Genomic DNA, 71,862 nt, shown 5'->3' on the forward strand with positions numbered 1-71,862 from the left:
GCTATGATGACAGTGGTGTAATACTTTCACACAGATTAGAAAAATTTTGTCCTGAGCTTCTGGATATAATCAGGGCCAAAAGACAGCCCACAAGAGTCATATTTGCTACAAACCAATGTTTTAACTGTAGTGGGTCATATGTTTATGATCTGGAGACCCAACATTGCTTATACCAGAAAGTACTACTGCCAGATTGATTGTGGGACAGAGAAATGAAAGCTGAGTATTGGGGATGGATGAAATCCTAAGTGAATGTCCATTGCTGATAGGAACATGGGTATGTCAAGCACCTCAACGTCTGAGACACAGTGGAAAGACATTCCTCTGAGCTAATGAATGGATGTTGCATCTGTAGAAAGTATCAAGCAAACTTTTTTTTTCCTCTGGGATTATTGTAGTTTGAGTGTGTTACAATAGAGGCACCCTTCCATGAGGAGATTGCCTCCTTCTGGCAATTGCATACAATAAATGTGTTGACTTTCTGGGTTGCAAATATGTCTCTGTCCAAGCACACAGCCTACTCATTCTCAGCATTTCTGTGCCTGTGTCTGGTTTCTTCATTCCTCATCACCATAATTAGGTCAATCTCAGATTTGTACAGTTTATTGCATCCCAGGAACAGGTCTCATAAATGGGACCCAGAGTACATGGCTTCACACAGCGTTCAATGTTCGGGAAACCAATTAGTATGTAGTACATTCAGATCACAATAGGTGAATTAGATATGGAGAACAATGAGATGAGTGGGCAGGTTTCTTCTGGAGTTAGGAAAATGAAGACAAAGTGAATGCTAAGGCAGGCACATTTCAGGAACTGTGTCCTGTTGAGAACCACACTGCCCCACGCTTTTGGGCTACTATGTTGCTGTCCACACTGCCCCATGATTTGGGGCTAAGTTCTCTGGTCAAGAGAGAGAGTGGGGATGGAGAGGCAAGAGCCTTGAAGAATGGAGACAAGATAGGGTGTGTGGTCAACTCTCATTTACTGTCTCCCATAGACTATATTCACACCTCTTACTGACCACCACCTATATATTATACTACATGGAAATCCTGAGTATTTATAAGCACAAGCAGGAGAACACAGGTGAAGACATTTTACCATCCATGTGCACCATGCAGCTGGAGTCACTAAACAGCAAAACAAGCTATGTGGGATAAACAAGATGTTTGTCAGAGTGTGCTCAGCTGTTGTAAGCTGTTGAAAAACAAGTCTCTATCAGGGTATATGGTTCCAGATGGCTGCAAAGATGATCTAGCCACTTTCTGCTAAAATTTGGCTCCCAACAGTGTCCTTGTATTTAACCCTTGTTGGGTAACAATATTTGCAACTTATAAACACTCAAATCTGCTATCATAATGAGGAGGACATGATGTGACCTTAAGCTATCTAGTTCTTCATACTTCCAGAACAGTTTATATGTTGGCTAAGAATCGCTTTACTCCTTAGGCAGAGAAAGATGTTCTAACACCATTCAACCAGAGCCCTAAATCTGTCCATCTGTAGATAGGAGACATTATCATCTATCTGGAAAGTCCTCACAGGGCACTCACAACCTTCATGGGCAGTGCAGGTTCTTTATGATAGTGAGGTGACTCACAGCAGACTGTGGAGAAGAGGATGTTCACTATGGAACATACCACAATCTCCTTACTCACTTCAGTTCATCTCTTTGACATTCAGGCTGGCCATGGTCTGTGGACCTAATGCCTTGGGGCTCTGCCTCACTGGCTTTTTATGGGTCTTCTGTTCTTCTCTGGAGGCTCTGGACTGCTGAGATTAAATATGCACACCTCTTTGCCAGGCAATGTTCTTTAAAAATAAAATGTACCAAAATGCTCTTCATGATGTTCCATGAATAACCAAGGCTATTTAAAATTATGAGTTTTCTGGAGGGACACCCATGAAGAATGGAAGATATTTCTGCCTGCAGTCAGGAATGAACATTTATGTAGGGATCCTCAGAGTCAGTCCAAGATAACCTAAGACCAAGTTCTCAGCACAAAAGAGATCTGTTGGCCTCAGAGGAACAAAGGTCAAAGGATATGGGACAAAGACAGGAGATAGAAGACAAGGGAGAAGGGGAAGGGAACAAGGAAGAGAATAAAGTAGTATTTGTCCTTGAGGGCAGGGCAGAAATAAAGGACTGCCTCTGGATAGAGAAGAGACAGAATACCTAGCCTATAGGCAAAAGGCATGATATAAAGGTAAAAGGGTAAACCCCAATGAGAATGAGGTATTTAGTTTTAACTGAGCTTCATAATTATGTAAGCTAAAGGGAGCTTTTGACTGCTGGACTTGAGAGCTGGGCTTTGGTAGTGAGCCTCAAGAAGAGGAAGTGTCCAAAAGGAATGGACCTTGGGGCTACCTTTAGAAATGTAATCTAATGGTTTTCAGCAAAGCACTGGGATGGGGAACAAGGGAAGAACTGACAGAGCCATGTTTGCCATTTTCAGGCTGACTACAGTCCTTTTTCTGAGGCAGGAGGTTTGCTGAGACTTGCAGTTTCGAATTAATCTACAAATCAAAACTCTGTATCAAAAAAAGGGGGCTAGAGAGATTGCTCAGTGGTTAAGAGCAGTGGGGGGTGGTGGCGTGTTGTGGCCTTACTCTTCCTCAATGCTTTTGCCTCAATGCTTTGGGGTTAAGTGCTCTGGTCAAGAGAGAGAGTGGGGCTGCAGGAACAGGAGACTGGAAGAATGGAGACAAGACAGGGTGTGATCAAGTCTCTTACCAAGTCTCTTTTATTGACTCTTTTCTCAAGTCTCATTTATTGAAGGGAATTCTGAGGTATTTATATGCTTTTGCCACGTGCCTTGTAGGTGCGTGAATACCACGTGCCTTGAAGGTGTTGATATGAAGTAAGCCTTACAGGCATGTATATCGTGGATAGCACGTGCGCCTTATGAGCATGTATGGCGTAGATAGCATGTGGATAGCACGTGAACTGCAATGCCTTGCAGGCGTGACTACCACATGCGCCTTGCAGCTGGGTGCAGTAAACAGCAAAACAAGCTATGTGGGATATAAGAGTGTGCTTCTGCTGTTGTAGGCTATTGAAAACCAAATCTCTTATCAGGGTATATGGTTCTAGATGGCTGCTAAGATAATCTAGCTGCTTTCTGCTAAAAGTCGGCTCCCAACAGGTCCCCCTTTTTAAATTTTTTTTCAAAAGGGAAGGCTGGGAAAACTTACAGAAACCGTGCCTGTCCTAGGTTGGAACAAAGGACCCCAGCCTCCCTTTCCCGTCCTTGGATACTCAACAGCCATTGATTGAGCTCCTGTCTTAGGATGGTGAGGCCTCCCTTCTTTTAGGGGCAAGGGTCTCGGTATGCTCTCTTACAGGTCATTGACTATCCAGCTTAGCGCATAAGTTAGGGGTTAATCCTCATCAGTCTTGATGACAGAGGTTTCAGAGTCCCCTACTTCCAGCCTGTAATATTGGACCTGTATGGGTTTCATTTGAATAGCATCTATCTGTTGTCATACAAAAGCCATCAGTTTGTTGAACAGCATCAACCCAAGAGACAAGAGACTTAATGCCTAAATAGTTGGTATAAAAGCAACACTCTTTAAGGCAACACACAACTCCCCCTGTTGGAGAAGTAAAAGGTCTAAGCCTTGGACCCTCAAATTTTCAATAGAAGAAATTATACCAATGAAATCTTTGAATTTGTATCAGCTTAGTAACAATTATACAGATTTAGACAGCCTAATATTAACCACCTCAGTCCCCAAGTCCAAAGAATTGGGGCGCCGACTCCTCATTAACTTCTTCAAGCTGAACTTTTAGACTTTTTGACTTTTAGAAGAGGAATGAGGGGAAGAGTAAATTGATAAGCCTCTGATGTCTGTGTTAACTGCATCCAGCTGGAAGTCCAGGACATCAGTGAACATGCAGGTGATAAGAAGATTCATTCACCAAGGCTGTGTATTCTGAAATATACAAATCTCAAAACAAGTTTTAGTATCAAGATAATTATTTTGATTCTCTGAAATCTAGTGTTCTGGAGGCCTACCTCTGTCATGTCTGATCCATATAATTCTGGAAGACATAACTACTACCTTAATGACCTCATCAGAAAACTCATAGAAAAACTTTTTTTTTTCCAAATTAGCCTTTCCTTAAGCCAGTAACCAGAAAAACCTTTAAATTGAGTTTTTATCCAGAAAAATATAACTATATAACTCAGAATCACACCCATTTTGAAAGTTAAATCAATTAACATTATCATTCTGCTTAGCTCTCTGTCTAGAGCAGCCTTCTATTTATTCCTCGTGTCTTTAAAGCCTTTTTCATCTGTTTTTACTCACTTATTTCTTGCACCATTTTCGTTACTATAACCTTTATTTATTTATCTGTTTGGCTCTCTTGACTCAGAGCAGCCTGTAATTTACTCCTTGCATCTTTAAAACCTTTTTCATCTGTTTCTGCTTATTTATTTCTTGCCTCGTTTTTGTTACTATGAAATCACCTTTGTTTCACTTCCGAATTCAGCCAGCTCCATCAGTCGACTGGTTCTCCAGCGCAGGGTGTCTTCCACTGTATCCCGCTTACTGGAGCTCTAACATTGAGACTCTGTCAGTTGACTGGTTCTCCAGCACAGGGTGTCTTCCACTGTATCCCGCTTACTGGAGCCCGACTTGGACGCCACACTGCTCTGCCTCAACGCTTTTGGGCTAAGTGGTTCTGGTCAGGAGAGAGAGAGTGTGGGGCACTTGGGGCAAGCGACTCGAAGAATGGAGACAAGACAGGGTGTGATCAAGTCTCAAGTGTCTAGTCTCAAGTCTCTTTTATCAAGTCTCAAGTCTCATTTATTGAAGGGAATTCTGAGGTATTTATACGCTTTTGCGATGTGCCTTGCAGGTGTTGATATGATGTAAGCCTTATAAGCATGTATGGCGTAGATAGCACTTGGACAGCACTTGAAGCGCATGCCTTGCAGGCATGGCTACCATGTGTGCCTTGCAGCTGGGGGCAATAAACAGCAACACAAAATATGTGGGATATCAGAGTGTGTTTCATCTCTTGTAGGCTATTGAAAACCAAATGTCTTATCAGGGTATATGGTTCCAGATGGCTGCAAAGATAATCTAGCCGCTTTCTGCTAAAAGTCGGCTCCCAACAGGTTTTGGTTGGAAGGTAGAGCAGAGAGGGAGAGGGGTGAGGGTTTAATAAGCCTTGTTCTCAGTTTTCAGGCACATCACACTATGGTAAAGCCTATAAAAATGTAAATTGGATTTTTTTAATTTTGTTGCTTTCATTAGGGAGATGGGTACAAAGTTTCTTAAGAGAAATAATGTGAAATACCCTAAAAATTAGATTAGTAGTTCTTTATCCATACATGCAAGAAAAGGAACGTATTTTCAATTACTAAACACACATGTAGGTTTAGGTATAACCTGAATACAAATAAAAATTTATGTCAATAAAGAAAAAAGAATGGAAGTTAATCAGATGGATTTGAAACTGTCTTACAGGCTAGGTGTAGTGGCACATGTCATTAGTTCCTTTTCTCTGCAGGAAGAAACATGGAGATTTCAATGGGTTGGGGGCCAGACTGGTCTAAGGAGTGAGTTCTAGCCAAGGCTACTTTAGTGAGGCCTTCTCTCAAATAACAACAAAAACATACAAAAACACTGCATTTACAATCAAAACCAGTGTCTTCAACCAGTTAGTCTTAAGAGACTCAATTTGAGCTCTTCTGCCCCATCTCCTGGATCTGATGAAGTATCCCAGTGGAGGAAAGTAATTTATTTATATGTAATGAGGATTGATAACAAGAAGCTAAACCCAGGACCAGGCAATGAGTTTCAGCTTTGCCAGGGAAACTCCAGGCAGGAGCACAGAGTAGGACTCTGGTGATGGCTTTAAAGTCTGAGGGTCTCAGGGCTTTCTGGCTCCCTGACCTGTACTGAAATGCTGATGATAGCTTCTAAAAAGTCCTAAAAACTTCTTCTGAGGGTAAAAGACTGCAGGCTTAGGTGATTAACACCTGTAGCCTAACAGAGGAGGATTAGGCAATGTGGCCTTTGTTCTATCTCAGCAGGAACTGCTGGGCTCTAACTTATGCCTGCTAGTCTGAGGTCCAGGAAGAAAAAGACACTTAAAGAAGTTATTATACAGTTTATTACTAGGTGTAAAAAGTTTCCTAGGAAAGCTATCCAAGGGGAAAATCGGAAAGGGCCTAAGTGGGGAAAAGGAAAAAATTCTAATAAGGGATAAGTACTAAGAGAAAAATTCTAGGCAGGAGAAAAGGAAAGAAAGGGAAGAATGAACCCTCTCTTTGTTTCTGTCTTCAGTACTTATACATCTTTCAGAGCACATGATCACACTTTACAAAGTTCATCACAAGTTCACACCAAAAGTCAAATCATAAATTGAAATAGAAGTTTACCGGAGAGAATGTTTACATGCATACCAGTTAGGAGTATGCATGTAAATGCATGAATGAATAAACATTCATCACCTGTCTCAGCTGCACAGGTTCACTGAAGGTTTGAAACTATAAGTAATTAGTGAAGTTTTGTATAGATAAACTGAGGCAATATTTTGTCTTCTGTCCTAGCACCTATAATAAATCATTAGTTCCCTTTTAATGATCCTTGGTTAATTGTTTTACAACCCCTTGGAATGTGCTCTGACTAGCAGAAAGTCTGGTTACTATCTAAAAGCAATTAGTTGGTGGTACATGGGAGACTGGCAGAGTTCTCATTGCAGTTTTGACTATCAGAAAAGGACCTAAGAGCAGTCCTGTTATAAAAGAACTTAATAATCACTGATAAAATTTTAGGAATTCTTATAGGATCATCTTTAGAAATTATCATCCTGAGTGAGTTAACCCAATCACAAAAGAACACACATGGTATTTACTCACTGTTAAGCAGATGTTAGCCCAAAAGCTTGGATTAGCGAAGACTCAACCCACGGACCACAGGAAGCTCATGAAGAAGGAAGACAAAGTGGGGATGCCTCAGTTCTACTTAGAATGAGTAACAAAAATACTCAAGGGAGCAAATATAGAAACAAAATATGGGACAGAGACTGAAGGAGGGGCCATCAGGAGACCATTCCACCTGGGTATTCATACCATGTACAGTCACCTAAGCTAGACACTGATGTGGATGGCTGGAGGTGCATGCTGTCAAGAACATGATATAGCTGTCTACTTAGAGGTCTGCCAAAGACTATCACATTCAGAGGTCGATGCTCACAGCTAACCACTGATATGATCAAGGGTTTCCCAATGGAGAACTTAGACAGAAGACTGAAAGAGCAGAAAGGGTTTGTGACCCCAGGAGGAAAGCAACAATACCAAACGACCAGAGCCCTCCAGGGTCTAAACCATCAGCCTAGGAGCACATAGCAAGGGACCCATGACTCCAGCAGTATATGTAGTGGAGGAAGTCCTTGTTGGGCATAGGATGGAGAGGAGTTCTTGGTCCCATAAAAAACAAACACAGAGTGCAGGCTGGTTGGGGGGTGGAGGTGGGGGGAATGTGAGGGTGGGGAGGGGTTAGTTGGGGGGGGGAGGTGTGGGCACTGCCTCATAGAAGCATGAGACGCATGGATGGGATAGGAGGTTTCTGGGTGGTGGGGGGAAGTGGAGTAAATGGATAAAATCTGAAAGGTAAATATAATACCCAATTTAAAAAAAAAAAAAGAGATAAAAAGGGGGGGAAAGCAGAAAAAAGAGAAAAAAGAAGAAAAATAGAAAGAAAGAAAAGAAAAATAGGAGATTTAATAACACAAAGGGAAGGATTTAGAAATTTAGGATACAATTTATGTTAATGAAAACAGCATCATAGAAACTTGAAAATCATACCCTCATACAAGCACAAGGAAAGGGGATGGGTTAAGGGGTTCCTGGGTGGTGGGGGGAATGGGATAAGGGGATGAAATTTGAAATGTAAATATTACAACCAATTTTAAAAAGGGAAAAAAAAGTTATTAGAACCAACACCTTTTTAAAAATGTCAGCCCTCCAGTAAAAAAAAAATTTTTTTTTGATACGAAAACTTGTTCTGAGAATTGTATATTGCAGAATACACAGCCTTGGTGTATCTACTCATCAAGCCTACTGAGCAGACATGCCCAAAACTCTGATGTCCTGGAATTCCATCTGGATGCTGTGAACACACAGCATCAGAGGCTTATCATTTTACTCTTCCCCCCACCCCTCTTCTAATATCTCAACACCCTTAATCAGCTTGAAGAAGTTAAAGAAGAGTCAGCGTCCCTATTACCTGGGCTTGGGGACTAAGGTGGTTAATATTGGTCTGTCTTTCTAGGGGAAAGTAGTGGTTTTGTTGGAACAGGGAGGACTGGCTAGGACTTATTGCATAGCAATAACCTATGGGTAGAAATCTGTATAAATAATATCAAGATGAAGCTATAATTTCTTAAATGGTACAAAATTTACTTTGATTTCAAATTTAAGGTTTTTGTTGGTATGAACTTCTTATTGATATAAAAGTGAGATGAATATTGATACTCTCATGGTCATTGTGCCTGTATAACATATTTAGGAATACAAGGCTTAGACCCAGTCCTTCTTTAACTTTTTTAACTGATTTGGGACAGTTAGCCTATGAGTTAAGGGACTATAGCAAATTCAGGATTTTGAGTTTATTGTTAGGGTGTTTTCCATATTTTATTTAGAAATAGCTGAGAGGAGTTAACAGACAACAGTCCAGGTGATCTTACATTGATAGTTGGTTTTCAAGACGTCAGAAGTCCATAGAATTGATGTTACAAATAGTTCTATATTAATGTTCATTTTGATTAGAGACATGTCTGCTCCTGACAGATTCCTGTCATGGATTATAAGAACAAATTGAGCATCCTTGGTGTTACTCCAGTTGTGTGGTGACAGCCACTAGGCAAGAATTGCCTCTTGCCATCTACAGACAAATTACTATCCAGAAAAGGACACACTTGCAGAATAGTCGACTGATTATATCTGCCTAGACAGAGTGATCAGGCCTTAATAATTCTGCATCACTAAGGTCTGTCAGATGATTCTGGGCCAGAAGGCTGAAAATTTGATGCTCCAACATTCTGTAGTATAGGGACTGTCCAGGTGTTCAGCAGTCTCTATAAATTGGCTAAGTTTTAGAATCTATGCTTTGTGCTTCCCATAATTTCAGTTAACTCAGTCATTCTGGATTTCTGACGGGGTTGAAGACCTATAGTCTCATAGCCAATCCTGGCTATTTACTTTGAGAGAAAAGATCTGAGTGGATGGTTTTCACCTTACATTCATTCTAAAGCCAAGAAAAAAGCCAGGTTCAAAACTAAGTGTTTTAGTTAGGAGAAATGACAGAGGTTCTGATTAGTCAAAAAAATGATGGACTGGGTATTAGGACTATCTTGTACCTCACTGGTACAATTAGGAATAATTATGCTCTAATTGCATTTTGAGAGAAACGTTTTATTTTAACAGGAAGGGTGAATCTAGGTGATGAGAGAGAGAAAGCGAGTGAAAGTCATAGAGGCAGACGTTCATGTGTCTCCACCAGTCAAAGATAGTTTATATACCTAGGTTTGGTATTGGGCTACACTTCTGGTTGAGCATTACCAAACTTATAAAGCCTTTGATTAACATTTTTTTAAAAATGTATAAAAGCAAAAAGGGAAATGGGGCATGGGATAGGGGTTTTCTAGGGAGGGGAAATGGGGAAAGGAGATGGCATCTGAAATGTAAATAAAATGAAAGAAAGAAAGAAAGAAAGGAAGGAAGGAAGGAAGGAAGAAAGAAAGAAAGAAAGAAAGAAGGAAAGAAAAGAAAGAAAAGGCTAGCCTCGAACTCAGAGATCTCCCTGCCTCTAACCTCTCAAATAAAGTAGAAACTTTTAGCTTCTTTGGAAAGTTAGGTATGTCAAATGATGTTTTGCTGGGGCACACATGTGAAGGGATGTCTTGCTAAAGCAGACATGTGACAAGATATCTTGCTAAAGCAGACACTTGAAAGAATTGTTTCCTGCAACAGACACAGGTGAAAAAAAAATTGGCTATAGCAGACAAGTAAAGGGATGCTTCATAAAGGAGTAAATACACAGCTGCTGGTTCCTGCCTGGTGTCTGCCTGCTGAGAGGACTGGACTGGAGCTGCTGCTTCCTGCGTCTTGAGCTACTTTGGGCTGCCTTTAGGGTCTGTGTGCCCAGGAGCTCAGGACATCATTCAGCACACCTGTCCACAGGGACATGTCTGAGTCAGAGGGGTCTGGTAAAGCACTCAGGTGCCATATATTCATGCTATGCCTTAGGAAGTATACGTCTCCCCCATCCCAGGCACCATCACAAGGCCAGAGTCCCTGCTCTGCAATAATAGAGGACTCAGTGTGCCCTGTTGTACTCTCTAGAGGTCTCAAGTCCAAACACTCATCGGTCTCAGCAAATGGAGGCTCTTATAAGAACTGACCCAGGTACAATTAACCTTTGTCCCACCAGGGGCCAAACCCTGCTCTTTTGAATCTCATTTCCCTTTAGAAAGGTTATTCAGGAGAAGGTAATGTGAGCAGCCTCTTGTCATGGCAAAAAGACACCAATCACCTATAAAGGCCCTCAAAGGAGACAGTCCTACTGTCATAGGCCCAACAACCCAGGTTCTGCTTTCCACACTTTGAGTCTGCCAAGCACAGACTGAGGAGAATCTCTGAAATGTATGGCATTACTCTTTACTTTTGAAGTTGTTACAAGGTCCTTTGGGACATTGGCCTTTAGGATACTAATTTGGAGAGTGAGGTAGAAGTTTTGTGAAGTAGTGACCACCTGGCTTCACACCCAGACTGTGTCTGAAATTTGAAAGTGAACCAAGACATGTAAGTTTCCCATAAGCAGCTCTGGAGTCATGTGACTACACAAGAGTACTCTGAGAGACTGTGAATCTGAGAAAGACATGCCAGCGAACCCTTCTGCTTACATCACTTTCCCTCCTGTCCTTTCTCATTTCTCTTTCTGTGGGTAGCTATGGACTATGCACACTGAGACAGGATGGTTTTGACTTCAAGACCAGTCTGGGCTCTGTGGAGAGACTCAAGTGTCAGAAATCAAAACAATAATGAATGTTGGGAAAGCCTACACAGGAGAGAAGAGTAAGATTTACCAACTTGGTTCTTTCAATCTCATTTTCCATGAAGTGCTGGAGCACAGAGTATACATAGGAATCTCTGGGCAGGGTGAGTTCTTATCAAGGATGCAAGAGACTTTCCTACATGCACCATGTTGGCCTGAAACAGCCATTGTCGTGGTTTCCAGCCGTGTCCTCAGTCATGCCTATGGTAAGACCCACAGGCCTCAGACTACCATGGTATGAATTGTGACAGCAAAAAACCGAATGCCGTGTCCTGGGGGTTTACCTCAATATATAGTTAGAATGAGTTTGGATAAGTGCCTTATGCTCCTAGTCTAAGAGTGGGCTTGAACTCAGAGATCCACCTGTCTCCACTTTACAAGTGTTGTGATTAAAGGCATGATGCAAACCACTTGGCTTCAATAAATCAGTTCTTGACTATCACTCTGGTCTAAGATTCTTCCTGTGTACAAATCTGATCCAAGTTATCTACACCATCCAAATCTGAAAATGAGCAATAACTGAGTTGATACTCAGTTATTGAATCAGAAACAAATATTGGCAGGGAGGGTGTGGCTACAAAGGGAGGGTTCAGCTGAAAGCTATATAAAGAGGCATAGCAGGCAGAGAAACTCTCTGTCTCTTGGAGCCTGGAGTCACAGCCTTCCCCTGCCTCAATATGGTGGTCTGTCCCCAGTGTCCAGATGAAGTAAGTCCCTCGGCTCCATAAGAATACCTCATCCCACAAAACCTAGTCTAGCCTTGTCCTCACTTGAAATTTTGTTTATATGATTTTTTACTTACTGGTTCTTCCTTTTTGAGATGAGTTCTCTCTACATAAGATTGCCTGGATATATTTTTTGGCTAATATCCACTTATCAGTGAGTACATACCCATGCATGTCTTTTTGTGTCTCAGTTTCCTCACTCAGAATGATATTTTCTGGTTCCATGCATATGCCTGCAAAGCTTATGATATCCTTAGTTTTAATAGCTGAATAGTATTCCATTGTATAAATGAACCACATTTTCGTATCCATTCTTTGGTTGAAGAATATCTGGGTTCTTTCCTGCTTCTGGCTATTATACATAAGGCTGCTAAGAACATAGTAGAATACAAGTCCTTGTGGGATGGCAGAGAATTTGGGGGGTATATGCAGAGGAATGGGATATCTGGGTCTTCAGATAGAAATATTTCCAATTTTCTGAGGGATCTCCACACTAATTTCCAGAGGGGTTGCACCAGTTTGCAATCCCACCAGCAATGGAGGAGTGTTCCTCTTTCTCCACATCCTAGCCAGCATGTGCTGTCACTTCAGTTTTTGATCTTAGCCATTCTTGTTGGTGTAAGGTAGAATCACAAGGTCATTTTGATTTGCATTTGCCTGATGACTAAGGACTGTGAACATATCTTTAAGTGCTTCTAAGGCATTGGAGATTTTTCTATGGTTAAACTGGGGGAAGAATTGAAGAAGCTGAAGGGGAGGGCAACCTCATAGTTAGACCAGAAGTCTCAACTAACCTGACCCCTTAGAGCTCCAAGAGACTGAGCCACTCAACCTGGCAGCATACACATAGCAGAAGACTGACTGGTCTGGCCTCAGTGGAAGAAAATGCATCTAATCCTGGAGAGAATTGAGGCCACAGGGAAGGGAGATGCCTGGTGGGTGGTGGGGAGGGGAAGCCCCCTCTCCAAAGGAAGGGAAAGGAGGAATGTGATGAGGAACTGTTGGAGGGTGACCAGGAGTGGGGGGTGGGCAGTGAATGGACTGTAAATGATAAAATTCAAAAATAAAAAATAAGACTGGCTTGAAACTCAAGGAGATTCTCCTACTCACCTGAGGTCTACTTCACCAGAATATCAAAGTGTGTTTTCAATTACATCTAATTATCAATTAGGTCACTGTGGTTTCTGCTGGGGGGTGAGGGGGTTTTTTTGTTCTTGTTTTTGTAGACAGTCTCACTAAGAATGTTAGGATAAACTTGAATTCAAGGCCCTCTAGGCTGGAATGTCAGATGTGAGTTACTCAAGTGCCTTGACTACTGATTTTTATGTCATGCTAAGCTTGGCATTCTTAGGTGTGCCTTAAATCTCAGCAACAGCAAGGCAGAGGCAGGCCGATCTCTGAGTTTGAAGCTAAACTGATCTATATAGTGAGTGTCAAAACACCAAGGGGTTATATGTGTCTTTAAAAATGAAAATGGGGGGGGGTGGGGCTGGGAGATGGCACAGTTATTAAGAACACTGAGTGCTCTTCCAGAGGTAATGTGTTCAATTTCCAGCAACTACATGGTGGCTCACAAACATCTGTAATGAGATCTGATGCCCTCTTTGGGTGTGTCTGAAGATGGAGACAGTGTACTCACATATATTAAATAAATAAATGAATAAATAAATAGATAAGTAAATAAATAAAGCAAAACAAGCAAACAAACATAAAATACCAAAAACTAGTGATATTTGTATCTCCTCACTAATACATAGTCTCTTATTTTTATGGAACTCAGGATGCCCTTAAACTTGTATGAAGAGACCTGCATATGTGTGTTTGTGAGTGTATGTATTTATGTATATATATATGTGTGTATATATATATATATAGATATGTATTCCCGTGTTTATATATATGTACATTTATGTGTGTGTGGTGTATATGTATGTGTACAGATATGTGTATATATTTGTATGTGTCTCTTTGTGTTTATTTAATATACTTTATATCCTGATCACAGACTCTCTCCTCTCCTCCAATACCCACTCTTTACTGCCACAGGGAGGGAGAGACTGGATGGTCTCTGAAATTGATGCCAGCAGGATTCATAAACCAACTTTCAAAACAGCCATGGATAAGTCCATGTCTCAATAAAGCAAATCAAACAAACAAAATCAAACAGGGCATTTCCATCTGCTGATTGATACATGGGTTCTTCTTTTCAAGAATTCCAAAGTGTGCTCAAAATTGCAGGAAGAAGCCTGCCTCTTGTTATTAAGAGAAATCTGATCATCACTTGAAATTAAAATTTCTGCTTTGGGGGAGGGGGGATTTTCTGTTAGTTTCTGCAGGTCTCTGGTGCTGTAAAAGTAACCAATTATGGCATTGAGCTAGTGAGCCTCCTGCCTTCAGCATGTGGATTATAATCTCCACCTCATAGTCTCTTCTTTCTGGATGCTTTATAAACAGTCAAGGCCCATGACAATGGCTACTGAAGGTTTACTGACTTTAGTGTTTCTTTCCTACATCATTTAGCTCTGTAGCTTGCAGAGCTCAAGCTTGGAGTGTTTGCAATACTTTCTCCAGAAGACCAGTATGGGTGATAATCAAAGATTAGTGTCAATAACTAATGATGGAAATTTATGTTTTTTGTTTTTTATTTTTATTTTTATTTTTGAGTAAGCTTATAAAATTATGTTTTCTTTCTTTTTGTTATTTTCTTTAATCTATTTTTTACACTCCAGATTTTATCGCCCTCCCAGTCCACCCTCTGACTGTTTCACATCCCATACCTCCTCTCCCAACCCCCATCTCTACCCACCACCCCAGGAGACCTCCCCACTCCCTGGGGCCTCCAGTCTGTTGAGGGTTAGGTGCATCTTCTCTGACTGAACCCAGAGACCCAGTAGTCCTCTGCTGTATATTTGTTGGAAGTCTCATATCAGCTGGTGTATGCTGCCTGGTTGGTGGTCCAGTGTCTGAGAGATCTTGGGGGTCCAGGTTAATTGAGACTGCTGGTCCTCCTACAGGGTTATCCTCCTCCTCTGCTTCTTCCAGCTTTTCCCTAATTCAAGGACAGGGGCCAGCAGCTTCTGTTTATTGGTTGGGTGTAAATATCTGCATCTGACTCTTTCAGATGATTGTTGGGTGGTTCTGAGGGCAATCACGATAAGCATCTTTTTTGTGAGTGTTCCATAGTCTCAGTGATAGTCTCAGGTTTTGAACCTCTCCTTGAGCTGGATCTAACTTTGGGCCTGCCACTGTTTTCTTCAGGCTGTTCTCCATTTTTGTCTCTGCAGATCTTTCAGACAGGAACAATTATGGGTCAGAGATTTTGGCTGTGGGATGGCAACCCCATCCCTCACTTGATGCCCTGTCTTTCTACTGGAGGTAGGCTCTATAATTTTCCTCTCCCCACTGTAGGACATTTCATCTAAGGTCCCTCCCTTTGAGTCTTGAGAGTCTCTCACCTCCCAAGTCACTGGTACATTCTAGAGGCTACACGCCCCCCACCACCACCTCCTACCTCCCAAAGATGGCTGTTTCCATCTTTTGTTGGCCCTCAGGAATCCAGTCCTTTTCCCCCACCCAATATCTGATCATGGTCCCCTCTTCCCCACGTTCCCCATCCCCTTTCCCTCACATATTGCTCCCTCCATCCCCCCTTGTGGTTTTTTTCTACTCCTTCTGAAGTGGAACTGAGGGGTCCTACTTGGGCCCTTCAGCTTGCTGAGCTTTTTGAGTTCTGTGGACTGTATCTTGGGTATTCTGTACATTTTTTTTTTTTTTTTTGGCTAATATCCACTTATTAGTGAGTACATGGTACGCATGTTCTTTTGGGTCTGAGTTACCTCAGTCAAGATGATATTTTCTAGTTCCATCCATTTGCCTGCAAAACTCAGGGTGATATTGTTCTTAATAGCTGAGTAGTATTCCATTGTGTAAATGAACCACATTTTCTGTATCAATTCTTCTGTTTCAGGACATTTGGGTTATTTACAGCTTCTGACTATCAGAAATAAGACCGCTATGAACATAATGAAACACATGCCCCTGTGGCATGGTTGTGCGTGTTTTGGGTATATGCCCAAGAGTGGAGTAGTTGGATCTTCAGGTAAATCTATTTCCAATTTTCTCAGAAAACTCCAGATTTATTTCCAGAGTGGTTTTACCAGTTTGCAATCCCACCAACAGTGAAGGAGTGTTCCTCTTTCTCCACATCCTCACCATCAGGTGAGATCACTTGAGGTTTTGATCTTACCCATTCTGACTGGTTTGAGGTGGAATCTCAGGGTCATTTTGATTTGCATTTCCCTGATGACTAAGGACTTTGAACATTTCCTTAAGTGTTTCTCAGCCATTCCAGATTCCTCTGTGGTGAATTCTCTGGTAAGTTCTATACCAAATTTTTGATTGGGTTGTTAGGCTTTTTGGTGGTTAGCTTCTGGAGTTCTTTATATAGTTTGGATATTAGCTCTCTGTCACATGTGGGGTTAGTGAAGATTTTCTCAATCTGTACATTGTCTATCTGTCTTATTGACTATGTTCTTTGCCTTGCAGAAGCTTTCCAGTTACATGAGGTCCCATTTATCAATTCTTGATTTTAGAGCCTGAGCCATTGGAGTTCTGTTTAAGAAATTTCCCCCTGTGCCAATGAGTTCAAGGCTCTTTCCCACTTTTTCTTCAATTAAATTGAGTATATCTGGTTTTATGTTGAGGTCCTTGATCCACTTGAACTTGAGCTTTGTGCAAAGTGACAAATATGGTTCGATTTGCAGTTTTTTACATACTGACAGCAAGTAAGACCAGCACTATTTATTGAAGATGCTTTATTTTTTTTTCCATTGTATATTTTTGGCTTCTTTGGCAAAGGTCAAGTGTGTGTACGTGTGTGGTTTTATTTCTGGGTCTTGAATTCTATTCCATTGATCAACCTTATCTGTCTCTGTACCAATATCATGCAGTTTTTATCACTATTGCTCTGTAGTATAGCTTGAGGTCAGGGATGGTGATTTCCCCATTAGTTCTTTTATTGTTAAGAATTTTTGATATTGTGGGTTTTTTGCCTTTCCAGGTGGGTTTGAGAATTGCTTTTTTTTATATCTTTGAAGAATTGTGTTGATATTTTGGTGGGGATTGCATTGAATCTGTAGATTGCCTTTGTTGGGTGGCCATTTTTACTATGTTAATTGTGCCAATCCATCAGCATGGGAGATCTCTCCATTTTCTGAGATCTTTTTTGATTTCTTTCTTGAGAGACTTGAAGTTATTGTCATACAGGTCTTTCACTTGTTTGATTAGAGTTACCCCAAGATATTTTATATTGTTTGTGGCTATTGTGAAAGGAGTTGTCTCCCTAATTTCATTCTCTGCCTGTTTATCATTTGTATAAAGGAAGGCTACTGATTTATTTGAGTTAATTTTATATCCAACCAATTGGCTGAAGTTGTTTCTTAGCCGTAGAAGTTCTCTGGTAGAATTTTTGGGATTGGTTATGTATACTATCATATCATCTGCAAATGTGATACCTTTACTTCTTTGCCAATTTGTATCACCTTGATCTCTTTTTGTTGTCTTATTGTTCTAGCTAAAACTTCAAGTACTATATTGAATAGCTATGGGGAGAGTGGGCATCTTTCTCTTGTCTCCGATTTTAGTAGGATAGCTTTAAGTATCTCTGTATTTACTTTGATAATGGCTGTTGGTTTGCAGTAAATTGCTTTTATTATGTTTAGGTATGGGCCTTGAATTCCTTATCTTACTTTTATCAAAAAGAGGTGTTGTATTTTGTCATATGCTTTTTTCAGCATCTAAGGAGATGATCATGTGATTTTTTTCTTTGAGTTTGTTTATATAGTGGATTATGTTAATGGATTTTTGTATATTGATCCAACCTTATATCCCTGGGATGAAGCCTAATTGATCAAGATCAATGACTGTTTTGATGTGTTCTTGGGTTCAGTTTGCAAGAATTTTATTGAGTATTTTTGCACTTATCCATAAGTGATTTTGGTCACAAGCTCTCTTTTTTTCGTTGAGTCCTTGTGTGGTTTATGTATCAGACTATTTATGGCTTCATAGAATCAAATAGATAGTGTTCCTTCTGTTTATATGTTATGGAACAATTTGAGGAATATTGGTATTAGGTCTTCTTTGAAGGTCAGGTAGGATTCTGCTCTAAAGCCATCTGGCCCTGGGATTTTTATAGTTGGAGTTATTTTAAATAAACTCTTCTACTTCCTTAGAAGATAGGAGCCTGTTTAGATAGTTTACCTGCTCTTGATTTAACTTTGGTATGTGGTATCTGTCTAGAAACCCATCCATTTCATCTAGATTTTCCAGTTTTGGTGAGTATAGGCTTTTGTAGTAGGATCTGATGATTTTTTTTTTAATTTCCTTCATTTCTGTTGTTATGTCACCCTTTTCATTTCTGATTTTGTTCATTTGGATACTGCTTCTTGGCCCTTTAGTTAGTCTGGCTAGGGGTTTACCTATCTTGTTGATTCTTTCAAAGTACCAGCTTTTGGTTTTGTTGATTTTTTTGTATACTTTTCCTTGTTTCTATTTGGTTGATTTCCTCCCTGAGTTTTCTTATTTCCTGCTATCTACAGCTCTTAGGTGAGGTTGCATTTTTTGTTCTAGAGCTCTCAGGTGTGCTGTTAAATTGCTAGTATAGGATCTCTCCAATTTCTTTACCTGGTTACTTAGAGCCATGAATTTTCCTCTTATTACTGCTTTCATTGTGTCCCATAAGGTTGGGTATGCTGTGTCCTCATTTTCATTGAATTCCAGGAAGTCTTTAATTTCTTCATTTCTTCCCTGACCAAGTTATCACTGAGTAGAGAACTATTCAGTTTCCATGGGTATGTAGGCTTTCTGATGATGTTTTAGTTGTTGTTGAACCAGTCTTAGGCCATGGTGATTTGATAGGATGCATGGATGCATTTTAATCTTCTTGTATCTCTTGAAGCTTGTTTTGTGACCAATTATATGGTCACTTTTGGAGAAGGTACCATGAGGTGCTGAGAAGAAGGTATGTTCTTTTGTTTTAAGGTGAAATGTTTTACAGATATCTGTTAAATCCATTTGGTTCTCTATAAGTTTCACTGTGTCTCTGTTTAGTTTTTGTTTCAATGTCCTGTCCATTAGTGAGAGTGGGGTGCTGAAGATCCCCCACTATTATTGTGTGGGATTGTGAATGTGGGTGCTCTTGCATTTGGGGCGTAGATGTTCAGAACTGAGATTTTCATGGTGGATTTTTCCTTTGTTGAACATGAAGTGTCCTTTTTCATCTTGCTTGATCACTTTTGGTTGAAAGTCTATTTTATTGGATGTTAGGATAGCAACTCCAACTTGGTTTTTTGGGACCATTTACTAGGAAGACTTTTTTCCATTCTTTTACTCCGAGGTAGTGTTCTGTCTTTGTTATTGAGGTGTGTTTCTTGTATGCAGCAAAATGTTGTATTGTGTTTGCATATCCAGTCTGATAGTTTATGGCTCTATGTCTCTTTATTGGTGACTTAAGTCCATTATTTTTGAGAGATATTAAAGACAGATATTGTTAGTTTCTGTTATGTTTGTTTTTGTAAGTGGCATTATGTGCATGTGGTTCTCTCCTTTTGACTTTGTTGTGAGATGATTAATATTTTGTCTTTTCTTTGGTGTAGGTACTTTCCTTGTGTTGGACTTTTCCTTCTAGAATCCTCTATTCTTCTAGATTGGTAAATAGATACTGTTTAAATTTGGTTTTGCCCTAAAATATTTTGCTTTCTTGATCTATATTGATTGAGAGTTTTGCTGGGTGTAGTTGCCTAGGCTAGCCTTTGTATTCTCTTTGGAGTCTGCATGACCTCTGCCCAGTCTCTTCTGGTTTTAGTGTCCATGTTGAGAAGTATGGTGTAATTCTGATTGGTCTACCTTTATACATTACTTGGCCTTTTTCCCTTGCAGCTTTTAATATTCTTCCTTTGTTCTGTGCATTTAGTGTTTTGAGTATTATGTGACAAGAGGATTTTCCTTTTGATCCCATTTATTTGATGTTCTATAGGTTTCTTGTATATTTATGGCCATTTCTTTCTTTAAGTTGGGGAAGCTTTCTTCTCTGATTTTCTGGGAGATATTTTCAGGTCCTTGAGTTGGGAATCTTTGTTCTCCTCTATTCCAATTATTCTTAGATTTGGTCTTTTCATTGTGTCCTGGATTTACTGAATGTTTTGGGTTAGGAGTTTTTTATGTTTTGAATTTTCTTCACAGTTGTGTCCATTTCAACAGTATCTTTTACACCTGACAGTCTCTCTTCAATCTCTTATATTCTGTTGGTGATGATTACATCTGTAATTCCTGACCTCTTTCCTAGGTTTTCCATTTCCAGAGTTGCCTCCATTTGTGTTTTCTTTATTGTTTCCACTTCCAGTTTTAGGTCTTAGATTGCTTTATTCAACTCCTTCACCTGTTTGATTGTGTTTTCTTGTATTTAATTAAAGGATTTATTGGTTTTCTCTTTAAGGACTTCTACCTGTTTACCTGTGTTTTCCTGTATTTCTTTCAGTGAGTTTTTTATATCCTCCTGAAAGGACTCTCTTATCTTCATGAGATAAGATTTGAGGTCAGCTTCCTGATTTTCAGGTGTGTTGATATATTCAGGGCTTTATGTGTTGGGAGAACTGGGTTCTGATGATGCCCACATATATTAGCTTCTGTTGCTTGTGATCTTGCACTTGCCTCTTGCCATCTGGTTATTCCTGATGTTTGCTGGTCTGGGTGACTCTGTCTGGAACCTGCTTCTTTTGTCCCTGGCTTGCTTCAGGTCTCATGGTAGGGCTGTAGCCCTGGCTGTATCAGATCTCATGTGGGGTCTTCTGACTGTGGGGTCTTCAGAGGGTCAGAGAAGCTGCTGATCTCTTGCCTTGGCTTTCAGTCTGTTGGGTCAGTTTGCCCTGCATGTCACAGAGCCCCCCTGGGATGTCTTTAGACTGTGGTGTTTCTTGCCCAGTTGCCTTGTATGCAGAGAAATTCCTGTGATGCCTTCAAGCTGTAGTGTCTTCAGGGGAGCAGAGAAGCTGGTTAACAGTTGCTCAGATGCCCTGTGTGCAGTGGGTCTCTGGGATGCCTTCAGGCTGTAGGGTCTTCAGGGAAGCAAGTTAGCTAGCCATCTATCCCAGCAAAAAGCACCAGACAGAAGCAGAGTAGAATTCAGCTGCCAGGATTTTGGGGTTGGGGGTTGGATCCAAGGCCACTGGGCTCCCAGGGGCAGCTGTGAGACTTCTGGAGGGCCCTTATCAGATGCCCTGAGTACAGCATATCTCCTAGGGTTTCTCAGGCTGTGTTGTCTTCAGGGAAGTAGACTAACTTAGCAGTCTGTTCAGTAGAAAGTGCCAGCCAGAAGGCTAGTGATGAGAATTTCAAAGATACATTGACTTATTCTGTTGTGACCCATACTCTGCCTCAACACTTTGGGGCTAAGTGCTCTGGTCAAGAGAGAGAGTGGGGCTCTTGGGGCAGGAGACGAGAAGAATGAGGACAAGACAGGGTGTGATCAAGTCTCTAGTCTCAAGTCTCTTTTATTGAAGGGAATTCTGAGGTATTTATACGCTTTTGCCACGTGCCTTATAGGTGCGGGAATACCATGTGCCTTGCAGGTGTTGATATGACGTAAGCCTTACAGGCATGGATAGCATGGATAGCACATGCACTGTGCGCCTTGCAGGCTTGGGTACCTCGTGGGCCTTGCAGCTGGGGACAGTAAACATCAACACAAAATATGTGGGATATCAGAGTGTGCTTCAGCTGTTGTAGGCTATTGAAAACCAAATCTCTTACCAGGGTATATGGTTCCAGATGGCTGCAAAGATAATCTAGCTGCTTTCTGCTAAAGTCGGCTCCAAACATTATTCAATGCACTGTAGCTAGATAAATAGAGAGTGTAGAAAGATTGGAAACTGTTTTTTCTTTACTTTCTTTGAGGGCCTGGAGAGCTAAGCACAGTCTATTTATCATCAAACAACTTACTGAGCCTTCAGGGTTCCTGGTGATCCCTTCCTAGTGGGATGTTTTGACCACAGCTGTGGCTACAATTGGATATGGTCTTTAGGAACTAGGAAACATTGGAGAAGCTTCACACCACTAGAGACAATTGTGGCTTTAAAACCAGCACAGGCCAGACCAAGCAGTTCTGGATTAGACCTGTTGCTGTGGCCCAGGCTGAGCAGTAATGGAACACACATGTAATCTCAACACTTGGGAGGCACAGGCAGGCAATTCTCTGTGGGTCCAGGCCAGTGTGGTCTCTAAAGCAAATTGCAGGACAGCCAAGAATACCGGTAGTTCTATAAAGACCCTGTCTCAAATAAATAAATAAATAAATAAATAATTTTTTAAAATTAAAAAAAAACATAGGGAAAAAAAGATGCTCAAATTAATAAGTTGAGTTCTCTGTCCTCATCAGTAGTGATTTAGTCTTCACACTTCCCTGTATGGGAAGAAGCACTTCCTAAGTTTCTTGTCATTCATGGTATATTTTTCCCTGCTTTCCTAGGATGACTCTAAAGAAAAGGTCACAATGAACTTATACTCTTCACCCACCCTCCTGAAGCTGGCAAGTCAGAGGCTACTGAGGGAGGAGGCCTTGGCCATTTCTGCTCTCAAGGAACTGCCCAGAGATCTATTCCCAGTGATATTTGAGGAGGCCTTCACTGGTAGATATACAAAGATCTTGAGAGCCTTGATACCTTTATGGCCCTTCCCATACCTTTCTAAAGGAACGCTGATAGAAAACTCCAACCTGGAAACTTTGAAGGCTGTGCTTGAGGGACTAGATATACTGATTGCACAAAAGATTCATTCCAGGTAGGCAAGACCAGCTTGGGTAAAGGTAGGATCTCTGGGTCTAAGAAGGAGCAACTAGGCACAGGGAATATTTGGCCAACCATGGATCAGAGGCTTCTGATGGCATGAGCTTAGAGGGGTAAAGAATCTTAGGAGAAGTCTCAGCTATCTGGGCAAATAATGGCTAATGTAGACAAAGAAAAGAGTAGGTACACCCAGTGAGGAATGGGCCTTTCCGTGCATGCCTCTAAAGTACAAGAGAAAAGACAATGGGATTAAGGGGACTAGAATAAAGGGAAGTAAGACAGGGCTAAAGATATCTCTTTTGCAAAGGATGCTATTCAGTAACTGAGCATGAGTCTCTGGGTTTGATGATAGGCACAGGAAAAAAGCAAAGTTTTTGAAGAAACAGCTAAAGTGTGTGGAAGACAATCAGACTGTAAAATATATCTTCTCTTATGAGACTTATACTCATTTCTCCCACAGTAGGTGCAAACTCAGAGTGCTCAATTTAAGGAATACACACCATGCTTTGTGGAGGATATATGAGGGATCCTATGAACATGAAGGCTTACCAGAGTTCATGACACAGAAGTATCCGGTGGAGAACATTCCTGACTGTAGAGAGAATAAAGAATTGACTGTGACAGTAGACCTCAAACTCAACAAGGATGGAATGGATGAATCTGCCACATACTTGTTGCAGTGGGCCCAGCAGAGAAAAGATTCCATTCATCTATGCTGTAGGACATTAAGGATTCATGGCTTACCCAAAGCTGTATGCAGAGAAATCTTCAAAGTTGTACATACAGGCTGTATACTTGATCTTGACTTGAGTTTTTTGTACCCAGAAGACATAGATTTTCTTATTCCCTACCTGACCCAGATGAACAATCTTCTCACACTCATGCTAAACAGCATCAGAAGTGACTCTAGTATGGATGATGATTATGAAGAGCTTGATGAGAATATGAGCAGGTTGATTTCTTCATTTCCTATATTCCGCTGTCTCCAGAATCTCTATGTAAATGATGTCCCCATTCTAGAAAACCGCCTGAAAAAATGCCTCGGGTAAGGAAGGATCTTGATGGTTCAACGGACCATAGAAAACATATCTTATTTGATTTTATTTTTATTTATTTATTTATTGACAATCTAGGGAGTCCTTGATAATCTGGCTACCATAAACATAGCACTGTTAGAGTCAAAGAATAACATGTGCTCCATGCTAAGATATGTATGACCAAGCATAAGCATGCCTCTAATTGCTTCTGTATGAATGATTTTGAGTCCAGAAATGGGTTGGGTAGATGAGAAATATGCAACACTGAGGTTCAAAAAGACATGATCATGGTGTTTGGATAAGCAGTAGTCTGAGAACTTGTCAAAATAGCATTAGGAAGTTGTTGAGTTTTGTTTGGGGTAGGTAGTCCTTCCTACATGCACCATGTTGGCCTGATACAGCCATTGCTGTGGTTTCCAGCCATGCTCTGATTCATGCCCATGCTGATACTCACAGGCCTCAAACTAGCATGCTATGAATAGTGTGAGCAGACAACAGAAGACCATGTCCTGGGAGTTGCTCTCAATATATAGTTGGAATGAGTATGGGAGAAGTGTCATCTGCTAAGCTGTCAATCCCTCCAATGCTCTTCAACACTATTTGCCAGAAAGCAATAACTTGTTCTCTCTCCAGGTGCCTGAGGAAGCCCTTGAAGATTCTTTCCATCACTGGTTGTTTCTTATTACAGTTGGACTTTGATTACCTGCACTACTGCCTGAATATTTCTGAGCTCAAATATCTGAACCTGACTGCTACATATTTATTTCATATAGACCCTGATAGTCTTGGATTTCTCCTTGAGAAGGTCAAAGATACATTGGAATCCCTGGAATTGGAGTTCTGTATGATGGAGGAATCTCATTTCAGTGCCATTTTGCCTGCCCTAAGCCAGTGTTCCCATCTCACAAAGGTCAATTTCTATAATAATGAACTTTCTCTGCCTTTTCTGAAACAACTTCTACACCACACAGCCCAACTGAGCCAGCTGACCTATGAGGTATATCCTGCCCCTCTGGAGTGCTATGATGACAGTGGTGTAATACTTTCACACAGATTAGAAAAATTTTGTCCTGAGCTTCTGGATATAATCAGGGCCAAAAGACAGCCCACAAGAGTCATATTTGCTACAAACCAATGTTCTAACTGTAGTGGGTCATATGTTTATGATCTGGAGACCCAACATTGCTTATACCAGAAAGAACTACTGTCAGATTGATTGTGGGACAGAGAAATGAAAGCTGAATATTGGGGATGGATGAAATCCTAAGTGAATGTCCATTGCTGATAGGAACATGGATATGTCAAGCACCTCAACGTCTGAGACACACTGGAAAGACATTCCTCTGAGCTAGTGCATGGATGTTGCATCTGTAGAAAGTATCAAGCAAACTTTTTTTTTTCTCTAGGATTGCTGTAGTTTGAGTGTGTTACAATAGAGGCACCCTTCCATGAGGAGATTGTCTCCTTCTGGCAATTGCATACAATAAACGTGTTGACTTTCTGGGTTGCAAATATGTCTCTGTCCAAGCACACAGCCTACTCATTCTCAGCATTTCTGTACCTGTGTCTGGTTTCTTCATTTCTCATCCCCATAATAATGTCAATCTAAGATCTGTACAGTTTATTGCATCCCAGGAACAGGTCTCATAAATGGGACCCAGAGTACATGGTTCCACACATAGCGTTTAATGTTCGGGAAACAAATTAGTATGTAGTACATTCAGATCACAATAGGTGAATTAGATATGGAGAACAATGAGATGAGTGGGGAGGTTTTTTCTGGAGTTGGGAAAATGAAGACCAAGTGAGTGCTAAGGCAGGCACATTTCAGAAACTGTAACCTTGTATTTAACCCTTGTTGGGTAACAATATTTGAAAATTAAACACACAAATCTGCTATCATAATGAGAAGGACATGATGTGACCTTAAGCTATCTAGTTCTTCATACTTCCAGAACAGTTTATATGTTGGCTAAGAATCACTTTACTCCTTAGGCAGAGGAATGTGTCCTAACACCATTCAACCAGAGCCCTAAATCTGTCCATCTGTAGATAGGAGACATTATCATCTATCTGGAAAGTCCTCACAGGGCACTCACAACCTTCATGGGCAGTGCAGGTTCTTTACAATAGAGAGGTGACTCACAGCAGACTGTGGAGAAGAGGATATTTTCTATGGAACATACCACAATCTCCTTACTCACTTCAGTTCATCTCTTTGACATTCAAGCTGGCCATGGTCTGTGGACCTAATGCCTTGCGGCTCTGCCTCACTGGCTTTTTATGGGTCTTCTGTTCTTCTCTAGAGGCTCTGGACTGCTGAGATTAAATATGCACACCTCCTTGCCAGGCAATATTCTTTAAAAATAAAATGTACCAAAATGTTCTTCATGATGTTCCATGAATAACCAAGGCTATTTAAAACTATGAGTTTTCTGGAGGGACACCCATGAAGAATGGAAGATATTTCTGCCTGCAGTCAGGAATGAACATTTATGTAGGGATCCTCAGAGTCGGTCCAAGATAACCTAAGACCAAGTTCTCAGCACAAAAGAGATCTGTTGGCCTCAGAGGAACAAAGGTCAATGGATATGGGACAAAGACAGGAGATAGAAGACAAGGGAGAAGGGGAAGGGAACAAGGAAGAGAGGAAAGTAGTATTTGTCCTTGAGGGCAGGGCAGAAGTAAAGGACTGCCTCTGGATAGAGAAGAGATAGAATATCTAGCCTATAGGCAAAAGGCATGATATAAAGGTAAAAGGGTAAACCCCAGTGAGAAAGGGGTATTTAGTTTTAACTGAGCTTCATAATTATGTAAGCTAAAGAAGGATTTTGACTGCTGGACTTGAGAGCTGGGCTTTGGTAGTGAGCCTCAAGAAGAGGAAGTGTCCAAAATGAATGGACCTTGGGGCTACCTTTAGAAATGTAATCTAATGGTTTTCAGCAAAGCACAGGGATGGGGAACAAGGGAAGAACTGACAGAGCCATGTTTGCCATTTTCAGGCTGACTACAGTCCCTTTACTGAGGCAGGAGGATTGCTGTGAGTTGCAGTTTCAAATTAATCTACAGATCAAGACCCTGTATCAAAAAAAATAATAATAATAATGGGGCTAAAGAGATGGCTCAGTGGTTCAGAGCACTGGGCGGTGGTGAAGCACACCTTTAATCCCAGCACTTGGGAGGCAGAAGCAGGCAGATTTCTGAGTTCCAGGCCACCCTGTTCTACAGAGTGAGTGCCAGGACTACACAGAGAAACCCTGTCTCAGAAAAAAAAAAAAAAAAAAAAAAAAAAAAAAAAAAAGCAAAGGGTGCTCTTCCAGAGATCCTGAGTTATATTCCCAGCAACAACATGGTGGCTCACAACCATCTGTAATGAGATCCAATTCCCTCTTTTGGTGTGTCTGAAGACAACGACAGTGTGCTCATACATAAAATAAATATTTAAAAAAAAGTACATACACACCACCTCACTCAATATACTAATAGATGACCAAATAAATAAGACTCAGTGGTGGGCAATGATTCTCTGAATGGGCTCTGGACTCTCAGGCTAGTGTCAGTTTTTTGGCTTTCAGAAAGAGAGCTCCATCAATGAAGATAATGAAAATAATCCCAGGTAACATCAGTTTGGGAAACAAGCAACCAATAAGAAGGCAGTTTTGGTTAGAAGATGGAGCAGAGAGGGAGAGTGGTGAGGGTTTAATAAGCCTTGTTCTCAGTTTTCAGACACATCACACTATGGTAAAGCCTATAAAAATGTAAATTGGATTCTTTTTTAATTTTGTTGCTTTCATTAGGGAGATGGGTACAAAGTTTCTTAAGAGAAATAATGTGAAATACCCTAAAAATTAGATTAGTAGTTCTTTATCCATACATGCAAGAAAAGGAATGTATTTTCAATTACTAAACACACATGTAGGTTTAGGTATAACCTGAATACAAATAAAAATTTATGTCAATAAAGAAAAGAGAATGGAAGTTAATCAGATGGATTTGAAACTGTCTTACAGGCTAGGTGTAGTGGCACATGTCATTAGTTCCTTTACTCTGCAGGAAGAAGCATGGAGATTTCAATGGGTTGGGGGCCAGACTGGTCTAAGGAGTGAGTTCTAGCCAAGGCTACTTTAGTGAGGCCTTCTCTCAAATAACAACAAAAACATACAAAAACACTGCATTTACAATCAAAACCAGTGTCTTCAACCAGTTAGTCTTAAGAGACTCAATTTGAGCTCTTCTGCCCCATCTCCTGGATCTGATGAAGTATCCCAGTGGAGGAAAGTAATTTATTTATATGTAATGAGGATTGATAACAAGAAGCTAAACCCAGGACCAGGCAATGAGTTTCAGCTTTGCCAGGGAAACTCCAGGCAGGAGCACAGAGTAGGACTCTGGTGATGGCTTTAAAGTCTGAGGGTCTCAGGGCTTTCTGGCTCCCTGACCTGTACTGAAATGCTGATGATAGCTTCTAAAAAGTCCTAAAAACTTCTTCTGAGGGTAAAAGACTGCAGGCTTAGGTGATTAACACCTGTAGCCTAACAGAGGAGGATTAGGCAATGTGGCCTTTGTTCTATCTCAGCAGGAACTGCTGGGCTCTAACTTATGCCTGCTAGTCTGAGGTCCAGGAAGAAAAAGACACTTAAAGAAGTTATTATACAGTTTATTACTAGGTGTAAAAAGTTTCCTAGGAAAGCTATCCAAGGGGAAAATCGGAAAGGGCCTAAGTGGGGAAAAGGAAAAAATTCTAATAAGGGATAAGTACTAAGAGAAAAATTCTAGGCAGGAGAAAAGGAAAGAAAGGGAAGAATGAACCCTCTCTTTGTTTCTGTCTTCAGTACTTATACATCTTTCAGAGCACATGATCACACTTTACAAAGTTCATCACAAGTTCACACCAAAAGTCAAATCATAAATTGAAATAGAAGTTTACCGGAGAGAATGTTTACATGCATACCAGTTAGGAGTATGCATGTAAATGCATGAATGAATAAACATTCATCACCTGTCTCAGCTGCACAGGTTCACTGAAGGTTTGAAACTATAAGTAATTAGTGAAGTTTTGTATAGATAAACTGAGGCAATATTTTGTCTTCTGTCCTAGCACCTATAATAAATCATTAGTTCCCTTTTAATGATCCTTGGTTAATTGTTTTACAACCCCTTGGAATGTGCTCTGACTAGCAGAAAGTCTGGTTACTATCTAAAAGCAATTAGTTGGTGGTACATGGGAGACTGGCAGAGTTCTCATTGCAGTTTTGACTATCAGAAAAGGACCTAAGAGCAGTCCTGTTATAAAAGAACTTAATAATCACTGATAAAATTTTAGGAATTCTTATAGGATCATCTTTAGAAATTATCATCCTGAGTGAGTTAACCCAATCACAAAAGAACACACATGGTATTTACTCACTGTTAAGCAGATGTTAGCCCAAAAGCTTGGATTAGCGAAGACTCAACCCACGGACCACAGGAAGCTCATGAAGAAGGAAGACAAAGTGGGGATGCCTCAGTTCTACTTAGAATGAGTAACAAAAATACTCAAGGGAGCAAATATAGAAACAAAATATGGGACAGAGACTGAAGGAGGGGCCATCAGGAGACCATTCCACCTGGGTATTCATACCATGTACAGTCACCTAAGCTAGACACTGATGTGGATGGCTGGAGGTGCATGCTGTCAAGAACATGATATAGCTGTCTACTTAGAGGTCTGCCAAAGACTATCACATTCAGAGGTCGATGCTCACAGCTAACCACTGATATGATCAAGGGTTTCCCAATGGAGAACTTAGACAGAAGACTGAAAGAGCAGAAAGGGTTTGTGACCCCAGGAGGAAAGCAACAATACCAAACGACCAGAGCCCTCCAGGGTCTAAACCATCAGCCTAGGAGCACATAGCGAGGGACCCATGACTCCAGCAGTATATGTAGTGGAGGAAGTCCTTGTTGGGCATAGGATGGAGAGGAGTTCTTGGTCCCATAAAATACAAACACAGGGTGCAGGGGGGTTTGGGGAGGGAATGTGAGGGTAGGGAGTGGGTAGTGGGGGGGGGTAGGTGTAGGTATTGCCTCATAGAAGCATGAGGAGGGGGCATGGTATAGGAGGTTTCTGGGTGCTGGGAGGAAGTGGAGTAAGGGGATAAAATCTGAGAGGTAAATATAACACCCAATTTAAAAAAAAGAGAGAGAGAGATGAAAAAGGGGGGAAAAGAGAAACAAGAGAAAAAAGAAGAAAACTAAGAAAGAAAAAAAAAGAAAAATGGAAGATTTAATAACACAAAGGGAAGGATTTAGAAATTTAGGAGGCAATTTATGTTAATGGAAACAGCACCACAGAAACTGGAAAATCACACCCTCATAGAAGCACAAGGAAGGGGGATGGGATAAGGGGTTTCTGGGTGGTGGGGGGAATGGGATAAGAGGATAAAATTTGAAATGTAAAAATTACAACCAATTTTAGAAAGGGGAAAAAAAGAAAAGTTGTTAGAACCAACATCTTTTTAAAAAATGTCAGCCCTCTAGGAAAAAAAAGGTTTTTTCTTAATACTAAAACTTGTTCTGAGAATTGTATATTGCAGAATACACAGACTTGGTGTAACTACTCATCAAGCCTACTGAGCAGACATGCCCAAACCTCCGATGTCCTGGAATTCCATCTGGATGTAGTGAAAACAGAACTTCAGAGTCTTATCAATTTACTCTTCCAACCACCCCCACCTCTCTTCTCATATCTCAAAGCCCTTAATCAGCTTGAAGAAGTTAAAGAAGAGTCAGCACCCCTATTCCCTGGGCTTGGGGACTAAGGTGGTTAATATTGATCTGTCTTTCTAGGGAAAAGTAGTGGTTTTGTTGAAACAGGGAGGATTACCTAGGACTTATTGCATAGCCATAACCTATTGGTAGAAATCTGTATAATTAATATCAAGATGAAGTTATAATTTCTTAAATGGTACAAAATTTACTTTGATTTCAAATTTAAGGTTTTCACTGGTATGAGCTTCTTATTGATATAAAAGTGAGATGAATATTGATACTCTCATGGTCATTGTGCCTGTATAACACATTTAGGAATACAAGGTTTAGACCCAGTCCTTCTTTAACTTTTTTAACTGATTTGGGACACTTAGCCTATGAGTTAAGGGACTATAGCAAATTCAGGGCTTTGAGTTTATTGTTAGGGTGTTTTCCATATTTTACTTAGAAAGAGCTGAGAGGAGTTAACAGACAACAGTCCAGGTTACCTTACATGGATAGTTGGTTTTCAAGCCGTCTGAAGTCCACAGAATTGACATTACAAATATTTCTATATTAATGTTCATTTTGATTAGAGACCTCTCTGCTCCTGAAAGATTCCTGTCATGGATTATAAGAAGAAATTGAGCATCCTTGGAGTTACTCCAGTTGTGAGGTGACAGCCCCTAGGCAAGAATTGCCTCTTGCCATCTACAGACAAATTACTGTCCAGAAAAGGACACACTTGCAGAATAGTCGACTGATTATATCTGCCTAGACAGAGTAATCTGCCCTTAATAATTCCACATCACTAAGGTCTGTCAGATGATTCTGGGCCAGAAGGCTGAAGATTTGATGCTCCAACGTTCTGTGGTATAGGGGTTGTCCAGGCGTTCAGCGGTCTCTATAAATTGGCTAAGTTTTAGAAGCTATGCTTAGTGCTTCCCATAAGTTCATCTAACTCAGTCATTCTGGATTTCTGATGGGGTTGAAGACCTATAGTCTCATAGCCAACCGGGGCTATTTACTTTGAGAGAAATATCTGAGTGGATGGTTTTCAGCTGACATTTATTCTAAAGCCAAGAAAAAAGCCAGGTTCAAAACTAAGTGTTTTAGTTAGGAGAGATGACAGAGGTTCTGGTTAGTCAACAAAATGATGGACTGGGTATTAGGACTATCTTGTACCTCACTGGTACAATTAGGAATAACTATGCTCTAATTGCATTTTGAGAGAAGAGTTTTATTTTAACAGGAAGGGTGATATGTAGGAGGAGCTAAGGAGGAAGGAGCAGTGAGAGGAAGAGATGGAGTAAGGAGAGAGGATGAAGGAGAGGAGAAGCTAGGTAATGAGAAAAAGAAAGAGAGAAAAGGGGGGTGCATGGAGGCAGATGTTCATGTGTCTCCACCAGTCAAACATAGTTTATATATCTACGTTGGTTATTGGGTTACACTTCTGATTGAGCATTACCAAACTTATAAAGCCTTTGATTAACATTTTTTAAAATATATAAAAACAAAAAGAAAAGGGGGCATGGGATAGGGGTTTTCTAGGGAGGGGAAATGAAAAAAAAAGGATTGCATCTGAAATGTAAATGAAATATAAATAAATAAGAAAAGGCTGGCCTCAAACTCAGAGATCTCCCTGCCTCTAACCTCTCAAAGGAAGTGGAAACTTTTAGTTTCTTTGGAAAGTTAGTTATGTCAAATGATGTTTTGCTGGGGCACACATGTGAAGGGATGTTGAGGCCCACACTCTGCCTCAACACTTTTGCCTCAACGCTTTTGGGGCTTAGTGCTCTGGTCAAGAGAGAGTGTGGCTCTTGGGGCAAGAGACGCGAAGAATGGAGACAAGACAGGGTGTGATTCAGTCTCTCTTCTATTTTCTCATGTCTCCCTTATTGAAGGGAATTCTGAGGTATTTATATACACAAGCAGGAGAACACAGGTGAAAACACTTTACCACGTGCACCATACAGCTGAGGTCCCTAAACAGCAAAACAAGCTATGTGGGATAAACAATATATTTATCAGAGTGTGCTTCAGCTGTTATAGGCTTTTGACAACCAAGTCTTTCATCAGGGTATATGGTTCCAGATGGCTGCAAAGTTGATCTAGCCGCTTTCTACTAAAGTTGGCTCCCAACAAAGGGATGTCTTGCTAAAGCAGACATGTGAAGAGATATCTTGCTAAAGCAGACACTTGAAAGAATGGTTTCCTGCAACAGACACAGGTGATAAAATTTTGGCTATAGCAGACAAGTAAAGGGATGCTTAATAAAGGAGTAAATACACAGCTGCTGGTTCCTGCCTGGTGTCTGCCTGCTGAGAGGACTGGACTGGAGCTGCTGCTTCCTGCGTCTTGAGCTACTTTGGGCTGCCTTTAGGGTCTGTGTGCCCAGGAGCTCAGGACATCATTCAGCACACCTGTCCACAGGGACATGTCTGAGTCAGAGGGGTCTGGTAAAGCACTCAGGTGCCATATATTCATGCTATGCCTTAGGAAGTATACGTCTCCCCCATCCAAGGCACCATCACAAGGCCAGAGTCCCTGCTCTGCAATAATAGAGGACTCAGTGTGCCCTGTTGTACTCTCTAGAGGTCTCAAGTCCAAACACTCATCAGTCTCAGCAAATGGAGACTCTCATAAGAACTGACCCAGGTACAATTAACCTTTGTCCCACCATGTGCCAAACCCTGCTCCTTTGAATCTCATTTCCCTTTAGAAAGGTTATTCAGAAGAAGGTAATGTGAGCAGCCTCTTGTCGTGGCAAAAAGACACTGATCACCTATAAAGGCCCTCAAAGGAGACAGTCCTACTGTCATAGGCCCAACAACCCAGGTTCTGCTTTCCACACATTGAGTCTGCCAAGGATGGACTGAGGAGAATCTCTGAAATGTATGGCATTACTCTTTACTTTTGAACTTGTTACAAGGTCCTTTGGGACATTGGTCTTTAGGACACTAATTTGGAGAGTGAGGTAGAAGTTCTGTGAAGTAGTGACCACCTGGCTTCACACCCAGACTGTGTCTGAAATTTGAAAGTGAACCAAGACATGTAAGTTTCCCATAAGCAACTCTGGAGTCATGTGACTAACAAGAGTACTCTGAGAGACTGTGAATCTGAGAAAGACATGCCAGCGAACCCTTCTGCTTACATCACTTTCCCTCAGACTACCATGGTATGAATTGTGAGGGCAAAAAACAGAAGGTCATGTCCTGGAGGTTTACGTCAATGTTAGAATGAGTTTGGATAAGTGCCTTATGCTCCTAGTCTAAGAGTGGGCTTGAACTCAGAGATCCACCTGTCTCCACTTTACAAGTGTTGTGATTAAAGGCATGATGCAAACCACTTGGCTTCAATAAATCAGTTCTTGACTATCTCTCTGTCTGGTCTAAGATTCTTCCTGTGTACAGATCTGATCCAAAGTATCTACACCATCCAAATCTGAAAATGAGCAATAACTGAGTTGATACTCAGTTATTGAATCAGAAACAAATATTGGCAGGGAGGGTGTGGCTACAAAGGGAGGGTTCAGCTGAAAGCTATATAAAGAGGCATAGCAGGCAGAGAAACTCTCTGTCTCTTGGAGCCTGGAGTCACAGCCTTCCCCTGCCTCAATATGGTGGTCTGTCCCCAGTGTCCAGATGAAGTAAGTCCCTCGGCTCCATAAGAATACCTCATCCCACAAAACCTAGTCTAGCCTTGTCCTCACTTGAAATTTTGTTTATATGATATTTTACTTGCTGGTTCTTCCTTTGTGAGATGAGTTCTCTCTACATAAGATTGCCTGGCCTATATCCTAGGCCATATTCTGTATTTTTTGGCTAATATCCACTTATCAGTGAGTACATACACATGCATGTCTTTTTGTGTCTCGGTTACCTCACTCAGGATGATATTTTCTGGTTCCATGCATATGCCTGCAAAACTTATGATATCCTCATTTTACATAGCTGAATAGTATTCCATTGTATAAATGAACCACATTTCTGTATCCATTCTTTGGTTGAAGAATATCTGGGTTCTTCCCTGCTTCTGGCTATTATAAATAAGGCTGCCTAGAACATAGTAGAATACAAGTCCTTGTGGGATGGCAGGGAATTTGGGTGGTATATGCAGAGGAGTGGGATATCTGGGTCTTGAGATAGAAATATTTCCAATTTTCTGAGAAATCTCCAGATTAATTTCCAGAGGGGTTGCACCAGTTTGCATCCCATCAGCAATGGAGGAGTGTTCCTCTTTCTCCACAACCTAGCCAGCATGTGCTGTCACTTAAGTTTTTGATCTTAGCCATTCTTGTTGGTGTAAGGTAGAATCACAAGGTCATTTTGATTTGCATTTGCCTGATGACTAAGGACTGTGAACATATCTTTAAGTGCTTCTAAGGCATTGGAGATTTTTCTATGGTTGAATTGGAGGAAGAATTGAAGAAGGTGAAGGGAAGGGCAACCTCATAGGTAGACCAGCAGTCTCAACTAACCTGACCCCTTAGAGCTCCCAGAGACTGAGCCACTCAACCTGGCAGCATACACATAGCAGAGGACTGCCTGGTCTGGCCTCAGTGGGAGAAAATGCATCTAATCCTGAAGAGAATTGAGGCCACAGGGAAGGGAGATACCTATTGGGTGTGGGGGAGGGGAAGCCCCCTGTCCCAGGCAAGGGAAAGTGGGAATGTGATGAGGAACTGTTGGAGGGTGACCCGCAGAGGGGGTGGGCAGTGGATGGACTGTAAATGATAAAATTCAAAAATAAAAAATAAGACTGGCTTGGAACTCAAGGAGAGTCTCCTACTCACCTGAGGTCGATTTCACCAGAATATCCAAGTGTGTTCTCAGTTATATCTAACTATTAATTAGGTCATTGTGGTTTCTGTTGTTTTGTTTTTGTTTTTGTAGACAGTCTCACTAAGAATGTTAGGATAACCTTGAATTCAAGGCCCTCTAGGCTGGAATGTCAGATGTGAGTTACTCAAGTGCCTTGACTACTGATTTTTATGTCATGCTAAGCTTGGCATTCTTAGGTGTGCCTTAAATCTCAGCAACAGCAAGGCAGAGGCAGGCCGATCTCTGAGTTTGAAGCTAAACTGATCTATATAGTGACTGTCAAAGTACCAAGGGATTATATGTGTCTTTAAAAAGGCAAAATGGGGGTGGGGGGGGTAGAGACTGGGAGATGGCTCAGTTATTAAGAACACTGAGTGCTCTTCCAAAGGTAATGTGTTCAATTTCCAGCAACTACATGGTGGCTCACAACCATCTGTAATGAGATATGATTCCTTCTTTGGGTGTGTCTGAAGATGGAGACAGTGTACTCACATATATTAAAAAATAAATAAATAAATAAATAAATAAATAAAGCAAAATAAGCAAACAAACATAAAATACCAAAAACTAGTGATATTTGTATCTCCTCACTAATACATAGTCTCTTATTTTTATAGAACTCAGGATGCCTTTAAACTTGTAGGAAGAGACCTGCATATGTATGTGTGTGTGTGAATGTGTGTGTGTGTGTGTGTGTGTATATGTATTCCCGTGTTTATATATATGTACGTATGTGTGTGTGTGGTGTATATGTATGTGTACAGATATATGTATATATGTATATATTTGTATGTGTCTCTTTGTGTGTATTTAATATACTTTATATCCTGATCACAGACTCCCTCCTCTCCTCCCATACCCACCCTTTACTGCCACAGGGAGACAGAGACTGGATGGTCTCTGAGATTGATGCCAGCACGATTTATAAGCCAAGTTTCAAAACAGCCATAGATAAGTCCATGTCTCAATGAAGCAAAACAAATCAAACAAACAAAATCAAACAGGGCATTTACATCTGCTGATTGATACATGGGCTCTTCTTTTCAAGAATTCCAAAGTGTGCTCAAAATTGCAGGAAGAAGCCTGCCTCTTGTTATTAAGAGAAATCTGATCATCACTTGAAATTAAAATTTCTGCTTTGGGGGAGGGGAGATCTTCTGTTAGTTTCTGCAGGTCTCTGGTGCTGTAAAAGTAACCAATTATGGCATTGAGCTAGTGAGCCTCCTGCCTTCAGCATGTGGATTATAATCTCCACCTCAGTCTCTTCTTTCTGGATGCTTTATAAACAGTCAAGGCCCATGACAATGGCTACTGAAGGTTTACTGACTTTAGTGTTTCTTTCCTACATCATTTAGCTCTGTAGCTTGCAGAGCTCAAGCTTGGAGTGTTTGCAATACTTTCTCCAGAAGACCAGCATGGGTGATAATCAAAGATTAGTGTCAATAACTAATGATGGAAATTTATGTTTTTTGTTTTTTTTTATTTTTATTTTTGAGTAAGCTTATAAAATTATGTTTTCTTTGTTTTTGTTATTTTCTTTAATCTATTTTTTACACTCCAGATTTTATCGCCCTCCCAGTCCACCCTCTGACTGTTTCACATCCCATACCTCCTCTCTCCCAACCCCCATCTCTACCCACCACCCCAGGAGACCTCCCCACTCCCTGGGGCCTCCAGTCTGTTGAGGGTTAGGTGCATCTTCTCTGACTGAACCCAGAGACCCAGTAGTCCTCTGCTGTATATTTGTTGGAAGTCTCATATGAGCTGGTGTATGCTGCCTGGTTGGTGGTCCAGTGTCTGAGAGATCTTGGGGGTCCAGGTTAATTGAGACTGCTGGTCCTCCTACAGGGTTATCCTCCTCCTCTGCTTCTTCCAGCTTTTCCCTAATTCAAGGACAGGGGCCAGCAGCTTCTGTTTATTGGTTGGGTGTAAATATCTGCATCTGACTCTTTCAGATGATTGTTGGGTGGTTCTGAGGGCAATCACGATAAGCATCTTTTTTGTGAGTGTTCCATAGTCTCAGTGATAGTCTCGGGTCTTTGAACCTCTCCTTGAGCTGGATCTAACTTTGGGCCTGCCACTGTTTTCTTCTGGCTGTTCTCCATTTTTGTCCCTGCAGTTCTTTCAGACAGGAACAATTATGGGTCAGAGTTTTTGGCTGTGGGATGGCAACCCCATCCCTCACTTGATGCCCTGTCTTTCTACTGGAGGTAGGCTCTACAATTTTCCTCTCCCCACTGTAGGACATTTCATCTAAGATCCCTCCCTTTGAGTCTTGAGAGTCTCTCACCTCCCAAGTCACTGGTACATTCTAGAGGCTCCACCCCCCACCTCCTACCTCCCGAAGATGGCTGTTTCCATCTTTTGTTGGCCCTCAGGACTCCAGTCCTTTTCCCCCACCCAATATCTGATCATGGTCCCCTCTTCCCCACCTGCCCCATCCCCTTTCCCTCCCAGATTCCTCCCTCCATCCCCCCTTGTGGTTGGGTGTAAATATCTGCATCTGACTCTTTCAGATGATTGTTGCGTGGTTGTGAAGTGGAACTGAGGGGTCCTCACTTGGGCCCTTCAGTTTGCTGAGCTTTTTGAGTTCTATGGACTGTATCTTGGGTATTCTGTACATTTTTTTGTCTGATATCCACTTATTAGTGAGTACATACTATGCATGTTCTTTTGGGTCTCTGTTACCCCACTCAGGATGATATTTTCTAGTTTCATCCATTTGCCTGCAAAACTCAGGGTGTTATTGTTCTTAATAGCTGAATAGTATTCCATTGTATAAATGAACCACATTTTCTGTATCCATTCTTCTGTTGTGGGACATTTGGGTTGTTTCCAGCTTCTGGCTATCAGAAATAACACCGCTATAAACATAGTGAAACACATGCCCCTGTGGCATGGTGGGGCATCTTTGGGAAAATGCCCAAGAGTGGAGTAGTTGGATCTTCAGGTAAATCTATTTCCAATTTTCTCAGAAAACTCCAGATTTATTTCCAGAGTGGTTTTACCAGTTTGCAATCCCACCAACAGTGAAGGAGTGTTCCTCTTTCTCCACATCCTCACCATCAGGTGAGATCACTTGAGGTTTTGATCTTACCCATTCTGATTGGTGTCAGGTGGAATCTCAGGGTCATTTTGATTTGCATTTCCCTGATGACTAAGGACTTTGAACATTTCCTTAAGTATTTCTCAGCCATTCCAGATTCCTCTGTGGTGAATTCTCTGGTAAGTTCTATACCAAATTTTTGATTGGGTTGTTAGGCTTTTTGGTGGTTAGCTTCTGGAGTTCTTTATATAGTTTGGATATTAGCTCTCTGTCACATGTGGGGTTAGTGAAGATTTTCTCAACCTGTACATTGTCTATCTGTCTTATTGATTATGTTCTTTGCCTTGCAGAAGCTTTCCAGTTACATGAGGTCCCATTTATCAATTCTTGATTTTAGAGCCTGAGCCATTGGAGTTCTGTTTAAGAAATTTCCCCCTGTGCCAATGAGTTCAAGGCTCTTTCCCACTTTTTCTTCAATTAAATTGAGTATATCTGGTTTTATGTTGAGGTCCTTGATCCACTTGAACTTGAGCTTTGTGCAAAGTGACAAATATGGCTTGATTTGCAGTTTTCTACATACTGACAGCAAATTAGACCAGCACTATTTATTAAAGATGCTTTTATTTTCATTGTATATTTTTGACTTCTTTGGCAAAGGTCAAGTGTGTGTACGTGTGTAGCTTTATATTTCTGGGTCTTGAATTCTATTCCATTGATCAACCTGTCTGTCTCTGTACCAATACCATGCAGTTTTTATCACTATTGCTCTGTAGTATAGCTTGAGGTCAGGGATGGTGATTTCCCCATTAGTTCTTTATTATTAAGAATTGTTTTTGCTATTCTGGGTTTTTTGCCTTTCCAGATGGGTTTGAGAATTGCTTTTTCCATGTCTTTGAAGTATTGTGTTGAGATTTTGGTGGGGATTGCATTGTAGATTGCCTTTGTTGGATGGCCAATTTACTACGTTAATTCTGCCAATCCATCAGCATGGGAGATCTCTCCATTTTCTGAGATCTTCTTTGATTTGTTTCTTGATAGACTTGAAGTTATTGTCATACAGGTCTTTCACTTGTTTGGTTAGAGTTACCCCAAGATATTTTGTATTAGTTGTGACTATTGTGAAAGGAGTTGTTTCCCTAATTTCATTCTCTGCCTATTTATCATTTATATAAAGGAAGGCTACTGATTTATTTGAGTTAATTTTATATCCAACCAATTGGCTGAAGTTGCTTATTATCTGTAGAAGTTCTCTGGTAGAATTTTTGGGATTGGTTATGTATACTATCATATCATCTGCAAATGTGATACCTTTACTTCTTTGCCAATTTGTATCACCTTGACCTCTTTTTGTTGTCTTATTGTTCTAGCTAAAACTTCAAGTACTATAGTGAATAGATATGAAGAGAGTGGGCATCTAGCTCTTGTCCCCGATTTTAGTGGGATAGCTTCAAGTATCTCTGTATTTACTTTGATAATGGCTGTTGGTTTGCAGCAAACTGCTTTTATTATGTTTAGGTATGGGCCTTGAATTGTTTTATCTCTCCAGTACTTTTATCATGAAGAGGTGTTCTATTTTGTCAAATGCTTTTTTTAGCATCTGAGGAGATGATCATGTGACTTTTTCTTTGAGTTTGTTTAAATAGTGGATTATGTTAATAGATTTTTGTATATTGAACCAACCTTATATCCCTGAAATGAAGCCTAATTAATCATGATGAATGATTGTTTTGATGTGTTCTTGGGTTCAGTTTGCAAGAATTTTATTGAGTATTTTTGCACTTGTCAATAACTGATATTGGTCAGAAGCTCTCTTTTTTTTTCATTGAGTCCTTGTGTGGTTTATGTATCAGACTAGTTATGGCTTCATAGAATCAAATAGATAGTGTTCCTTCTGTTTATATGTTATGGAATAGTTTGAGGAATATTGGTATTAGGTCTTCTTTGATGGTCTGGTATTATTCTCCGCTAAAGTCATCTGGCCCTGGGCTTTTTATAGTTGGGATTTTTAAAATAAACTCTTCTACTTCCTTAGGAGATAGGAGCCTGTTTAGATAGTTTACCTGCTCTTGATTTAACTTTGGTATGTGGTATCTGTCTAGAAAACCATCCATTTCATCTAGATTTTCCAGTTTTGGTGAGTATAGGCTTTTGTAGTAGGATCTGATGTTGTTTTTTTAATTTCCTTCATTTCTGTAGTTAACTCACCCTTTTCATTTCTGATTTTGTTCATTTGGATACTGTTTCTTGGCCCTTTAGTTAGTCTGGCTAGGGGTTTACCTATCTTGTTGATTCTTTCAAAGTACCAGCTTTTGGTTTTGTTGATTTTTTTTTTTTTGTATACTTTTCTTTGTTTCTATTTGGTTGATTTCCTCCCTGAGTTTTCTTATTTCCTGCTATCTACAGCTCTTGGATGAGTTTCCTTTTTTGTTTTAGAGCTCTCAGGTGTGCTGTTAAATTGCTAGTATAGGATCTCTCCAATTTTTTACCTGGTTACTTAGAGCCATGAATTTTCCTCTTATTACTGCTTTCATTGTGTCCCATAAGGTTGGGTATGCTGTGTCCTCATTTTCATTGAATTCCAGGAAGTCTTTAATTTCTTCATTTCTTCCCTGACCAAGTTATCACTGAGTAGAGAACTATTCAGTTTCCATGGATATGTAGGCTTTCTGATGATGTTTTTGTTGTTGTTGAACCAGTCTTAGGCCATGGTGATCTGATAGGATGCATGGGATTATTTCAATCTCCTTGTATCTCTTGAAGCTTGTTTTGTGACCAATTATATGGTCAGTTTTGGAAAAGGTACCATGAGGTGCTGAGAAGAAGGTATATTCTTTTGTTTTAAGATGAAATGTTTGGTTCTCTATTAGTTTCACTGTGTCTCTGTTTAGTTTCTGTTTCAATGTCCTGTCCATTAGTGAGAGTGGGGTGCTGAAGATCCCCCACTATTATTGTGTGGGATTGTGAATGTGGGTGCTCTTGCATTTGGGGCATAGATGTTCAGAATTGAGACTTTTTCTTGGTGGATTTTTCCTTTGTTGTACATGAAGTGTCCTTTTTCATCTTGCTTGATCACTTTTGGTTGAAAGTCTATTTTATTAAATGTTAGGATAGCAACTCCAACTTGTTTTTTTGGGACAATTTACTGGGAAGACTTTTTTCCATTCTTTTACTCCAAAGTAGTGTTCTGTCTTTGTTATTGAGGTGTGTTTCTTGTATGCAGCAAAATGTTGTATTCTGTTTGCATATCCAGTCAGATAGTTTATGGCTCTTTATAGGTGACTTGAGTCCATTAATTTTGAGAGTGATTAAAGACAGATGATTGTTAGTTTCTGTTATGTTTGTTTTTGTAAGTGGCATTATGTGCATGTCGTTCTCTCCTTTTGACTTTGTTATGAGATGATTAATATCTTGTCTTTTCTTTGGTGTAGGTACTTTCCTTGTGTTAGAGTTTTCCTTCTAGAATCCTCTATTCTTCTAGATTGGTAAATAGATACTGTTTAAATTTGGTTTTGCCCTAAAATATTTTGGTTTCTCCATCTATATTGACTGAGAGTTTGGCTAGGTATAGTAGCCTAGGCTGGCATTTGTGTTCTCTTTGGAGTCTGCATGACCTCTGCCCAGTCTCTTCTGGCTTTTAGTGTCCCTTTTGAGAAGTATAGTGTAATTGTGATTGGTCTGCCTTTATATATTACTTGGCCTTTTTCCCTTACAGCTTTTAATATTCTTTCTTTGTTCTGTGCATTTAGTGTTTTGGTCATTATGTGAAAAGAGGATTTTCCTTTCTGGTCCCATTTTTTTGATGTTCTATAGGTTGCTTGTGCATTTATAGCCATTTCTTTCTTTAAGTTGAGGAAGCTTTCTTCTCTGATTTTCTGGAAGATGTTTTCAGGTACTTTGAGTTGGGAATCTTTGTTCTCCTCTATTCCAACTATTCTTAGATTTGGTCTTTTCATTGTGTCCTGAATTTCCTGGATGTTTTGGGTTAGGAGTTTTTTATGTTTTGAATTTTTTTTCACAGTTCTGTCAATTTCAACAGTATCTTTTACACCTGACAGTCTCTATTCAATCTCTTATATTCTGTTGGTGATGATTACATCTGTAATTCCTGACCTCTTTCCTAGGTTTTCCATTTCCAGGGTTGCCTCCATTTGTGTTTTCTTTATTGTTTCCACTTCCAGTTTTAGGTCTTAGATTGCTTTATTCAATTCCTTTACCTGTTTGATTGTGTTTTCTTGTATTTCATTAAAGGATTCATTTGTTTTCTCTTTTAAAACTTCTACCTATTTACCTGTGTTTTCCTGTATTTCTTCCAGTGAGTTTTTTATGTCTCCTGAAAGGACTCTCTTATCTCCATGAGATAGGATTTGAGGTCAGCTTCCTGATTTTCAGGTGTGTTGATGTATTCAGGGCTTTATGTGCTGAAAGAACTGGGTTCTGATGATGCCCACATATATTGGCCTTCGTTGCTTGTGGTCTTGCACTTGCATCTTGCCATCTGGTTATTCCTGCTGTTTGCTGGTCTGGGTGACTCTTTCTAGAACCTGGTTCTTTTGTCCCTGGCTTGCTTCAGGTCTCATAGTAGGGCTGTGGCCCTGGATGTGGCAGATCTCATGTGGGGTCTTCTGACTGTGGGGTCTTCAGAGGGTCAGAGAAGCTGCTGATCTCTTGCCTTAGCTTTCAATCTGTTGGATCAGTTCTCCTTGCATGTCACAGAACCTCCCTGGGATGTCTTCAGACTGAGGTGCTCCTTGCCCAGTCACCTTGTGTGCAAAGAAATTCCTGTGATGCCTTCAAGCTGTAGTGTCTTCAGGGGAGCACAGAAGCTGGTTAACAGTTGCTCATATGCCCTGTGTGCAGTGGGTCTCCTGGGATGCCTTCAGGCTGTGGGGTCTTCAGGGAAGCAAGTTAGCTAGCCATCTATCCCAGCAGAAAGCACCAGACAGAAGCAGAGTAGAATTCAGCTGCCAGGGGTTTGGTTGGGGGTGGGGGTGTCGAGTCCCAAGTCCACTGGGCTCCCAGGGGCAGCTATGGGACTTAGGGAGAGTCCTTATCAGATGCACTGAGTACACCATATCTCCTAGGGTGCCTTAGGCTGTGTTGTCTTCAGGGGGAGTAGACTAACTTGGCAGTCTGTCCCAGTAGAGAGTGCCAGCAGGAAGGCTAATATTGAGAATGTCAAAGATGCATTGACTTTTTCCATGTACTGTAGCTGGATAAATAGAGAGTGTAGAAAGATTGGAAACTGTTTTTTCTTTGCTTTCTTTGAGGGCCTGGAGAGCTAAGCACAGTCTATACATCATCAGACAACTTACTGAGCCTTCAGGGTTCCTGGTGATAACTTCCTAGTGGGATATTTTCACCACAGCTGTGGCTACAATTGGATATGGTCTTTAGGATCCAGGATACTTTGGAGAAGATTCACACCACTAGAGACAATTGTAGCTTTAAAGCCAGCACAGGCCAGACCAAGCAGTTCTGGATTAGAACTGCTGTGGTGGCCCAGGCTGAGAAGTGATGAAACACACATGTAATCTCAAAACTTGGGAGGCACAGGCAGGCAATTCTCTGTGCGTCCAGGCCAGTGTGGTCTCTAAAGCAAATTGCAGGACAGCCAAGAATACCAGTAGTTCTATAAAAACCCTGTCTCAAATAAATAAATAAATTTAAAAAAAAAAAAAGAGAGAAAAAGGGTGCTCAAATTGGTAAGCTGAGTTCTCTATTCTCATCAGTAGTGATCTAGTCTTCACACTTACCTGTGTGGGAAGAAGAGATTCCTAAGTTTCTTGTCATTCATGGTATATTTTTCCCTGCTTCCCTAGGATGACTCTAAAGAAAAGGTCACAATGAACTTATACTCTTCACCCACCCTCCTGAAGCTGGCAAGTCAGAGGCTACTGAGGGAGGAGGCCTTGGACATTTCTGCTCTCAAGGAACTGCCCAGAGATCTGTTCCCAGTGATATTTGAGGAGGCCTTCACTGGTAGATATACAAAGATCTTGAGAGCCTTGATACCTGTGTGGCCCTTCCCATACCTTTCTAAAGGAACGCTGATAGAAAACTCCAACCTGGAGACTTTGAAGGCTGTGCTTGAGGGAATAGATATACTGATTGCACAAAAGATTCATTCCAGGTAGGCAAGACCAGCTTGGGTAAAGGTAGGATCTCTGGGTCTAAGGAGCAACTAGGCACAGGGAATATTTGGCCAATCATGGATCAGAGGCTTCTGATGGCATGAGCTTAGAGGGGTAAAGAATCTTAGGAGAAGTCTCAGCTATCTGGGCAAATAATGGCTAATGTAGAAAAAGAAAAGAGTAGGCACACCCAGTGAGGAATGGGCCTTTCCGTGCATGCCTCTAAAGTACAAGTGAAATGACGATGGGATTAAGGGGCCTAGAATAAAGGGAAGTAAGACAAGGCTAAAGATATCTCTTTTGCAAAGAATGCTATTCAGTAACTGAGCATGGTGATCTGGGTTTGATGATAGGCACAGGAAAAAAGCAAAGTTTTTGAAGAAACAGCTAAAGTGTGTGGAAGACAATCAGACTGTAAAACATATCTTTCTCTTATGAGAGTTATACTCATTTCTCCCACAGTAGGTGCAAACTCAGAGTGCTCAATTTAAGGAATACACACCATGCTTTGTGGAGGATAAATGAGGGATCCTATGAACATGAAGGCTTACCAGAGTTCATGACACAGAAGCATCCGGTGGAGAACAGTCCTGACTGTGGAGAGAATAAAGAATTGAAGGTGACAGTAGACCTCAAACTCAATGATAATGGAATGGATGAATCTGCCACATACTTGTTGCAGTGGGCTCAGCAGAGAAAAGATTCCATTCATCTATGCTGTAGGACATTAAGGATTCATGGCTTACCCAAAGCTGTATGCAGAGAAATCTTCAAAGTTGTACATGCAGGCTGTATACTGGATCTTGACTTGAGGTTTTTGTACCCAGAAGAGATAGATTTTCTTAATCCCTACCTGAGCCAGATGAACAATCTTCTCACACTCATGCTAAAGAGCATCAGAGGTGCCTGCAGTATGGATGATGATTCTGAAGGGCTTGATGAGGAGAATATGAGCAGGTTGATTTCTTCATTTTCCAAATTCCACTGTCTCCAGAATCTCTATGTAAATGATGTCATCTTTCTAGAAAACCAACTGAAAGAATGTCTCAGGTAAGGAAGGATCGTGATGGTTCAACAGTCCATAAAAAACATATCTTATTTGATTTTATTTTTATTTATTTATTTATTGACAATCTAGGGAGTCCTTGATAATCTGGCTACCATAAACATAGCACTGTTAGAGGCATAGAATATCTGACCAGATGTGCTCTATGCTAAGATATATATGACCAGGCATAAGCATGCCTCTAATTGCTCATGTATGAATGATATTGAGTCCAGAATGCGTTGGGTAGATGAGAAATATGCAACACTGAGGTTCAAAAAGACATGATCATGGTGTTTGGATAAGCAGTAGTCTGAGAACTTGTCAAAACAGCATTAGGAAGTTGTTGAGTTTTGTTTGGGGTAGGTAGTCCTTCCTACATGCACCATGTTGGCCTGATACAGCCATTGCTGTGGTTTCCAGCCATGCTCTGAATCATGCCCATGCTGATACTCACAGGCCTCAGACTAGCATGCTATGAATAGTGTGAGCAGACAACAGAAGACCATGTCCTGAGAGTTGCTCTCAATATATAGTCGGAATGAGTATGAGAGAAGTGTCATCTGCTTAGCTGTCAATCCCTCCAATGCTCTTCAACACTATTTGCCAGAAAGCAATAACTTGTTCTCTCTCCAGGTGCCTGAAGAAGCCCTTGAAGACTCTTTCCATCACTGGTTGTTTCTTATTACACTTGGACTTGGATTACCTGCCCTACTGCCTGAATATTTCTGAGCTCAAATATCTGAACCTGACTGGTACATATTTATATCATTTAGACCCTGATAGTCTTGGATTTCTCCTTGAGAAGGTCAAAGATACATTGGAATCCCTGGAATTGGAGTTATGTTTAATGGAGGATTCTCATTTCAGTGCCATTTTGCCTGCCCTAAGCCAATGTTCCCATCTCACAAAGGTCAATTTCTATAGTAATGAACTTTCTCTGCCTTTTCTGAAACAACTTCTACACCACACAGCCCAACTGAGCCAGCTGACCTATGAGGTATATCCTGCCCCTCTGGAGTGCTATGATGACAGTGGTGTAATACTTTCACACAGATTAGAAAAATTTTGTCCTGAGCTTCTGGATATAATCAGGGCCAAAAGACAGCCCAAGAGAGTCACATTTGCTACAATCCAATGTTCTAACTGTAGTGGGTCATATGTTTATGATCTGGAGACCCAACATTGCTTATACCAGAAAGAACAACTGTCAGATTGATTGTGGGACAGAGAAATGAAAGCTGAGTATTGGGGATGGATGAAATCCTAAGTGAATGTCCATTGCTGATAGGAACATGGGTATGTCAAGCACCTCAACGTCTGAGACACAGTGGAAAGACATTCCTCTGAGCTAGTGCATGGATGTTGCATCTGTAGAAAGTATCAAGCAAATTTTTTTTTCTCTAGGATTGTTGTAGTTTGAGTGTGTTACAATAGAGGCACCCTTCCATGAGGAGATTGCCTCCTTCTGGCAATTGCATACAATAAATGTGTTGACTTTCTGGGTTGCAAATATGTCTCTGTCCAAGCACACAGCCTACTCATTCTCAGCATTTCTGTGCCTGTGTCTGGTTTCTTCATTTCTCATCCCCATAATAATGTCAATCTAAGATCTGTACAGTTTATTGCATCCCAGGAACAGGTCTCATAAATGGGACCCAGAGTACATGGCTTCACACAGCGTTCAATATTCGGGAAACCAATTAGTATGTAGTACATTCAGATCACAATAGGTGAATTAGATATGGAGAACAATGAGATGAGTGGGCAGGTTTCTTCTGGAGTTAGGAAAATGAAGACAAAGTGAATGCTAAGGCAGGCACATTTCAGGAACTGTGTCCTGTTGAGAACCACACTGCCCCACGCTTTTGGGCTACTATGTTGCTGTCCACACTGCCCCCGTGCTTTGGGGCTAAGTGCTCTGGTCAAGAGAGAGAGTGGGGATGGAGAGGCAAGAGCCTTGAAGAATGGAGACAAGATAGGGTGTGTGGTCAACTCTCATTTACTGTCTCCCATAGACTATATTCACACCTCTTACTGACCACCACCTATATATTATACTACATGGAAATCCTGAGTATTTATAAGCACAAGCAGGAGAACACAGGTGAAGACATTTTACCATCCATGTGCACCATGCAGCTGGAGTCACTAAACAGCAAAACAAGCTATGTGGGATAAACAAGATGTTTGTCAGAGTGTGCTCAGCTGTTGTAAGCTGTTGAAAAACAAGTCTCTATCAGGGTATATGGTTCCAGATGGCTGCAAAGATGATCTAGCCGCTTTCTGCTAAAATTTGGCTCCCAACAGTGTCCTTGTATTTAACCCTTGTTGGGTAACAATATTTGCAACTTATAAATACTCAAATCTGCTATCATAATGAGGAGGACATGATGTGACCTTAAGCTATCTAGTTCTTCATACTTCCAGAACAGTTTATATGTTGGCTAAGAATCGCTTTACTCCTTAGGCAGAGAAAGATGTTCTAACACCATTCAACCAGAGCCCTAAATCTGTCCATCTGTAGATAGGAGACATTATCATCTATCTGGAAAGTCCTCACAGGGCACTCACAACCTTCATGGGCAGTGCAGGTTCTTTATGATAGTGAGGTGACTCACAGCAGACTGTGGAGAAGAGGATGTTCTCTATGGAACATACCACAATCTCCTTACTCACTTCAGTTCATCTCTTTGACATTCAGGCTGGCCAATGCCTGTGGACCTAATGCCTTGGGGCTCTGCCTCACTGGCTTTTTATGGGTCTTCTGTTCTTCTCTAGAGGCTCTGAACTGCTGAGATTAAATATGCACACCTTTTTGACAGGCAACGATCTTTAAAAATAAAATGTACCAAAATGCTCTTCATGATGTTCCATGAATAACCAAGGCTATTTAAAACTATGAGTTTTCTGGAGGGACACCCATGAAGAATGGAAGATATTTCTGCCTGCAGTCAGGAATGAACATTTATGTAGGGATCCTCAGAGTCGGTCCAAGATAACCTAAGACCAAGTTCTCAGCACAAAAGAGATCTGTTGGCCTCAGAGGAACAAAGGTCAAAGGATATGGGAGAAGGGGAAGGGAACAAGGAAGAGAGGAAAGTAGTATTTGTCCTTGAGGGCAGGGCAGAAGTAAAGGACTGCCTCTGGATTGAGAAGAGACAGAATACCTAGCCTATAGGCAAAAGGCATGATACAAAGGTAAAAGGGTGAACCCCAGTGAGAATGAGGTATTTAGTTTTAACTGAGCTTCATAATTATGTAAGCTAAAGGGGGATTTTGACTGCTGGACTTGAGAGCTGGGCTTTGGTAGTGAGCCTCAAGAAGAGGAAGTGTCCAAAAGGAATGGACCTTGGGGCTACCTTTAGAAATGTAATCTAATGGTTTTCAGCAAAGCACTGGGATGGGGAACAAGGGAAGAACTGACAGAGCCATGTTTGCCATTTTCAGGCTGACTACAGTCCCTTTACTGAGGCAGGAGGATTGCTGAGACTTGCAGTTTCAAATTCATCTACAGATCAAGACCCTGTATCAAAAAAAAAAAAAAAAAAAAATGAGGCTAGAGAGATGGCTCAGTGGTTAATAGCACTGGGCAGTGGTGGCGCTCACCTTTAATCACAGCACTTAGGAGGCAGAAGCAGGCAGATTTCTGAGTTCGAGGCCAGCCTGGTCTACAGAGTGAGTGCCAGGACAGCCAGGGCTACACAGAGAAACCCTGTCTGGAAAAAGAAAAAAAAAAAATTGAAATAGAAGTTTACAGGAGAGAATGTTTACATGCATACCCATTAGGAGTAATTATCTGGATAAACATCCATCACCTATCTAGCTCCACAGGTTCACTGAAGGATTAAAACTATAAGTTATTAGTGAAGTTTTGTATAGATAAACCGAGGCAATATTTTGTCTTCTGTCCTAGCACCTATAATAAATCATTAGTTCCCTTTTAATGATCCTTGGTTAATTGTATTACAACCTCTTGGAATGTGCTCTGAGTAGGAGAAAGTCTGGTTACTATCTAAGAGCAATAATAGTCACACATGGGAGACTGGCAGAGTTCTCATTGCAGTTTTGACTATCAGAAAAGGACCCTAAGAGCAGTCCTGTTATAAAAGAGCTTAATAACCACTGATAAAATTTTAGGAATTCTTATAGGATCATCATTAAGACTTAAGAAGTCATCTATTTGTCTATATAGTATCACTACAAGACTACATCTTCGTGGATCTGCAGAGATCTGCTACAAAGGGATGTGCTATTGCTTAGTGATTGTTATATTTGTTTAATAAAAGTAGGAAAAGCATATTAATAGCAGGAATCTTTCCTAAAATAAGTTTCTTACAGTCTTGCTGAATAAGGGCTCACTTGTCCCAGATTATATACTAATCCAAGGCAAGCCATTTCAGGATGATCACCTGCTAGTTATTAGCTTGTCCCATTATGGCTCCTGACACAGCTTCTCTACTCCCAGAGACGTCTCTGATTCTGAAGCAGTGAGACACCTATCTTTCATAAATCTCCCTTCCAGATCTACCTCCTAACCAAAAACTGCCATCTGATTGGATGTCAGGGTCCTACCATATAATACATATGATGTTGTTCACTGTCTAGATGGATGATGTTCCCTCTATGAAAAACAAAATGTCTGAAACTCGCTTGAACATCGAGACCCTAGTCATTAAATCATTCCCCAACACTGTTTTATTTAGTTAAATAATAGTTAATTAAATAGTAGTTAGTTGCTACTAATGTACTTAGTCTTAGATTTATCTTTGAGACAGGGTCTTTTTCTATGGCTTATATTGATTTCAAACACCACCTCCCAGCAATCCTTCCACCTCAGCCTTCTTTCTAGTAGGATGCCTGTTTTGAACCAACATACCTGGCTGAGTTTTATTCACCTGTGACCCATGTGATTCTGAGTGTGACTCAGGTGTGTGTTACTCTACCCTGGACAGTAGGGATATCCACACACCACCTCCTAAAATATCTTCAGAGAACCTTGTGTAAACATCTTGTTACTACTGTAAAGTCTGTTCTGGAATATATAATAACTAAGTTAGGTGCTCTATCAGTCATCTGCTATGTTAGCTACTCAGAAGGCTGAGGCAGTAGGATGACTTACATCCATGAATAGTAGGCAGTGGTTCTAGATATGTAACAGAGTTGTAAGAGTCTTTGACAAAATAATTATGAACTCTGGTGTCCATTTCTTCAGCATTGCATAAACTAGACATGTTGGGATATGCCTGTCTTCCCAGAACTCAAGAGGTTGTGGCATGAGGATCAGAAATTCAAGGACATCATTGGCTAACTAGCAAGTTTGCAGCCAGCCTGGGCTTTCCAAAACTATTCCTCAAAACAATTTTAAAACTGTGTTATGAAGAGAGACAGGGCACTTGTATCTCTGTCAGAAAGGGCTGTTTTAGAAGTCTATCCCAGCACAATGGATACAGTTAAGGATATCAAGAGTGAGAGCAGAGCTTGGCATGGTCCCATATACCTTTAATTTGAGCATCTGGAGTCAGAGGCAGATAGAACTCTGTGAAGTTGAGGCCAGACTCATTATATAAAAAGTTACAGGACAGTCAGAGATTTATGGTTGTTTCAGAAAAAGACTGGTCTTTAATCCAGAATATTAAGTGTCACAAAGTATATTATTTCACTAAGTCTAGCCTCTACAAACAAACAAAGCACTAGAAAGGAAAAGACAAACCAATAATTAGCCAATCACTAGTATGCACAATTTTAATTTCAGTGATCCAGCAGGAAAAGCAAATGGATCTCTGTGTGTTCAGACATCCAGGTCAACATAGCAAGGTGCAGGCCAGTCAGATCTAAATATTGAGAACATTTCTTCATAAACATTTTTTAAGATTTATTTATTTTATGCACATGAGTACACCACCATTGCTCTCTTCAGACACACCAGAAGAGTGCCCATACCCCATTACAGATGATTGTGAGCCACCATGTGTTTGCTGGGCATTGAACTCAGGTCCTCTGGAAGAGCAGTCAGTGCTCTTAACTGCTGGGCCATCTCTCCAGCACTCTTTATAAACTTTTGATGGCTGGATTGATAGCTTAAGTGTTTAGAACACAGACTGCACTTTCAGAGGACCTGAGTTCAATTTACAGCAACCTCTGTCCACCACCTCCTGTTGAAGCTCATGAAACAGCTCTAAATTTCACCCCATTCCATTGGTTCCATATTTGGGCCAACAACTATGGCTGCTTTCTTGGAGGTAATGCTGGCACCAGTAACCCCAGGTAAAAGCATGACCATTTAAAGCAAACCCAACAGGTCCAAAGTATTTCCCATATGCTGGTCTCCCTATTCTGGTTCATATCTTTGTCAGAAAGCCAAGCAGTTCTAGGGACACCAGAGGCAACATTGGTACACAAAACCCTAGAGAACATGCAGCTAACAAAAACCCCAGGGAAAACACCATATTGAATCTGAAAACTCACTGATCACTCAAACTCCAGAGGACAAGAGAAGAAATAGAAACCAAGGAGGAAAGCAACCACAAACTACACAGCTAACAAAGATGAACTCAGACATCACCACCTAAACCTATAATAACTACAAACCCAGGCATCTGGAGGTCAGTGTAAGAACACAACAGCCAGTATAATAAATCCCTTAAAGAAATCCAGGAAAATACAAAGAGGTGAAGGAAGTAAAGAAAGATGTTTAAGACCTGAAAATGGAAATAGAAGATATGAAGAAAACACAAACTGGATATAGAACATGAAACTCAGCAACAGAAACTATAGATGAAACATCACCAACAGAACACAAGAGATGGAAGAGAGAATCTCAGATGTCAGAAATATTGTAAAAGAAACTGATACACTGGTTAAAGAAAAGTCTCTGACACAAAATATCCAGGAATCTTGGACACTATGAAAAGATTACATGTAAAAAATAGTAGATATGGAAGAAGGAAAATACTCCCAGCTGAAGTGGCGAGAAAATATTTTCAACAAAATCATAGAAGAAAATGTTCATAGCTTAAAGAAACAAATGTCTATAAACATATAGAACACAAAATACATTGGACCAGAAAAGAAATTCCCAATAAATAAAACACTAAATGTATTTTAAAAAAGAATAATTAAAAAGCATCAAGAGAAAAAGGCCAAATAACATAGAAAGGCATACCTATTAGAATTACACCTGAATTCTCAAACAAGATTCAAAAAGCTGCCCTTCTGCCCGGTCCTTTCTGCTGGGACAAACTGCTAGCTAGTCAGCTTCCCAGAAGACACCATATCCTGAAGCATCCCAGAAGATCCACTGTACTCAGAGCATTTGGTAAGAACCTGCCAGAAGTCCCACAGGTGCCACTGGGAGCCCAGTGGACTCAGGAACCCATCACCATCACCTTCCAAAAAAAACTCCCACCCACCGAATACCACTCCCCTCTGCACAGTCCTTTCTGCTGGGACAGATTACTAGCTAGTCTGCTCCCTGGAAGACATCATATCCTGAGGCATTCCAGAAGATCCTCTGGACTCAGAGCACTTGATACCACAGCCTTAGGCATCCCAGGAGATCGCTGCACACTGGGCAACTGAACAACTGATCGCCAGCTTGTCTGCTCCCCTGAAGACACCACAGCTTGAAGGCATTACAGGAGTTCCTCTGTACACAGGGCAACTGGGCAACCGATACCACAGTCTGAAGACCTCCTGGGGGCTCTGTGGCATACAGGGAAACTCACCCAACACACTGAAAGCCTCCCTGGAGTTCTGCTACATACAGGGAAACAGAAACCACAGTCCATAGCCTGCCCTGAAGAACAGCTTCTCACAGGACAATAGCTTGACTGCTCCTCTGAAGACCCAACAGTCTGAAGGTCTCCTAGGAGATCTACTGCACCCAGGGCAACAAATCAGCAGCTTCTCTGCCCCTAGGAAGAGCCCCCAGTTGGAAGGCTCCACAGGAGGTCTGCTACAGCCAGGGTAGCAGGCCTACTGGCAGACCCGAAGCAACCCAAAGACAAAAGAAGCAGGCTCCAGACAGAATCACCCAGAACAACAAACACCAGGAATAACCAGATGGCAAGAGTCAAGTGCAAGACCACATATGTGAGCATCATCAGAACCCAGTTCTCCCACCACATAAAGCCCTGAATACATCAACACATCTGAAAATTAGGAAGCTGACCTCAAATCCTATCTCATGAAGATAAGAGAGTCCTTTCAGGAGGATATAAAAAATTCACTGAAAGAAATACAGGAAAACACAGGTAAACAGGTGGAAGTCCTTAAAGAGAAAACCAATAAATCCTTTAATTAAATACAAGAAAACACAATCAAACAGGTGAAGGAGTTGAATAAAGCAATCTAAGACCTAAAACTGGAAGAGGAAACAATAAAGAAAACACAAATGGAGGCAACCCTGGAAATGGAAAACCTAGGAAAGAGGTCAGGAATTACAGATGTAATCATCACCAACAGAATATAAGAGATTGAATAGAGACTGTCAGGTGTAAAAGATACTGTTGAAATTGACAGAACTGTGAAAAAAAATTCAAAACATAAAAAACTCCTAACCCAAAACAAATTTTAGTATCAAGATAATTTTTTTAGAGGGCTGACATTTTATTAAAGATGTTGGTTCTAACAGCTTTTCTTTTTTTTTCTCTTTTATTGGATATAATATTTATATTTTGAATTTTATCCCTTTACCCCATTCCCCCCACCACCCAGGAACCCCTTATCCCATCCCCCCTCCTGCTTCTATGAGGGTGTGCCCCCACCTACACCCCACTCCCACCTCCCCACCCTCAGATTTCCCCCACACACTCAGTGTTCAGCCTTCATGGGACCAAAGATCTCCTCTCCCACCTATGCTCAACAAGGCCATCCTCCCCTACATATACAGCTGGAGTCATGAGTCCCTCCCTATGTGCTCCTAGGCTGGTGGTTTAGATCCTGGGGAGCTCTGGCTAGCTGGTATTGTTGTTCTCCTCATGGGGCCACCAACCCTTTGGCTCCTTCAGTCTTCTCTCTAACTTCTCCATTGGGAACCCTTGATCAGATTAATGGTTAGCTGTAAGTATCTGCCTCTGGGTATGTCAGACTCTAGGGGACCTCTAAGGAAACAGGCTTATCAGGCTGCTGTCAGCATGCACTTCCTGTCATCCATATCACCATATATTTTTGGTGACTGCACATGGGATGAATACCCAGGTGGACTGGTCTCCATACAACCTCTCCTTCAGTTTCTGTCCAACACTTTGTCTCCATATTTGCTCCCTTGGGTATTTTGTTACTCCTTCTAATTATATTGCAGAATACACAGCCTTGGTGTATCTACTCATCAAGCAAGCTAAGCAGACCTGCTCAAACCTCTGAGGTCCTGGAATTCCATCTGGATGCAGTAAAAATACATCATCAGAGGCTTATCAATTTACTCCACCCCACCCCCACCCCTCTTCTCATATCTCAACGCCCGTAAACAGCTTGAAGAAGTTAATGAAGAGTCAGCGCCCCTATTCCCTGGGCTTGGGGACTAAGGTGGTTAATATTGAGCGGTCTTTCTAGGGAAAGGTAATGGTTTTGTGGGAATAGGGAGGATTAGCTAAGATTTATTGCATAACCATAACCTATTGGTAGAAATCTGTACAATTATTATCAAGATGAAGTTATAATTTCTTAAATGGTACAAAATTTACTTTGATTTCAAATTTAAGGTTTTCATTGGTATGAGCTTCTTATTGATATAAAAGTGAGATGAATATTGATACTCTCATAGGCATTGTGCCTGTATAACACATTTAGGAATACAAGGCCTAGACCCAGTCCTTCTTTAACGTTTTTAACTGATTTGAGATGGTTAGCCTATGAGTTAAGGGACTATAGCAAATTCATGGCTTGGAGTTTATTGTTAGGGTGTTTTCTGTTTTATTTAGAAATAGCTGAGTGGAGTTAACAGACAACAGTCCAGATTACCTTACATGGATAGTTGGTTTTCAAGACGTCAGAAGTCCACAGAATTGACGTTACAAACATTTCTGTAGTAATGTTCATTTTGATTAGAGACTGCTAATGTCTGCTCCTGACAGCTTCTTTTATTGGATTCTAAGAAGAAATTGAGCATCTTTGGAGTTACTCCAGTTGTGGTGAGACAGCCACTAGGCAAAAATTGCCTCTTTCCATCTACAGACAAATTACTGTCCAGAAAAGGACACACTTGCAGAATACTCGACTGATTATATCTGCCTAGACAGGGTGATCAGCCCTTAATAATTCTGCAGCATTAAGGTCTGTCAGATGATCCTGGGCCAGAAGGCTGAAGATCAGATGCTCCAACGTTTTGTAGTATAGGGACTGTCCAGGTGGCTTCTAGGCAGCTAGGATGAGGGTCTCTATAAATTGGCTAAGTTTTAGAAGCTATGCTTTTGCTTCCCATAACTTTCGTTAATTCAGTCATTCTGGATTTCTGATGGGGTTGAAAACTTATAGTCTCATAGCCAATCCTGGCTATTTACTTTGAGAGAAAAGATTTGAGTAGATGGTTTTCAGCTTACATTCATTCTAAAACCAAGAAAAAAGCCAGGTTCAGAACTAAGTGTTTTAGTTAGGAGAGATGACAGAGGTTCTGGTTAGTCAACAAAATGATGAACTGGGTATTAGGATTATCTTGTACCTCACTGGTACAAATTGGCATAATTATGCTCTAATTGTATTTTGAGAGAAAAGTTTTATTTTAACAGGAAGGGTGATATGTAGGAGGAGCTAAGGTGGGAGGAGTAGTGAGAGGAAGAGAAGGAGTAAGGAGAGGAGGAGAAGAAGGAGAGAAGCTAGGTGATGAGAGAGAGAAAGAGAGAGAAAAAGGGGGGATATGGAGGCAGATGTTCAAGTGTCTCCACCAGTCAAAGATAGTTGATATATCTAGGTTGGGTATTGGGTTACACTTCTGATTGAGCATTACCAAACTTATAAAGCCTCTGATTAACATTTTCTAAAAATTGTATAAACGCAAAAAGGAAAAGGGGGCATGGGATAGGGGTTTTCTAGGGAGGGGGGAATGGGGAAAGGGGATGACATCTGAAATGTAAATAAAATATCCAATAAAAAAAGAAATATATAAAAAAAAAACTCCTAACCCAAAACATCCAGGAAATCTAGGACACAATGAAAAAACCATATCTAAGAATAATTGGAATAGAGGAGAACGAAGACTCCCAACTCAAAGGACCTGAAAACATCTTCCAGAAAATCAGAGAAGAAAGCTTCCCCAACTTAAAAAAAAAGAAATCGCCATAAATGCACAAGAAATCTATAGAACACCAAATAAATGGGACCAGAAAGGAAAATCCTCTTGTCACATAATAATCAAAACACTAAATGCACAGAACAAAGAAAGAATATTAAAAGCTGCAAGGGAAAAGGCCAAGTAATGTATAAAGGCAGACCAATCATAATTACACCAGACTTCTCAACAGAGACTATGAAAGCAAGAAGAGACTGGTCAGAGGTCATGCAGACTGTAGGAGAACACAAATGCCAGCCCAGACAACTAACCCAACAAAACTCCATATTTATCACCCCACACAAACTCAAGCCCAAATGGATGAGACCTCAACCTAAAACCAGACACAGTGAATCTAATAGGAAAGAAAGTAGAAAACAGCCTTGAACACATTGGCACAGGAGAAAGTTTTCCAGACAGAACAATGGCTTAAGCTCCAAGATCAACAATTGATAAATGGGACCTCATGGAGCTGCAAAGCTTCTGTATGGAACATGACATTGTCAATAGGACAAAACAGCAGCCTACAGATAGGGTAAAAATCTCCACTAACTCTACATTTGAAAGAGGCCTAATATCCAAAATATATAAAGAGCTCAACAAGTTAGACTCCAAAAAAAAAAAAAACCCAATCAAAAATGGGGAAGAGAACTAAACAGAAAATTCTCAACAGAGGATTCTCAAATGGCTGAGAAGCAATTAAAGAAATGTCCAACATCCTTAGTCATCAGGGAAATACAAATAAAAATGACCCTGGAATTCCACCTTACACCAGACAGAATGGCTGAGTGAGATGAAAAACTCAAGAAACAGCACATGCTGGCAAATTTGTGGAGAAAGAGGGAACACTCCTCCATTGCTGGTGGGATTAGAAACTTGTAGAACCACTCTGGAAATCCATCCGGTAGTGCCTCAGAAAACTGGAAGTAGTTCTACCTGAAGACCCAGCTATACTTCGGGCTTAGGGTTTTACTGCTATGAACAGACACCATTACCAAGGCAACTCTTATAAGGACAACATTTAGCTGGGGCTATCTTACAGGTTCAGTCCATTATCATCAAGGTGGGAACATGGCAGCACCCAGGCAGGCATGGTGCAGGAGGAGCTGAGAGTTCTACATCTTCATCTGAAGGTTGTTAGCGGAATACTGGCTTCCAGGCAGCTAGGATGAGGGTCTTAAAACTCACACCCACAGTGACACACCTACTCCAACACCTCCCAATAGTTCCACTCCCGGGGTCAAGCATATACAAAGCATTACAACCTCTCTGGGGCATATACCCAAAAGATGCTCCACCATACCACAAGGACATCTGTTCATGGCAGCTTTATTCATAATAGCCAGAAACAGGAAACAACCCAGATGTCCTTCACCAGAAAAATGGATACAGAAAATGTGGTTCATTTACACAATGGAATACTATTCAGCTATTAAAAAGGAGGACATCATGAATTTTGCAGGCAAATGGATGGAACTAAAAAATATCCTGAGTGAGGTAACCCAGAACCAAAAGGACATGCATGGTATTTACTCACTAATAAGTGGATATATAACCATAACATAAGGATATCCATGATATAACCCTCAGACCCAAAGAAGTTAAACAAGAAGGAAGACCCAAGCAAGGATGTATTAGGTACAGCCTTGTTGGAGTAAGTGTGGCCCTGTTAAAGGAAGTGTGTCACTATGCGTCATCCTAGCTGCCTTGAATCTAGTCTTCTCCTGTTTGCCTTTGGAAAAAGATGTTGAACTCTCAGCTCCTCCTGTACCATATCTGCCTGAGTGCTGCCATGTTCCTGCCTTAATAATAATGGACTGAACCTCTGAACCTGTAAGCCAGCCCCAATTAAATGTTGTCCTTATAAGAGTTGCCTTGGCCATCATGTCTGTTCACAGCAGTAAAACCCTAATTAAGACAGTAGGGGAATTTGGAGTGGGGCATAATCAGGTATGAGGAGACACAGGATCGAGGACCAGAGGGCCAGGAGAGTAAATGTAAATCTGCAGGTGTGCGGGGTGGGGAGATGTGGAGCTATGGAATATCTCTGGGAAGTGTTAGGGATTGGGGAGGCTCCCAGGAATCAATGTGAGTGACCTTAGCTAGGCACATAGCAGCAGGAATCTGGAACCTCTTTCTTGAAGCCAGGCAGGACACCCAATGCAGAGATTAGGACAACACACCCCCAAAACTTTCGAGCCAAAATTTGTTTGATCTTAAAGAAATGCAGGAACAAAGGAGGAGCAAAAGCCAAAGGAATGGCCAACCAATAACCAGCTCAACTTGAGACTCATTCTATGGGCAAGCACTAATTCTTGACACTATTAAGGATGCTCTGTTATGCTTTCAGAGAGGAACCTAACATAACTGTCCTCTGACAGTCTCTACCCAGTAGCTGACTGAAACAGATACAGATGCCCACAGCCAAACAGATGGAGGTCAGGACTTTTACAGAAGACTTTGGGAAAGGATTTAAGGCCCTGAAGTACATAGGAACTCCATAGGAAGACCAACAGGGCCAACTAACCTGGTCCCCTGGGAGCTCTCAGAGACTGAGCCACCAACCAAAGAGCATACATAAGCTGGACTGAGAACCCAAGCACATATGTAGCAGATGTGCAGCTAAGTCTTCATGTGGGACCTCCCAAGAGTTGGAGAAATGTCCTTAAACCTGTAGCCTGACTGTGGAGTCTGTTCCCTAACAGGACTGCCTCGTCTGGCCTCAGTGGAAAAGGATGTGCCTAAATCTACAAAGACTGGGTGCACTGAGTTGAGGGGGAAGGATATTCAAGGGGTGCACAACTCTCTCAGAGTAGAAGAGGAAGGGTAAGGGAGAAGACAGATTAGGGGGCAGCATTTGTGATGTAAATAAATAAATAAACAAACAAACATATCTAAAGGTCAAAGAGGACAAACATTTTAGATTTAGTTTATAAATCACATTCTTTTAAAAAAAATTAATGTTACATTATTTCCTCTGACTGGACAAATATAGACGGAATAATAAAAATTATCTCTTCAACCAGTTTAAAAGAAAATGGCAGCCTACAGAATGGGACAAGATCATCAACCCCACATCTGACAGAGGGCTGATATTCAAAATATATAAGGAACTCAAGAAACTAGACACTAATAAACCAAATAATCCGTGTAAAAAAATGGGAGACAGCCCTAAGGAAAGAATTCTCAACAGGGAAATCTCTAATGGCTGAGAAGCACTTAAATGTTCATCAGGGGCTGGAGAGATGGCTCAACAGTTAAGAGCACTGACTGCTCTTCCAGGGTCCTTCGTTCAATTCCCAGCAACCACATGGTGGCTCACAACCATCTGTAATAGAAAATGATACCCTCTTCTGGTGTGTCTGAAGACAGTGACAATGTACTCACATATATAAAACAAATAAATCTTTTTTAAAAAAAAAGAAAGAAATGTTCATCATCCTGAGCCATCAGAAAAATACAAATCAAACAATTCTATGTTATACCTGTCAGAATAACTATCATTAAAAACTCAAGGGATGATAGATGCTGGTGAAGACGAGGATCAAGGAGGACACTCCGCTATTGTTGGTGGAGTACAGAAATGTATAGAAAATAATATTGTGGTTTCTCAGGAAATTGGGAATTGCTCTACCTCAACACCCAGCTATCCCTCTACTGGGCATATATGCAAAGGATGTTCCACCATACCACTAGGACACTTGCTCAGCTATGTCAACAGCAGCTTTATTAATAATAGTCAGACAGTGAAAACAATCTAGATATCCCTCTATCAGAAGAATGAATAGAGAAATATGGTACATTTACACAATGGATTATTACTCAGCTGTTAAAAACAATGATATTATGAACATTTCTGGGAAATTAATGGAACTAGAAAAGATCATCTTGAGTGAACTGTTGAGGCCCACATTCTGCCTCAACACTTTGCCTCAACACTTTTGGGGCTAAGTGCTCTGGTCAAGAGAGAGAGTGAGGCTGCAGGGCACTAAACAGCAAAACAAGCTATGTGGGATAAACAATATATTTATCAGAGTGTGCTTCAGCTGTTACAGGCTTTTGACAACCAAGTCTTTCATCAGGGTATATGGTTCCAGATGGCTGCAAAGTTGATCTAGCCACTTTCTGCTTAAGTCAGCTCCCAACAGGTCCCCCTTTTTAAATTTTTTTCAAAAGGGAAGGCTGGGAAAACTTACGGAAACCATGCCTGTCCTAGGTTGGAGCAAAGGACCCCAGCCTCACTTAAGATGATGAGGCCTCCCTTATTTTAGGGGCAAGGGTCTCGATATGCTCTCTTACCCGTCATTGGCTAACCGGCTTAGCACGCAAGTTAGGGGTTAATCCTCATCAGTCTTGATGACAGAGGTTTCAGAGTCCCCTACTTCCAGCCTGTAATAGCGGACCTGTATGGGTTTCATTTGTTATCTGTTGCTGTACCAAAGCCATCAGTTTGAACAGCATGAACCTGAAAGACAAGAGACTTAATATCTAAACCGTTGATATAAAAGCAACACTCTTTAAGGCAACACACAACTTCCCCTGTTGGAGAAGTGAAAGGTCTAAGCCTTGTACCCACAAATTTATACCAATGAAATCCTTGAATTTTGCATCAGCTTAGTAACAATTATACAGATAAAGACAGCCTAATATTAACCACCTCAGTCCCCAAGTCCAGGGAATTGGGGCGCCAACTCTTCATTAACTTCTTCAAGCTGAACATGGGCATTGACTTTTAGAAGAGGAATGAGGGGAAGGGTAAATTGATAAGCATCTGAAGTCTGTCTTAACTGCATCCAGCTGGAAGTCCAGGGCATCAGTGAACATGAAGGTGATAAGAAGATTCATTCACCAAGGCTGTGTATTCTGTAATATACAAATCTCAAAACAAGTTTTAGTATCTAAATAATTATTTTGATTGATTCTCTGAAATCTAGTGTTCTGGAGGCCTACCTCTGTCATGTCTGATCCATATAATTCTGGAAGACATAACTACTACCTTAATGACCTCATCAGAAAACTCATAGAAAAACCTTTTTTTCCAAATTAGCCTTTCCTTAAGCCAGTAACCAGAAAAACCTTTACATTGAGTTTTTATTCAGAAAAATATAACTATATAACTCAGAATCACACCCATTTTGAAAGTTAAATCAATTAACATTATCATTCTGCTTAGCTCTCTGTCTAGAGCAGCCTTCTATTTATTCCTCGCGTCTTTAAAGCCTTTTTCATCTGTTTTTACTCACTTATTTCTTGCCCCATTTTCGTTACTATAACCTTTATTTATTTATCTGTTTGGCTCTCTTGACTCAGAGCAGCCTGCAATTTACTCCTTGCATCTTTAAAACTTTTTTCATCTGTTTCTGCTTATTTTTTTCTTGCCCCGTTTTTGTTACTATAACCTTTATCTATCTGTTTGGCTCTCTTGACTCAGAGCAGCCTGCAATTTACTCCTTGCATCTTTAAAACCTTTTTCATCTGTTTCTGCTTACTTATTTCTTGCCCCGTTTTTGTTACTATGCAATCACCTTTGTTTCACTTCCGAATTCAGCCAGCTCTGTCAGTCGACTGGTTCTCCAGCACAGGGTGTCTTCCACTGTATCCCACTTACTGGAGTTCAAACGTTGAGGCTCTGTCAGTTGACTGGTTCTCCAGCTCAGGGTGTCTTCCACTGTATCCCGCTTACTGGGGTCCCTGTTCGGGCGCCACTAATGTTGAGGCCCACATTCTGCCTCAACACTTTGCCTCAACACTTTTGGGGCTAAGTGCTCTGGTCAAGAGAGAGAGTGAGGCTGCAGGGCACTAAACAGCAAAACAAGCTATGTGGGATAAACAATATATTTATCAGAGTGTGCTTCAGCTGTTACAGGCTTTTGACAACCAAGTCTTTCATCAGGGTATATGGTTCCAGATGGCTGCAAAGTTGATCTAGCCACTTTCTACTAAAGTCAGCTCCCAACAGTGAACTAACTTAGACTAAGAAAGAAAAATGTGGTGTATACTCATTTATTAGTGGAAGTTAAGCCATAAAGTAAAAGATAATCATGCACAATCCATAAACCCAATGAAACTAAGTAACAAGGAAGGCTCAAGGTAGGGATGGGTGGGTGGGGGCAGCACATGTGACTCTCACTTAAAGAGGAAATAGAATAGACATCCTGGATGGATAGAGGCAGGGGACTGGATGGGGACAAGAGTAGGGATTAAAACAAGAGGGAGCATGTTGCTAGGACAGAGGTGGAGATCATTGGGAGAGACAACTGGTACTGGGGTGGCATATCTGAGATGAGCTAAAAACCTAAGGTAATGGAAACTCCCAGGAGTCTGTGAGGGTGAGCCTTGTAAAGACTGCTAGCATAGGGAATATGGAGCCTGAACTAGCCATCACCTACAACTAGGCAAGACTGACAATGGAGAGATTGGTATACCAACCTGGCCACAAAACCTTGGGTCTACAATTTGTCCTGTATAATAGATGTGCTATGGTAAAGATGGAGCAGAAATTGAGGGAGTAGCTAACCAATAACCGGTCCAGGTTGATATCCATGCCATCAGACAAAACCCTAACACTGCTAATGTTAACCTGCTATACTTGCAGACAGAAGCATAGCATAACTATCATCACAGAGGCTTCCCCAAGCAACTAACAGAAGCAGATGCAGAGATCGACAGCCAAACATTAGGCTGAGCTTGGAGAATCCTGTGGATCAGAGGAAGGATTGTAGGTACTAAATGAGTCAAAACTCCCACAAGAAAACCCACGGAATCAGCTAACTTGGGTCCATAGGGGTTTACATGCTCTCTGTACATGTTATAATTGTATATATTAGTCTTCGTGTGGGATTCCTCACAGTGGGAACAGGGGCTGTCTCTGACTCTGGGGCCTGCCTTTGGTACCCTTTCTACCTGCTGGGCTGCCTTGTGTAGTCTCAATAGGAGAGGATGCGCTCATTCTTACTGCAACTTGTTACACCAGAGCTAGTTGATATCAATGGGAGGCCTCCCCGTTTTTGAGGAGAAATGGAGGGGGAGGGGAAGTGGAATGTTAATTAATCAATCAATTAATAAAAAAGTGGTCACAATTTTGAACAACAGCAAGAAGGGCATGTTTTAAAGAGAAATGTGTAATTATAATCTAAAAACTTTAAAATCCTTTAACTGGTAAAGAGTCTTCACGGTTTTGTTTTATGAAAGTCAGCATCCATGTGCAACATCATTTAAACGTGGGATTATTACATTACTGTTATTTTATTTACTTTAGGTGTCCCTGCACATAACTCAATATTACTGTCATTACCTGTTTATGGAGGGCAGAGGTCAACATGGAGAATCAGCCCTCCCTTTCCATTATATGTGTGTCCTGAATTAAACTCAGATTATCATGCTCTTCCCCAGGAACCCTTCATCTATTGAACAATCTTGGATACTCATATTTTTTATAAACCTAAAAATGAAGAGAAGAGAAACAACAGATAGAACACGAAATTATTTATTAGTACATGATTATAAAAAACGTAAGGAACAGAACAGCTAGGCTCAGGGATTTATTAGCAAAATAAAGTCAGAGTCCATCAGTGGACAATTATTATGCAGATTGTAGGGACTGGCAATTCTTTAGGACAGGACAAGGACCTTTGTCCATCCCCTGAAGGCCTTTCCATGCAGGTGGCCAGCTAGAGGTTGGGAGCTCTAAAGGATAGGGTGTCGCAATCAGGTGGCTACAGAGTGGCTTTGGATGTATCTGACAGAGATCCCATCAATCTACAAGTGAAAGGAAAAGGATGAGAAGTCCAAGGCTGTTGAGAGACGACTTTTAGCAGAAAGCGGCTAGATTATCTTTGCAGCCATCTGGAACCATATACCCTGATAAGAGATTTGGTTTTCAATAGCCTACAACAGCTGAAGCACACTCTGATATCCCACATATTTTGTGTTGCTGTTTACTGGCCCCAGCTGCAAGGCGCACGTGGTAGTCACGCCTACAAGGCATGCAGTTCACGTGCCGTCCACGTGCTATCCAGGCCATATATGCCTGTAAGGCTTACGTCATATCAACACCTGCAAGGCACGTGGCAAAAGCGTATAAATACCTCAGAATTCCCTTCAATAAAAGAGACTTGAAAAAAGAGACTTGAGACTTGAGACTTGATCAGAACCTCTGTCTTGTCTCCATTCTTCGCGTCTCTTCCCCTGCAGCCCCACTCTCTCTCTTGACCAGAGCACTTAGCCCCAAAGCGTTGAGGCAGAGTACAGGCTGCAACACAAGGCCAGCCTAGGCTACCCTACAAAGAAAGAGAATGGAAAAGAAGGATGCTCATCCCTTGTTATTATTATTATTATTATTATTATTATTATTATTATTATTATTGTGATCTTTTGTTCTGTTTCAGCTACCCTGTTGTTGGCCTCTGTCTTGAAGACCCTGCAGTTTTGGATCAGCAGGACCTTTTTTATGTTCCTAGCCCTCTTACCTCCACCTGGAAATATACTCTGCACAACCATATGCATCTCAAAACCAAATTTAGATGTGTGATTTTATTATTTACTTTTATATCACACCCCCCCCCAAAGAAAGTCTTAGGAGTTTGGACCTGGAGAACAAGCAGGCATCTTCTGAATTATTTCTTACTGCATTACCATGCCTAGGCAAAATAAAATAATACCTTTTAATTTTCCAAGACAGGGCTTCTTTGTGTAGCTCTTGCTGTCTGGGGCTAGACCCGACTAGTCTCAATCCCACAGAGATCTGCCTGCCTCTACCTCTCTGATGCTGTGATTAAAAGCATGTTCTATCACCATCCCTCTTAATCATAATTAATTTAATCATTAATACCCTGATTTTATTCTAGGTATGGTCTGGTTTCATGAACTGATTGCCTGAGAACTCCCTATGTAGACCAGGATGGCCACAAACAGCTGCCCCTGCCTTCTGGGTGCTGGGATAATAAGTGTGAGTCAGCAGCATGCCTAGTTGTTTCTGTTTTGTAAAAAAAAAAAAAAAAACAGCCCAAAGAACCATATAATCAACCTTATCCACAAAGTTATCTATGAACTTGGCAATGGTCCTGCTTTAGCCTCCCTGGTACAATGCTCACTCTGGCCCAACAACAGATGCTTAATATGCCCATCTGAGGAAGCAAGGAGAAATTTCTGTGGGCCACCTCAGGCTACTTGCCATCCTGAAAGACTTTCAGAGGGTGGATTGTGTCATATCTCATGTGGTCACTGACTGAAGATGTAGATCAGCTTGGTAGGGCTCTGAGACCCAGAGATGGTCAGCAATACTTTGACACCCCTATGGACACCTCCAGGATTCCAGACCTCGCCTTGGCAGCCCCTCTGGGACTTTTTGTTGCTGTTGTCCAGACAGGTCCTAATGTATCCCACTCTGGTTAGGAACCACTATATAACCAGACTACTTTGTACTTCTGCTCAGCCCTGCGCCTCCCTGAGGCAGGTGTACACCATCAGGCCTGCCCTCTCCTGAAATAGCTGAGGACCTTTGGAGTGACATCTGATTTTCAGCAATGTCTTCCAGTCCTAGGGCACAAGGCTAGATTCCTAAATCCAGGCCCAGCTCATAACCCACCTCCCTCTGCATCCTATTCATGGCCACTCCTGTCTATATTCTATATGAAACCAGCCTGGAATACAGGTCATCCTGTTTAGGAAGATGGAATCTCAGACAGTGAGTTTTAGGACAGCCAAGAATACTGGTCTTTCTGGAAAAATAAAACCTGTCTCAAAAAAACAAAGCAAAAGAATAATAAAAATATCACAAATTAATAAATGAAACTGAACGACTTATAAGGCAAAGAAAGTAACATTCGGGAAAAGTGGCAGCATAAAGAATGGAAAATTTTTGTTACCAATTCCTTATCTGATAGAGGACTAATATCCAAAATATATAAAGAACTCAATAAAACTAAATTTTTTTAAATATAAAGAACTCAATAAAACTAAATTTTTAAACTCAATAAAACTAGATATTTAGATATCTAAAATCTAAAGAATCCAATTAAAAACAGTGTGTAGATCTGAAAAGGTAATTCTCTTCAACATTTTCTGGGGTCTCTGTGAGTGAGTTTCAGTCCCACTCAGCTCCTTCTCCCCTCATATTTGTGCTCTGCCCTTGCAACCTCCCTCTCAAAAGAGAAGAAATACAAAAACCAACAAAGAAGATAAGAACACACCATAGAAAGCCATCGGTGGCGCAGCCGCTAAGGTAGCCGCCTGCAGAGGGCGAGCCCGTGCCCTCTGCTCTGTCTCTGCCGGTTCGAATCCCGCTTTCCCCGTGTGACTCCGCTCGAGTTTAATTGGGGAAAAAAAAAAAAAAAGTTTGCCATGCGGTGGTGGCACACGCCTTTAATCCCAGCACTTGGGAGGCAGAGGCAGGCGGATTTCTGAGTTCGAGGCCAGCCTGGTCTACAGAGTGAGTTCCAGGACAGCCAGGGATACACAGAGAAACCATGTCTCAAAAAAAAAAAAAAAAAAAAAAAGAACACACCATAGAATACAATTTGTGGCAGCTGTAGTGTGTCAGAGTGTGTCCCACAGTATAGCACTCTGTTCACACTTCTTCACTTGCATAGGCTCAATGAGCCATAGGTCTGGTTCCAGGCTTCTGCTACACCATCAATATTGGATCCTCACCACGACTCCTCCCAGTTACCTTTTGAAAACATTCCTGGAGGATTAATAGGTTTGTATAACTGCAGTGAAGGGGTTAGAAAGAAGCCTAGGCCTCAGATGAGCCCAGCAACTATTCCACCCCTGAGTGACCTGTATAGAATCCACTCACAATCAGAGCACCAGAGGTTTGTGAAACAAGAACGCTCATTGGGCATTGCAGGAAATAGCAGGAAAAGGAAGGGGCGGGCTCTAGAATCGCCTCCCCCAAGAGACAGGACAATGGCCACTCAGCAACATGTAGCCAGACCCAGTACTCAAAGCACTTTATAAACTGGGGACTGACCCAGTGATGGTAACTGCCTAAGCCCTGCCCTCTTCCAACTCCAGTCAAAAACCAGGACAGGGTTAGATGGCAGTTCTTCATCCATTCGTTTGTGATTGCTTCTCAGTAATCCCTGATAGGTAATTGTGTGCGCTTGATGTCATTTATGTTTCTCCTGAGTCCCTGTGCTTCGCTAGAAGGCCCTTTCTGATCAGCACAGTCAGTCTCCTATGATGCAGTGTGGGCAAGGAGGGCAGAAGAGAAGCCAGGCGTTATTGCTCAAATCCACCTAATAGTTGAATTACATGGAAAGCTGATGCAGGGGGTTCATAATGAGTTTATACCAGCCAGCCAGAGTGTATGGTGCGTTCCATCCAGGACAGCCACAGTTACACAGGAAAACCCTGTCTCAAACAAACGAAAAAAAAAAAAAAAAAAAAACTCTCAAAATAATGAAGTTAATAAGACAAGTAATTGCAGAGCTCAGTTTGAGGAGAAACATCTTGGAGGGCCTCAGACCTTGACCAGAATCTCTGATTTAAAACATTCCCACGGAGAAATTTGATTCAATCAAGTAACTGTCAAAATAAGATTAAATGGGTGGAGACTTCATCATCCAACCAGGTGGCAGCTTGTTGCTGAGAGGTGGGGCTAAAAAGGGAATGTGTGAGGGAATGGTGGGTATAAGGTTCAGTATGGCTACACAAGACACTTCGGGGCTTGGAGCCCGGAGTGATTTCCCTATCCCTGTTAGGGTTGGAAAACCTGAATGCAGTGTCCAGATCAGGTAAGTCATCCCCCCTATCAGGATGCCCCATGTTATCCAGCCTGCTCAGTCTCTTAGTTCATCTTCGCATTTTGGATATTTGGTGGATGTTGCATGGTGTTTGTTTCCTTTATCGATGTGACTTGTTTCGAAGTAGGAAATTCTTAGTCCACGTTTCGCCCTGCCGCTGGGGTGCTGGACAGTGTAAACGCAGAACACTAGGCTACATCTGCCCTGCACTGTCGCTGTCGGGTGCTGGGCTTGAGCGAAGCGCTGATACAATGTTCAGGGGGTGGGAAAATGCAGCTGGGGTTCCTAAGCTTCCGGTTGTCCCGTTGCTGCTGAAAACTGCATGATTTCAGGAATGAAGGGTCGGGGATCCACGGGCCTGCGATGAGGTTCCCAGGGCCAGGGGCTCCCAAACTCCTGGATATCCAGATGCCACTGGGTCATGGAGACTTGGGAAAAGAATGGTCCCATAGGCTGAGGACAAACGGGGGTTATGGGGGGAGGCATTAGTGAAAGTCCTTAGCTTAGCAGTGGTTGTCTGGAAGCACAGAGGGGCCTTCTGCTGGAAACTTAGGCAGTATGGCTCTCTGGGCAAAAGCCTTCTCCATGCTCCCCACAGCAGTTCTTGATGAAAGAGACAGTCCTTGGTTCCAAACCGTTTATTAGTTGTTCATTATGGAAAATGGGTACATTCTACCTTCTCAGGGTGGACTAGAGATTAAATACCTTTTGCAGGAAAGAATATCTGGGAAGGGAAGCTTATTAGCTAAACCCTCAGGGCCTCCAGATACCTCATTAGCATGAAGAACTCTGTTCTGGGCTACATGACCCACGGTCACATTTCCTATGTGGAAAATGTGGCACGAGTTCCAGGCCAGGAACATTTTGGTTCATCTGGGAAAGGGCTTCCATCTGTGCAAGCCTGCTGAGGAGGCATATGGCAATGGCTGGAAGAGTCCCTCTGCCTCTTCCTACAGACATGGGGAAAGGTCCAATATGTATTGTAAGATGTCGGATGTTGAACTGCTAGGTTTTTCTGTCAACTTGACACAAAATAGAGTCATCAGAGAGGAAGGAGCCTCAGTTGGTACATGTCTCTATGAGATCCAGCTGTAAGACACTTCTCAATTATTGATCAATTTGGAAGGGCCCAGCCCATTGTGGGTCATAACATCCCTAGGCTCGTAGTCCTGGCTTCTCTAAGAAAGCAGGCTAAACAAGCCATGAAGAGCTAGGCAGTTAGCAGCCCTCCTCCATGGCCTCTGCATCAGCTCCTGCTTCAAGGTACCTTCCCTGCTTGAGTTCCTGCCCTTATTTCCTTTGGTGATGAACAGCAATGTGGAAGTATACACTGAATAAATCCTTTCCTCCCCAGCTTCCTTTTGGGTCCTCATGTTTCCTCACACTAATAGAACCCCTAACTAAGACAAGTTGGTGCCAGCATAGTGGGGTATTGCTGAGATAGACCTGACCATGTTTGGAAGAGGATTTTGGAAGGACTTTGGAACGTTGAGCTAGAAAAGCCATTGAGTGTTGAAAGCCCCTTGGAAAGTTCTTGAAAGACAAGATAAGAAAGGTCGAAAGCAGTGCAGAAGGCAGAGGCCTGGCTTATAAAAATTTAGAAGGAAATGTGAAGACTCTATCAGGGCTCTTTGCTATCTTGAATTGAGATTCCCTGGTTCTGGTTAGCTGGGGCTGAAGAATCACCTGTGGTCAACAAGATACCAGAACTACCAAAGTGAAACTTTGCTTTGCTACGATAACTGATACTGGTCAGCTAGAGCTGAGAAATTAGTGGTGATTAAGAAGAGACCAGCATTACTCGGTGAAACCTTCTGGGAAGTGTTTCCTGAGAACACAGAGAAGCGGTGTTAAGATCACATATTGGGAGATACAGGCATGCAGATTTTTGTGTTCAGTCCAACATGGTTTACATAGTGAGCTCCAGGACCACCAGAGATGCACAGTGGGACTGTATCTCAAACCAAAAACAAAACATAGAAGTTTGGAATGGAAAGATAGCCTATAGATTAAGAGTTCTTGCTGCACTTGCACAGGACCTAAAAACCTGAGGTTCTAGCACCCATATAATACAGCTCATAACCAGCATGAACTCCAGTTCTGGGGTATCTGATGCCCTTCTGGCTTCTGTGGGTACCTGTACATACATGCACATAGACATACTGACATACACATATAAATACTTTAAAAAAAAAAATAATTGAATAAATTTTTAAATGGAGAAAAAAAAGACAAGGCTACAGAAATCACACACTACAGGGAGGAAAGTTCCTACCCCTCCTCCATAACTGAGCTGGAGATGGAGGCATTTAAGCATTTGGGACATCAAAGTTGCTCCAAGTCACTGTCTCTGAAGTGTGTGTCCAACATCAAGGCCCACGGGCATCAATCATATCCTCACCCCAGCAATAAGCGTCTGTTTCTTTGTCCTCCAGGGGGTGGTCTGGACCCAGGTCTATGCTCCTGATAGTCTAGGACTGTGCTCCTGATACCCCAGTCCCAGCTCTGTGCTCCCTGTTGCCCCAGCACTATGTTCCTATTCCCAGCAGGAAACTGATCTCTTTGAAGATATGATGATGTGCTCTGGGGTCCTTACAGATCAATTCATGAAATGGTAGGGCCCCTGGGACCTATGAAACAGTATTTCCCAGAAGCATAAACCTAGAATAACAAGCCTCCAAAAGTAACACATTCTGAAGAGAGTCGGGCAAGAAGTGAGTGGTGTTTTCCCCTTCACATCTGTGCTGTGTGATATAAGAAGTTATATTAGAAGTTAAGACTGGAATCAACATATACATTCTGACATTGTAGAAAGACACAAACGTGTTTGTCTATGCTTCTGTCATGTTGGGCTTGAAAGCACTGTCTGTTTCCCAGGTATAAACAGAGTGCTCTTAACAACCAAGTCGGATGGACACAGTGGTGTCCTTTTGGGATGTCTTAGGGTCTCCAGTGTATCCTGGAATTCAGAAAAATGCAGAGAACCTTTTCTAGAAAGCTTTCACACATCATCATTGCAACCCCAAGGGGCAGAGTATAGCTCCAGAATCAACTGGCTTATCTTGGTGTGGTAAAAAGTTCCTTCAGGATAAGCATGTAAATGCCATTTCCAAAGAAAGTGACCTGGAGGTGGGCACAGTGTTGCATGCCTTTAACCCCAACCCTCACGAGGCAGAGGGAGGGAGACCCTGGCAAAAACAATAAACTCACAAATTAAACAATATTTGTGATGAAGGCTGAGAGCCATTTGCAGTTGTTAAAAACTTTTGTGTGTGCAAAAGTTTTGCAAGGTCAGGCAGATTTAAAAAAAGATATTTGAGGGCTGGAGAGATGGCTCAGCAGTTCAGAACACGGACTGCTCTTCCAGAGGTCCTGAGTTCAATTCCCAGCAACCACATGGTG

At 41.3% G+C, this 71,862-nt stretch overlaps 3 protein-coding genes across 3 annotated transcripts in view; all 3 read left to right on the top strand.

Moving 5' to 3' along the window:
- LOC117709245 (oogenesin-1-like) overlaps window positions 1–375 on the top strand; it is a 13,472-nt gene extending 13,097 nt beyond the window's left edge. Inside the window, exon 4 of the mRNA XM_076933506.1 lies at window positions 1–375. This exon is cut by the window's left edge and continues 386 nt beyond it. Within this exon, the coding sequence (XP_076789621.1) occupies window positions 1–197 (197 nt within the window). The 3' untranslated portion in view covers window positions 198–375.
- An 11,345-nt stretch (window positions 376–11,720) lies between these two features.
- Window positions 11,721–24,889, top strand: LOC117709249 (oogenesin-1-like). Its single transcript, XM_034503490.1, has 4 exons — window positions 11,721–11,783; window positions 22,321–22,631; window positions 23,097–23,681; window positions 24,307–24,889. The coding sequence occupies exons 1-4, from the start codon at window positions 11,754–11,756 to the stop codon at window positions 24,887–24,889; spliced, it is 1,509 nt and encodes a 502-aa protein (XP_034359381.1). The 5' UTR covers window positions 11,721–11,753.
- Window positions 24,890–33,988: 9,099 nt separating this feature from the next.
- On the top strand, window positions 33,989–46,885 carry LOC117709234 (oogenesin-1-like). The gene is made up of 4 exons (XM_034503472.2): window positions 33,989–34,051; window positions 44,091–44,401; window positions 44,865–45,452; window positions 46,084–46,885. Exons 1-4 carry the CDS (start codon window positions 34,022–34,024, stop codon window positions 46,664–46,666), a joined length of 1,512 nt encoding a protein of 503 aa, XP_034359363.1. The 5' UTR covers window positions 33,989–34,021; the 3' UTR covers window positions 46,667–46,885.
- The last annotated feature ends 24,977 nt before the right edge of the window (window positions 46,886–71,862 follow it).

The sequence above is a fragment of the Arvicanthis niloticus genome, chromosome 5 (genome assembly GCF_011762505.2).
Source record: "Arvicanthis niloticus isolate mArvNil1 chromosome 5, mArvNil1.pat.X, whole genome shotgun sequence".
Lineage (NCBI taxonomy): Eukaryota > Metazoa > Chordata > Mammalia > Rodentia > Muridae > Arvicanthis > Arvicanthis niloticus.

What these genes read in the sequence shown, in the direction of transcription:
- LOC117709249 (XM_034503490.1), top strand. Translation starts at nt 11,754, where the DNA reads ATGGTGGTCTGTCCCCAGTGTCCAGATGAA. An exon ending in GTCCCCAGTGTCCAGATGAA is followed by an intron (nt 11,784 to 22,320) that starts GTAAGTCCCTCG and finishes CTGCTTTCCTAG; the next exon opens with GATGACTCTAAAGAAAAGGT. An exon ending in CGCCTGAAAAAATGCCTCGG is followed by an intron (nt 23,682 to 24,306) that starts GTAAGGAAGGAT and finishes TTCTCTCTCCAG; the next exon opens with GTGCCTGAGGAAGCCCTTGA.
- LOC117709234 (XM_034503472.2), top strand. Translation starts at nt 34,022, where the DNA reads ATGGTGGTCTGTCCCCAGTGTCCAGATGAA. An exon ending in GTCCCCAGTGTCCAGATGAA is followed by an intron (nt 34,052 to 44,090) that starts GTAAGTCCCTCG and finishes CTGCTTCCCTAG; the next exon opens with GATGACTCTAAAGAAAAGGT. An exon ending in GCACAAAAGATTCATTCCAG is followed by an intron (nt 44,402 to 44,864) that starts GTAGGCAAGACC and finishes TTTCTCCCACAG; the next exon opens with TAGGTGCAAACTCAGAGTGC.